Raw genomic sequence first — 72,089 nt, 5'->3', positions numbered from 1 at the left:
TCTGAAGAAATTAAACTTGAGCTCTGTTTGGTTGCTATGGGCAACAAAGATTCATTCCTATGCAGTTTGGATACATTGTGCCTGGTTTAACACTGAATATTTTGGTGACAGGTTCCCAAAGGAAACGGTAACATCTGATTGTTGAACCAGACATACATTATCAGGAGGAATAACAGAGGCACAGCACCAGAGTTGAGACGCTCTAGAATAGTTATGGCACACGTCAGGCGTGGAGTCGGGTCATCTTAAGGGACCACATTTGATGGGAGGCTCTTAGTTACCATAAGTAGAACAATGTGCAATTCCTGTAGATTTTTTGGACAAGGATACGACTTTTCTACAGGAGTTTGAAAACAATGGTGGCGTACAGACGGCCAGGATCTATGCCTTGCAGAACCGCAATCTGCAGACCAGAAGACGGATACAGTCGTGTGCACGAGGCCTTAGACCCCCACTATGGGGGGCAGCTAAGTCCAGAAAAGTCTAGGGCTGTGAAGAACTCTGGACGGGCTGGAGGTGCCCATCTGACCCCACAGCTGGACGGAGGGTGGTCGCCCACTCATATACGATGTAAACAGAGAGAACGCCGCGTGCAATCGGTAAGACGTCTTGTAAAGCGTCTACATACGGAGAGATCCAGGGCTCTCAAGACATTTCAGTTCTCATAGCAACCATGCAAAGCGCAGTGTTCCCACAGACAAGACACGGACAGGAGACATCTTGAGCTCATACTCACCTGCTCGGCATCGCGCTCATTCACGGTCGGCAGGGGGGTCCGCGTGGACATGGTACTTAGTTATAGATCCACTTTAGGGACAGCATTGGACAAGAGGATGAAAGCTGCGGCAGATGGGGGGCAAAGTGTGCGATAAGGAGGGGGTCTTATTATTATACACAGATTATGGGTTAGATTAGAGGGGCCCCTGTGCTGCACTTATAACCCATGTGAGGAGACTGAAGGGGTATTAAGAAGGGGCTTTATTCGGGCTCTGCCGCCTACAACTACCTCAACACATAAGTCCTGCGGCCCCACAGGCTGACTAGGCCCAGCTCAGGCACACTACTTCTCACAGCCTGAGGGTGGCGCCCTCCTGGGTAGCGGTGTCCACACACTCAGGTGAGCCGCACACATGAGCGCCACACACCCTTCCTGAAGGCAGAGCCGGCTGCCCGCCCCCTCTGCCGGGAGCTAATGAGTAATGGAAGCCGCCGGACCTAGTCTCCAAAGGTGTCAGACAGGTTGTGTGCGAGGCGGGGGCGGGGTGACGACTATGGAGTGAGAGGAGGGGGGTGACACAGGTAAACTCTCCCGCCCAGGTCTGGCGCCTCCCCCTTCCCCCCCAGTGCGCGCTGTTGATCTCCCGCTCGCGGCTCCAGGTGTGTCCCCGCTCTCGCAGCTCTCTGTGGAGGGGGGAGGGGCGCGCACGCACGACCCCGAAGTCACCTGACTAGAGAGCGGCGGCCCGCGATAGCTTCCTGCGTTTACAGGCTGCGCGCGCATACCCGGACCTGGCCGACCCGAAGCTGCGCATGCGTCACCAGTCTGTCCGTAGGTGTTGTGCTGGGAAGAAGCGTGTGAGCTACGATAGATGGCGCTGTTGTGTGGGACCGAAACGGAGGAGGGGGGCTGCTGCTGCTGCTGCTGCTGCTGCTGCTGCTGCTGCTGCTGCTGCTGCTGGAGTCTGGACTGCAGAAAGTAGTAGAACTTGCTCACGGTCCTTTCTTAGTCTGGGTTCACATTTTACATTTTGACGCGTTTCTTTACAGTGGGGGAAACTGAGCAATCAGATCATGTAAGATGTACTGATGGGGATTTGTATGGCCTTGTTCAAACCTAGCATAACAAAGGTGATGGGTGAAAGTTATAGATACTGATGCAAGCCCTGTCTTGTGTGAATCGGGGCTAAAAACAGGGACCCAGAAAAGTATAAGGCTACTTTCACTCCTGCGGCAGAGGGATCTGGCAGGCAGTTCAGTCTCCGGCGAAAAGGAATGCCAACTGATGGCATTTGTAAGACTGATCAGGATCCTGATCCGGAAAAACGGATCTGGCATTTATTTTTTTCCGGCAAGTGTTCCGGATTTTTGGCCGGAGATAAGCCATAGCATGCTGAAAAGGCAAAATGACTGAACTGAAGACATCCTGATGCATCCTGAACGGATTGCTCTCCATTCAGAATGCACGGGGATATACCTGATCAGTTCTTTTCCGGTATTGAGCCACTAGGGCGGAACTCTACGCCAGAAAAGAAAAACGCAAGTGTGAAAGTAGCCCTAAGAAGCGTAGCTTCCAACTATTGAAAAGCAGAAGGAGGGAGAATAGCCTCTGACCCTGTACAATGCTTATTCCCATATAGTGTCCCCAGGCACAGTAAAATGCCGCCATAGTGCCTCCACACACAGTAAAATGGCCGTATGGTAACTCCAGACACAGTAAGATGCCCACATAGTGGCCCCCCCCCCCCACAGTAAAATACCCATATAGTGCCTCCACACACAATAAGATGTCCACATAGTGCCCCCACACACAGTAAAAAGTGCCTAAACAGTAGTTTGACCTCTTGGTGCCCTCACCTAGCCCCATTCCCCTAATGATCAGAGCACATCCTGCTCTCCCCAGCGGCAGGGGCAATGCGATGCGATGCCGTCATCACGCCTTCTGAGCCTTACAGGAGAGCACACAGGCAGATTCCCGAGGCCGGGCAGGATCCCCTGGCCTATATGCTATCCTAATGATGGCACTGCATTGCACCTGCTGCTGGGGAGAGCACAGGCTGGTGAATGGTGGAGCAGGAAGTGGGCAGCCCCATGCTTCACCATTTTATTCAACTGTATCTGCATCCTTAGGATGCATATACCGTACATTTGAAATCGGGACATACCTCAGCCATCATTGGACAGCCGCTAAAATCCAGGACTGCCAAGCTAGAATGAGTACAATTGGAACGTATGGATAAGGGGTGCACAAACTAAGCCCTATGGAACTTAAAGGGGTTATCCTATCTTGGACAATGGGGGTATATTGCTAGGATATGCCCCCATTGTCTGATAGGTGTGGATCCCACCTCTGGGACCCGCACCTACAAGGAAAACGGAGCGGAGAAAGTTGAGGGCACACGCGCAGCCGCCCTCCATTCATTTCTATGGAGCCACCGAAAATAGCTGAGCGCCGGCTCGACTATTTTCGCTGGCCCCAAAGAAATTAATGAGAGTGGTGGCCGCGCATGCGCAGTGCGCTCCCATTCACTTCAATGGGAGAGATGGGGAGCTGCGCCTGGTGGTGAATGGACCCCAGGAAACCCGGGGTCCTGCAGCCACAACTCCCCCGTCTCCGTTCTCTTTGTAGGTGCGGGTCCTAGAGGTGGGACCCGCACCTATCAGACAATGGGGGCATATCCTAGCTATATGCCCCCATTGTCTAAAATTGGATAACCCCTTTAATTACTGCAATTTTCATTCCTTTGCCAAAAATGTTGACAGGAGTCGATTTTATTAACAGACCTTCTTGGCACAAAGCAAAGGAAACCCCCTGGTTGTGCTTACCTGCAACGGTCGCCCAGGGGGGAGGGGCTACCATACTTTCTGAATGACTGTTGTGCACCCAAACCACACTCCAGGTGGCAGGGATGTACTGGGAACTTAAAGTGGCCTTGGAAGAAAACCTAAAAGTGGCCTCATGTTGTAGGCGGTTCAAAATTGACAGAAGGTGGGCAACACAAGTAGGCAATGCCAACAGAAGTAGGCGGGGCAATACCATAGTACAGCAAAATAAAAATACCCCAGCAGAATAAAATACTGCAGTCCCCACCACAGTATTCAACTGTATCACTGTCCTGAGGATAGCGATATACAGTTGCAAGAAAAAGTATGTGAACCCTTTGGAATGATATGGATTTTTGCAACAATTGGTCATAAAATGTGATCTGATCTTCATCTAAGTCACAACAATAGACAATCAGTCTGCTTAAACTAATAACACACACAGAATTAAATGTTACCAGTTTTTTATTGAACACACCATGTAAACATTCACAATGCAGGTGGAAAAAGTATGTGAACCCCTAGACTAATGACATCTCCAAGAGCTAATTGGAGTGCGGTGTCAGCCAACTGAAGTCCAATCAATGAGATGAGATTGGAGGTGTTGGTTACAGCTGCCCTGCCCTATAAAAAACACACACCAGTTCTGGGTTTGCTTTTCACAAGAAGCATTGCCTGATGCGAATAATGCCTCGCACAAAAGAGCTCTCAGAAGACCTACAATTAAGAATTGTTGACTTGCATAAAGCTGGAAAGGGTTAGAAAAGTATCTCCAAAAACCTTGCTGTTCATCAGTCAACGGTAAGACAAATTGTCTATAAATGGAGAAAGTTCAGCACTGCTGCTACTCTCCCTAGGAGTGGCCGTCCTGTAAAGATGACTGCAAGAGCACAGCGCAGACTGCTCAATGAGGTGAAGAAGAATCCTAGAGTGTCAGCTAAAGACTTACAAAAGTCTCTGGCATATGCGAACATCCCTGTAAGCGAATCTACGATACGTAAAACACTAAACAAGAATGGATTTCATGGGAGGATACCACAGAGGAAGCCACTGCTGTCCAAAAAAACATTGCTGCACGTTTACAGTTTGCACAAGAGCATTTGGATGTTCCACAGCAGTACTGGCAAAATACTCTGTGGACAGATGAAACCAAAGCCGAGTTGTTTGTAAGAAACACACAACACTATGTGTGGAGAAAAAGAGGCACAGCACACCAACATTAAAACCTCATCCCAACTGTGAAGTATGGTGGTGGGGGCATCATGGTTTGGGGCAGCTTTGCTGCCTCAGGGCCTGGACGGATTGCTATCATCGAAGGAAAAATTAATCTCCCAAGTTTATCAAGACATTTTGCAGGAGAACTTAAGGCCATCTGTCCACCAGCTGAAGCTCAACAGAAGATGGGTGTTGCAACAGGACAACGACCCAAAGCATAGAAGTAAATCAACAACAGAATGGCTTAAACAGAAGAAAATACGCCTTCTGGAGTGGCCCAGTCAGAGTCCTGACCTCAACCCGATTGAGATGCTGTGGCATGACCTCACAAGAAAGCGATTCACACCAGACATCCCAAGAATATTGCTGAACTGAAACAGTTCTGTAAAGAGGAATGGTCAAGAATTACTCCTGACCGTTGTGCCCGTCTGAGCTGCAACTACAGGGAACGTTTGGTTCAAGTTATTGCTGCCAAAGGAGGTTCAACCAGTTATTAAATCCAAGGGTTCACATACTTTTTCCACCTGCACTGTGAATGTTTACATGGTATGTTCAATAAAAACATGGTAACATTTAATTCTGTGTGTGTTATTAGTTTAAGCAGACTGTGATTGGCTATTGTTGTGACTTAGATGAAGATCAGATCACATTTTATGAACAATTTGTGCAGAAATCCATATCATTCCAAAGGGTTCACATACTTTTTCTTGCAACTGTATATACTGAACAAAAATATGAATGCAACACTTTCGGTTTTGCTCCCATTTTGCATGAGCTGAACTCAAAGATCTGAAACATTTTCTTCATACACAAAAAAACATTACTCTCAAATATTGTTCACAAATCTGTCTAAATCTGTGTTAGTGAGCACTTCTCCTGTGCCGAGATAATCCATCCCACCTCACAGGTGTGGCATATCAAGGTGCTGATTAGACAGCATGAATATTACACAGGTGTGCCTTAGACTGCCCACAATAAAAGTTTACTCGGAAATGTGCAGTTTGATCACACAGCACAATGCCACAGATGTCGCAACATTTGAGGGAGCGCGCAATTGGCATGCTGACTGAAGGAATGTCTACCAGAGCTGTTGTCCGTGCAATGAATGTTCATTTCTCTACCATAAGCCATCTCCAAAGACGTTTCAGAGAATTTGGCAGTACATCCAACCGGCCTCACAACCGCAGACCACATGTAGCCACACCAGCCCAGGACCTCCACATCCAGCATGTTCACCTCCATGATCGTCTGAGACCAGCCACCCGGACAGCTGCAACAACAATCGGTTTGCATAACCAAATAATTTTTGCACAAACTGTCAGAAACCGTCTCAGGGAAGCTCATCTGCATGCTCCTCGTCCTCATGGGGGTCTTCACCTGACTGCAGTTTGTCGTCATAACCGACTTAAGTGGGAAAATGCTAACATTCTATGGCATCTGGCACGGTGGAGAGGTGTTCTGTTCACGCGTTCATGAGTCCCGGTTTTCACTGTTCAGGGCAGATGGCAGACAGCGTAAGTGGCATTGTGTAGGTGAGCGGTTTGCTGATGTCATCGTTGTGGATCAAGTGGTCCATGGTGGCGGTGGGGTTATGGTATGGGCAGGCGTATGTTATGGACAATGAACACAAGTGCATTTTATTGATGGCATTTTGAATGCACAGAGATACCGTGACGAGCTCCTGAGGCCCATTGTTGTGCCGTTCATCCACGACCATCACCTCATGTTGCAGCATAATAATGCACGGCCCCATATTGCAAGGATCTGTACACAATTCCTGGAAGCTGAAAACATCCCAGTTCTTGCATGGCGAGCATACTCACCGGACATGTCACCCATTGAGCATGTTTGGGATGCTCTGGATCGGCGTATACGACAGCGTGTTCCAGTTCCTGCCAATATTCTGCAACTTCGCACATCTATTGAAGAGGAGTGGACCAACATTCCACAGGCCACAATCAACAACCTGATCAACTCTATGCGACGGAGATGTGTTGTACTGCGTGAGGCAAATGGTGGCCACACCAGATACTGACTGGTTAAAAAGTAAACACTGGATAAAAAGAAACATATATATATATATATATATATATATATATATAGATATATACACAAAACTATATATTTATATAAAGCCCTAACTAGAATTTCTTCTTTTTGAACAAAAAAGAAAGTAAAAATTGGCAAAAGAAATCAATAAAGATGTGAAAAAAAAAAGCGCAAAGAATAGTGCCCAGGTGCTGATCAGGCAGGTATGCACTGAACAGCACTTGGCGGTCACAGCTCTCACTCAGAAAAAGTGGTGCAGAGCTGGAAAATTGTAAAAAAAATAAAAAATAAATGACCCACAAAAGCACACGGACCAAATGGCGTCTGTAAAAAAAGGATGGGGTGGACGGGAAGGGACGGAGGGGGGTTTAGGGATCTGGAACCGCTGCAAGTGAAAAAAAAAATCCAGTGCAGCAATTCCAGATATTCTTTTTTTTCGTAGGAAAAGTTGAAATCGCAGTGGTGGTGCACCACAAGTCCCAGCAAGCCAACAAGCTGCACAGAACCATGCATGCAGTCACCAGCTAGAATGGCTGCATGTAGGGAGGTTCCTGTGCAGCTATAGCGCTGCCATTGGCTGGAGCAGCGCTATAAACAGTGGTGTCCCCTGGCTCACCTCGGAGGAGACAGGTGCTGACCGATTCATTGGGAATTGTTATTACATGGGGAATACATGTAGCTATTAAAACAGTCATGTCAGGAGTGGTGAAAGGTCCTTTAAGTCACGTCCAGTTGTGACGCAAATGTACGGCAAGGGTCCTTAAAGGGGTTAAATGAGGCTAAATGCATGTGCAGATTGATGCAAATGCTGTAAGGTTGGTTTATTGAGCGATACAACCTATTCGTCCCTTGAGCACTTTGTCCTCTATTCCTTCCGTAGGAGGGGACTCGTCTTTTATGTCTATAATTGGCTTAATACTCCTCTTGTTGAGAGTAAATTACCATTTATGCTACGATGGGAGGAGGATATCCACCAGTCTAGGCGGCACTCCTGTTGTGAAACTATTAGGCCCCTTTCACACGGGCGAGCTTTCCGCGCGGGTGCAATGTGTGACGTGAACGCATTGCACCCGCACGGAATCCGGACCTATTCATTTCAATGGGTCTGTGTACATGAGCGTTGGTTTTCACACATCAATTGTGCGTTGCGTTAAAATCGCAGCATGTTCTATATTCTGCGATTTTCACACAACGCTGGCCCCATAGAAGTGAATAGGACTGTGTGAAAATAAGTGCGGATGTGATGCGTTTTTCACTGATGGTTGCTAAGAGATGTTGTTTGTAAACATTCAGTTTTTTATCACGCGCATGCAAAATGCATTAAATCGCATTGCACCCGCTCGATAAAAACTGAACGTGATCGTAGACAAAACTGAACGAACTTGCTTGCGAAATCGCACATTTTTCACAGAACGCATCCGGACCTAATCCACTCACGCTCGTCTGCAAGGGGCTTTAGTTGGCGTAGTTGGCAGGTGAGCCTTGTTGAAACCGCTGTTAAAATGCTTCATAGGGCCTATTACGTCCCTGAATGCCTTTATCGTATGTACCCACCAGTCTCCCGCTGTGTTTTAGGGGTTTGCCCGGTGGTGAGGGACTTTTGGTCCTCCATTGGGTATCACTTTTTACAAACTTCCCACTGTTTGCCTCCTGGGTGCTAGATCCATGGGGATGATGTTAGCTTCCTTTAAACTGGCTCAGTTTCTCCTTGCTGCATGAATTCATGTTGGAGAACTCTGGGTCTCTCTATAGCTGCTGTCAAAGCAAGGATGGATAGAATGGCCATTAGAAAATGCTTCACAATAAACCTTTTTTGAAACATGTACAAATGCAAATCTGTGACAGAAATCCTAAGGTCAGTCTTGGATTTCTATTGCAGAATCTGCACTAGATTTTACTAACAGAATAAAGCACCTTGTGAACATGCCCTAAGTCCTCTTTTCAAAGAGAAATGTAAAAAATCTGGATACAAAAATAGGAAAGCTTATTCCCTCTCCTTCCCATGAAAACAGTCCAGCTTTTTTATTTGGATATGGGGTACCAGCGCTGCCCTTTGAAAGTCAGGACGGTTGGCAGATTTTAGTGCCTTAAAGGGGTTGTCCGGGATTCATTATTTTTTAGATAACACCAGCAGCCTGCCACCTGAAACAGAAAATTCATGCGTGCTGCCCGCCGCTTTGCCTCCTCTATGTCCGGTCCTACATGTGGCGCTGCATGGGCATGGTCACATGCTCTTGCTGAAGCCAACGACTGGCTTCATTGTCACAAGCGGCACATCACCACTAAAGCCAGTTATTGGCTGCAGCCAGCATGTGACCATGCTTATGCAGCCCCAGGTGTGGGACCGAAACATGGACACAGCAGAAGACTGCAGCAACGGGCAGCAGGTAAGTATGAATCTTCTTTTTCAGGAGGCATGCCCGATGAAAATACATTTTTCCCAGAAAATCTCTTTAAAGCCTCAAACTAATTTCATTAACTAATGTATAATATAACAACTGTAAAGTCCTAGGGGGGCTGCATCTAGCACTTAATTTTCACATTAGATACCAGGCAGAAACCATACAGGTTTGCCATAGTTAGATGCAACCGCATAGCAAATATAACATGACTTATACAACACACATTTTTTAAAGCTTTTATTTTTGCACTTTTAGCAAATACAGAGTTAAACATGAGAGAACAATTGAAAACCATTTCATTCATACAGTACCATAATAACAGATCCGTGATACAAGAAGTAACAAAACAAAGGTCAATGAAAAAACAGTACCTTCCACAATGATGACCCGCATCCATTCAAACAAGGATTCCAGTTGGTATAACCCACTCAAATAACATTCACACTGCAAAATTATTAGAAAAAGTACACAGAAAAATGGAGCACACCTAAATCTATAATGTACACCAACTTTATTAAATGCATAGGACTATAAAAACCAACTATAAAGAGTTAAAAACACTAACATTTGCATACTATTAGAGGTGCCAAAAATGTTGATGGTCAAAAATCCCTCCATTGCCACAGCACACCCCCCTAATAAGGGTTATGCAATAACAAAATGAAGATATCCTCAAATAATATAATCATTGTGAATAGCAATGCAAAAATTAGATATAACAATAATGTGGCATTCAAGTAAAGAAATTGTGTTATAATACATACAACCCTAAATACAAAAAGTTAAGAGAGGTCTCACAATCAAAATGCTGTAGGACAACCCCCATGTGTATCGCACCCAACTCCTCAGGGGTGATTAATATACTACTCACAAAAAGTAAGGGCTTGTGTCATTAACTTTAGGGCATCCGAGGGTTACCGGGGTTTTCCAGGTTCCTGTGTATAGGCATCTCTACCATCAAGAGGTGCCCGTACAGATAGAAGCAGGGTTTTATAGGTGGTGACCCTTTTCCTTCCCTAGCGGTGAAGCCTAGTGTCTTTCCTCTTCCTTCTTGTTGTCTTTTGGTGTTCTCCCCTAGTACATCCGTGACATTATTCAAAGCCTATACTGCAATTTTTTGTTCTGATCTGTGCAGCTATGGATACCTCCGCGGGACGGTCTTGCAGATTCAGAGTCCATAGGCTGCTGGTTCCGGTGGTGGGTCCCTTTCCAGGGGTAGTGACAATTTTATCAGTTTCAAAGAGTCATGTAAATTATACTTTAGGCTGCGTCAATACTCTTCTGGGGATGAGTGTCAACGTTTGGGTATAATTATTTAGTTGCTTAAAGAGGATGCCCAATCTTGGGCTTTTTCTCTGCTGACCAGATCACCGTCCCTTCGGTCGGTAGATGAATTCTTTAGAGTCTTGGGTCTTATCTACGATGACCCAGATCGGATCTCTCAGGCCGAGACCAAGTTACGGGGTTTGCAGCAGGGAGAACATTCCGCGGAGACGTATTGCTCTGAATTTAGGAGATGGAAGCAGCTATGTCATTGGAAGCAGCTATGTCCCTTGCTGTACATCTTGATAGACGCCTGAGGGAGAGATCTAGAAGTGCTCACCTTCAGGACGTACTGTCCAACAAGGGTACTACTTCCTTTGACACTTATGGTGGAGAGACACTGGTGGTTGCGCCTTGTGATGATCCTCTGCAGTTAGGAGGAGCTTGGGTCATGTTAAAGGAGTCTGCTTTTGTTGTGGCAAGAATGGACATTTTGTGAATATTTGTCCGTACTTGCAGCATCAAGGTGTAAACAAAAAGAAAAAGACGTTTAATCCCCAAATTACTATTGGTGGTGTGGGTGGGGAGCAAGAAAACCTACTGGCAGTACCCGTTTTATTCTGTCTGCTGAGGTGGCGCTAGAGTCCAAAACGGTGAAAATCAAAGCATTTATCGACAGCACGGCAGGAGTTAACTTGATTGTTGGACAGTTTGTTTGCATTCATGGGTTGACTACTAATGCATTAGAGAAAAGTATTTCTGTCTTTACAATTGACTCAGCACCTCTCACCCAAAAATGTCTGTCGCAGGTAGTGAATGACATTCATTTAAGAGTGGGTGATTTTCATCAGGAATCTATCTCCTGTTATGTGTTGGATGGTCTGCCTGCTCCGTTGGTGTTAGGTCTACCATAGTTAAGCAAACATAACTCTAACATCGACTGGCAAGCGAGACAGATTCTCGATAGGAGTGATTTTTGCATGGACAACCGTCTTAATGCATTGTTCTTTATGGTTGCCACTAAAACTGTTCTCTCGTTCATTTCTGAATTTTATGATGTGTTCTCTGAGAGTGGTAATCAGGAGTTGTCTCCGCCCCAGGAGTATGACTGTCCCGTCAATATTATTCCCGGAACTAAATTGCCCAAAACTCGGTTGTATAGTCTTTCGGAACCCAAAAGAAAGGCCATACAAGAGTATATCACTGAGAGTTTGGCAAAGGGACATATTAGACCATCCAGGTACCCAGTGGCTGCAGGATTTTTTCTTTGGAAAGAAAAAGGATGGTACCCTGAGGCCATGTCTGGACTTCTGCGAGTTCAATCGTATTACCGTCCGTGATCCGTGAGTTCAATCGTATTACCGTCCGTGATCCTTACCCCCTTCCTTTGATTCTGGATTTGTTTAGTCAGATTATCGGTGCCAAGGTGTTCTCTAAATTGTATCTGAAGGGGGCATATAATCTGGTAAGGATCAAGGAGGCGGATGAGTGGAAGACCGTATTTAATACCCGTGGGTCATTTTGAAAACCTGGCCATGCCCTTTGGGTTAGGGCTCATGCACGTGACCGTATGCCCTCCCAGGCATACGGTCCGTGAGTGGGCCATATGTTCCGGAGCGGCATACATCGTGCGCACGGGAGCGCACAGCATCATAGGTTACTATGATACTGTGCGCATCAGGCCGCCCGCGGTGCTATTGTCCCGCACTCATATGAGTGCAGGACAATAGCCCCACGGGCGGTCCGATGCGCACAGTATCATAGTAACCTATGATGCTGTGCGCTCCCGTGCGCACGATGTATGCCGCTCTGGGACATTTGGCCGATCACGGACCGTATGCCTCGGAGGGCATACGGTCGTGTGCATGAGCCTTTATCCAATGCTCCTCCGGTTTTTCAACACTTTGTCAATGACATCTTTCATCGTTTGGTGGGGAGGTTTGTAGTTGTATATATTGATGGCATATTAATTTATTCGTCTAATATGGAGACTGATCAGGATCATATGAGACAGGCGTTACAGATCCTAAGAGAGAATAAGTTTTATGCTAAGATGAAAAAGTGTGTATTTGCTGTACAGGAAGTGCAATTTCTGGGTTACCTGCTCTCATCCTCAGGTTTTCGTATGGATCCCGAGAAGCTCTGTGCCGTGTTGGACTGGGATCGACCCAAAACTCTGAAAGTGCTTATGCTGTTTTGGGGTTTACCAGCTACTACAGTAAATTTATCTTGAAGTATTCATCGGTGGTTAAACCTTTAACAGACATGACTAGGAAGGGTGCTGATATTTCTATCTGGTCTGATGCGGCATTACAGGCCTTTTCTGCTGTGAAAGAATGTTTCACTTCGACCCCTATTCTGGTGCAACCGGACGTGTCTCAGCCATTTATTGTTGAGCTTGACGCGTCAGCGGTAGGGGTAGGAGCAATCTTGTCGCAGGGTCCTTCACCCAATAAGTGGGCCCATGTGCATTTTTCTCAAAAATAAATCTCAAATGCTGAAAGGAATTATGATGTGGGGAATAGGGAATTGTTTGTGCGTTCGAGGAATGGAGTCATTGGTTGGAAGGAGCAATTCGTCCTGTTACAGTAATTATGGATCACAAGAATCTGGCCTACCTGGAGTCGGCTAAGCGACTGAACCCAAAGCAGGCCAGATGGTCATTGTTTTTAACCAGATTTAACTTCGTCACTTACCGCCTGGGGTTAAGAACGTCAAGGCGGATTCTTTGTCGCGTAGCTTTTCTGGGGGGGTGAGTCTAATGACCCTAGTGCCATTTTATTTGAAGGGGTAGTCATATCCACTCTTTATCCTGATCTCGAGGCCAAGGTGTTGGAGGCACAGGAGGATGCTCCGGTCTCTTGTCTTCTGTGGAAATTGTTCCCTCCGAATTAAGTCACAAGGTATTCGAGGAACATCACTGTACGGTGCTTGCTGGGCACCCTGGGAGCAGATAGACTGTTGATCTCATCTCTCGCAGATTCTGGTGGACGGGGTTGCGTAAGTGTGTTGAGGACTGTGTCAGCCTGTGCACGTGCTAAGGTGACACATACTCAGCCTTCTGGATCTCTGCTTCCATTGCCCATCCCGTCCAGACCTTGGACCCATTTGTCCATGGATTTTATCACAGATTTACCGATTTCTTCAGGAAAAAACGTGATTTTGGTGGTTGTCGATCATTTTAGTAAAATGGCACACTTTATTGCATTACCTAGTCTACCCAATGCTAACACTCTTGCACAGGTGTTTGTCAACAGCATCGTGAAACTACAAGGCATTCCCTCATGTGGTGTCTGATCTGGGGACTCAGTTTGTTTCCAGATTTTGGAAAGCGTTCTGTACTCGTCTGAGTGTACAATTGTCTTTCTCTTCAGCTTTTCATCCTCAGTTGAACAGACAGACGGAGCGCACTAATCAGAATCTGGAGACTTACTTGAGATGTTTTGTTTCAGAGAATCGGAAAGAGTGGTCTTCCTTTTTGTCGTTAGCTGAATTTGCTATAAATAACCGTAGACAGGAATCCACTGATAAATAGCCATTGTTTTGGGCATATGGGTTCCAACCACAGTTTGGTACATTTTCTGGTGCTCAAAATTCTGGCATTCCTGAGGAGGAACGATTTTCCTCTTCTTTGTCTTCTATTTGGCGGAAAATCCCAAATAACCTGAAAAAGATGGGCAACAGGTATAAGTGTGTGGCTGACATATGGCGTATGAGTGGTCTGGACCTGAGAGTGGGTGATTCTGTGTGGTTGTCTACAAGAAACATTAAACTTAAGGTACTTTATTGGAAGTTGGCCCCAAGATTTATTGGTCCATATAAGATCACTGCCATTGTTAACCCTGTAGCCTTCTGTCTTGAACTTCCTCAGGCTTTGAAAATCCATAACGTATTTCATAAATCGTTGTTAAAGAAATGTGTCAAACCTTACCTCCCGCTCCTGTCATGGTGGACGGCAATTTAGAATTTCAGATCAGCAGGATTGTGGACTCCCGAGTTCTCCGGAGATCCCTCCAGTATCTTGTTCATTGGAGAGGGTACGGACCAGAGGATGTGGGTTCCAGCGACCGATGTTAATGCTAGTCGTCTGGTGAGAGCATTCCACAGACCTCATCCTGATAAGGTCGGTCCTGGGTGGTCAGAGGTCACCCGTAGAATGGGTGGGGGGGGGGGGTACTGTCACTTTGTCTGTGTGTTGCTGGTATGTACACACCTCCTGTTCAGGTGTGAATCATGTGACCTTTACCTCTGAGCTGGAGTGTGGTTCTTATTCAAGTCCGGTTCATCCATCATCCTTAGAAGGTAAGTGTTCCGCTGGTTGTGTTTTGTATCCCCCCGCTTGGTTGTTTACTAGGCCTAAGCGAGACTCTGGTTCCTTCACCAGGGAAGGAACGGGTTGTCTCTGCCCTGTCATTAACTTTAGGGCATCTGAGGGTTACCAGGGTATTCCATGTTCCTGTGTATGGGCATCTCTTCCATCGAGAGGTGCCCATACGGATAGGAGTTAGGACCAGGAGCAGGGTTTTATAGGTGGTGACCCTTTTCCTTCCCTAGCGGTGAGGCCTAGTGTCTTTCCTCTTCCTTCTTGTTGTCTTTTGGTGTTCTCTCCTACTACATCAGTGACAACGTCCTTTCGCCACATCCCACACTGATGACAGCTTCATTGTGAACAATGCCCTTTGGAACCAGATGATGAATGCCAAAAAACTCCAAGTACATTTAAGAGAGGTGAGATACACCCGTGTGTCACATCAGACCATTCAGAACCATTTACATCAGTGTGGTCTGCGCACTAGATTACCTGCAAGGGTACCTGTGTATCGTCTTGCATGGCCAGAAAGCATGGATGAGGGAACAGTGGGCCTCAGTGCTGTTCACTGTTGAAAGTTCATTCACGCTGAGCAGGAATGATGGCTGCCAATGATGTTGGAAACGTCAAGGAGAGCACTATGCATCAGCCACTGTTTGCCTTTGGTGGTGTTAGAGTGTGGGCAGGTGTGTATAGTCAATACAGAACTGCCCTACACTTTGTGAATGGTACAGTGACAAGCCCATACTATTTGAATAACATCATTAATCCAGTCATTGTGCCTCTGCATGAACAACAGAGGCCTAATTTTATCTTCATGGACGACAATGCGCCAGCTCATCGAGGTCGCATCATTAGGGAACGGCTGCTGGAGACTTGAGTACCTCAAATGGAGTGGCCTGAACTTTCTCCAGTCCTGAATCCCATAACCTATGGGATCATATGAGTTGCCGTGTAGAGGCTCGTAACTCTGTACTCCAGAATCTCAATGACTTGAGAGCCGCCTTTCAAGAAGAGTGAGATGCCATGCCTCAGCAGACAATAAGTCGAGTTGTGAACAGCATGAGACGTCGTTGTCAAAATGTAATTGATGCTCAAGGCCAAATGACAAGTTTTTGAGACATTGACATTTTTTATGGCAGTATACCCACCACTGGTGTTGGCTTTGTTTCAATAAATTGTTTGAGATGAGGAAATCACCATTGCATGCTTTTACTTAAAGAGGACCTTTCACTAGTATACAAACTAAAAACTAACTCTATCTGTGGGCAGAGCGGCACCCAGGGGTCCCCCTGCACTTACAAGTATGCCCGGGCGCCGCTCCGTTCGCCCGGTATAGGCTCCGGTGTCTCAGCTCCGTCTGTTGTACTGGACTGATTTTTTGTAGGAGGCGTGTCCCTTGCTGCAGTGCTGGCCAATCGCAGCACACAGCTCATAGCCTGGCTATGAGCTGTGCGCTGCGATTGGCCAGTGCTACAGCAAGGGACACGCCTCCTACAAAAAATCAGTCCAGTACAACAGACGGAGCTGAGACACCGGAGCCTATACCGGGCGAACGGAACGGCGCCCAGGCATACTAGTAAGTGCAGGGGGACCCCTGGGCGCCGCTCTGCCCACAGATAGAGTTAGTTTTTAGTTTGTATACTAGTGAAAGGTCCTCTTTAAATGCCCTACTTTCATGATATAATATCATTGTAGCACAAACTTTTTACGATTTCCAAAAATTTGACCCGAAAGCCAAATATCCCTAACTTTTGGTGAGTAGCGTATTTTGGTCATATCCATTCACACTGCAGTACCACACAAACATTAGTCACACAGTGGTCTAGGCTATTTGGGCCCCAGCCAAGGTCCGAGTATTTTATCAAAATGATCAGGTGTCCCTCTAGCCAAGTATTGTACCTTGATTTATACAATGATAAAGTTGCATTCAATGAGAACAGAAGGTTTCCTAGGGGTTTTCCAGTTTAGGCTACTTTCACACTAGCGTTTGGGTGTCCGCTTGTGAGCTCCGTTTGAAGGGGCTCACAAGCGGCCCCGAACGCATCCGTCCAGCCCTAATGCATTCTGAGTGGACGCAGATCTGCTTAGAATGCATCAGTCTGGCAGCGTTCAGCCTCCGCTCAGCAGGCGGACACCTGAACGTTGCTTGCAGTGTTCAGGTGTCCGCCTGGCCGTGCGGAGGCAAACGGATCAGTCCAGACTTACAATGTAAGTCAATGGGGACGGATCCGTTTGAAGATGACACACTGTGGCTCAATTTTCAAACGGATCCGTCCCCCATTGACTTTCAATGTAAAGTCTGGACGGATCCGTCTGAGGCTACATTCACACTTAGAAATTTTTTAACAATATAATGCAGACGGATCCGTTCTGAACGGAGCCACCGTCTGCATTATATGAGCGGATCCGTCTCAGACGGATCCGCTCTGAACGCAAGTGTGAAAGTAGCCTCAGAAGAATGGATTTCATTGCATAAAACTTATGGAGCCTATAAAGTATTCTACAGTTTTTAGTAGGAAGGAGGTCATTGACCGAACCCTGCAAGCTATTCTCAGAGGACACACATCCACTAAACTTCGATGTTAAGAAACATAAGCACCTCAGTCCAAAACGCAGAAATATCTGAGCATTCCCACATTATATGTATTAGAGTACCCCTTCCCCCACCATACCTGATACTAATAAGCTTACTCATCCAGACCATGCAGACTGGAGTCAGGTATAGTCTGTGCAAACTGTTTGGATCAGTTGATCAAGGTTGGAATGTCACTATTGCAACACTTGAATTATCCACTTCAGGGAAAGCTATGTACACCTTTGGGGGTAATTGTTTGCTATTATTATTGCACTGTACTAATTTTTAGCTAAAATTCAGTTTTTTCAATTGGTCTTTATTAAGAATTTTGAGCCAATTTCTCTGTACAGCCTTGAGATTCTCTTGTAGCAGGCCCTATATTTCTACTGAGCTCCATCAAGCGGCTCAGCTGACGGCTCCTTATCTCCGATCGCTGCCCTTGTAAACACTCATGATAACTCACTTATCCTAATGATAAAACTGTGGCTTAAATATCGGTTTATGACCTTTTAGTAATTCAGAGATAAAGTTTATTAGATGACCGACACAAAGTGAAAATACGATTCTCACAGCTAGACAGTTAACCCTTTGTAACAGAACAGCTTATTTTACTGGAATTTTATTTATTTTTTTAGCTCAAAATTAGTAAAATGCAATCATAAAAAATTGTCCCTGAAGGTGTAAATAGCCTTTAAGACATAAGAACCTTATAAAAGGATGAAACTGGCTTACCGTATATAGGTGTTCCTGTCAGGCAACCACTTTAACAACCCAGCATTCAGCACTAATAGGACACTTGCCAAATTGTGCCACACAAGCATGCCTTAACTGAAAGTATTGAAAAAGGTAGGATTGCTGGAAATGAAACTCTTGTTTCAAGCCATCAAATGTTCTAAAATGCCCTTTGAGATATGACTGGGTAAGATTTTTAATACCCCTGTAAGGATAAAATTCATACTAAGGTGTAGTAGCCCTGGGAATTTACAATTTCTCTACAAGGGGTAATCACATTAAGACAGTAAAATTGGTTAATATACCTATTTATTATAATATATGACACACATATAGTCTAACAAGTCCCCACAACCTGGGTATATCTCTTTCCCATATGCCCCATCAATCTGGAATATTTGTATATGCTGTCATAGCATTAGATAGTCAATATCTCCACATAACCAAACTGGCCATTGAACATATACAACTAAAGCACAACTACGACCGGTAAACCCTTCTAATATATATGTTACTATATTAAAGGCATTATGTCAGAAAAGTCCTTTTTGTTGCCTTCCTTGGCAGTTGACCTACCTCATGCGGGATTGGCAGTGCCCCATGACAGATACATGTTAGGCACCCACTTCTGTGGGCACGAAACCATCCACTGTGGTGCATGATAAGCTCCTGTGTCGTTGTGTCTCCCACTTCAGAAAAGACTGGTGTCTTAGGGAGGATGATCACATGGACAAGCCAGAACTGGCACATGGGCAAATTTACACATATGCATAACAATGAACCAAAGTTGATCATACTATTATCTCAAGCGATTTTACACATCTGTAAGCTATGTCACATTTCTGGTCCACACGGTATAGCATACGGGTAGTGTGCCTGGCAGCAATGCTAGCTTTTATTATTCATTATATCACTATGCATCATGGCATAGCAACATTGTGATGCAACCGTCGGTATCTGAATCAATGTAGCAGTCAACACATTAATGACATTCCCTATCTTGTGATTAATCACATTTGGCCGCATGTCAAATTATATTAAACAATTGTCTGGTTATAAAAAAAAATTATGATTATTAAAAGGGTTTCCCACCACAAGAATAGATGGCACATTGGAAGGATGTGCCAACATTTCTGGATTAGTGAGCATCCTACTGCCAGGACCACCACCAGTCCTCAGAAAGAAGGGTCAGCAGCACTACCTAAAGGGGTTGTCCCATTAACATAAATCTCAGTCTGGAGATATCACTAATTAGGTGTGACAGCAGAATACACTCAATCAATAAAATTGCATGTATAGAAATATATTTGCCTACCATTGGTTCATGTGCCCAATTTGATTAGAAATCCTGCCCCTCCTGATTACATCCACCAGTGGCTCCTGGTTATGGTGGTCATACATGCACACAATCCAATCCTTCTTACCGGCCTCTATCCACCTAACCTGCTATGTGCGGTGTCTTTTCTGCACTTCTGTAGCCCGGACACTGACTCCATTCACTTCTCCTGTACTGTAGTATCCTGCTGGCTGCCTCAGGGAGTCTTCACACACAGCAGATTTCGTGGCTGAAAATATTCTGCGACTGAAAATCAGTTCCATTCACCTAAATGGGCTCGCAGAAATCCATGTGCTTGCTGCCCCATTCAAATGAACTGATTTTCAGTCGTAAAATCTGCAGCATGTGAAGGCGCCCTAATTCGTGACACCAGAAGCCATCAGACATCCAGATAAACAGCTGAACAGTGCAAGGGTGAGATCTGTGGAAAATATGCATCAAATCTGCATCAAAAACTGCACGTAAGGCTACTTTCACACTGGCGTTTCTGGGTCCGCTTGTGAGATCCGTTTCAGGGCTCTCACAAGCGGCCCAAAACGGATCAGTTCAGCCCCAATGCATTCTGAATGGATAAGGATCCGTTCAGAATGCATCAGTTTGGCTGCGTTTGGTCTCCGTTGCATTTTTTAGACGGTCACTAAAACGCTGCTTGCAGGCGATGCAGAGCCAAACGGATCAGTCCTGACTTACAATGTAAGTCAATGGGGACGGATCCGTTTTTCACTGACACAATATGGTGCTATTAAAAAAGGGGACCGGCCCCCATTGACTTTCAATGTAAGTCAAGACGGATCCGTTTTGACTTAGACTTTTTTTGATTGAATAATGCAAACTGATCCGTTATGAACGGATACAAGCGTTTGCATTATTGGTGCGGATACGCCTGTGCAGATACAAGACGGATCCGCACCAAACGCGAGTGTGAAAGTAGCCTAACACATGCTGTTTTTGTTGTGGATCTGGTGTAGAAACACACAAACAACCACAAACATAATTTACAAGCTGTGGATTTGGAAATCCGCACGGCAGGTAAATTTCGTGCAGATTTGTACCTATGAAACTGGCTGACCAGTAGCATGTGCCTTATGCAGTCGAAGACATCTGTGTTAGTCCCATGTTCATATGTGCCCACATTGCTGAAAAAAATGTTTTCATATATGCAAATAAGCCTCTAGGAGCAAAGGGGGTGTTGCCATTACACTTAGAGGCTCTGCTCTTTCTGCACTTTGATTGACAGGTTAAAACATGATCACATCTGGCTCTACCAATCAAAGTGCATAGGGCGTGGCAGTTGCAGAGAGAGCAGATCCTCTAGGAGTAACGGCAACGCCCCCTTTGCTCCTAGAGGCTCATTTGCATATATAAAAGCATTATTTTTTTCAGCAATGCAGGCACATATGAACATGGGATCAACAGAGATGCTTTCAACTGCCAAGTGCACATGTAACAGGTCATAGGTACAAATCTCCTCACAGATGCCCTTTACGGGACGCTTATTAAAGCAAGGATTGTCCAAGTCGAAGAACCCATTGAAGAATAATCATTCCTGGATGTTATTTTTATCTTGTTGCTTTATACTTGTACTCAAGAATGCTTAAAAAGGACCTTTCACCCCTCATTACATGCCTGGTTTAATAGCTTCATGCATTCCCCATGTAACAATTCCGGAACATCTATTCTTATGGCTCTATGTTGTGCCATTCCTTTATTATTTGTACTAGAAGTTATATATGAATTGCTAGTAGCCTTCTTCAGTAAGGGTACAGAGGGGTGGTAACTAGTTGGGGGGTGTACCTGCACAGTCTCACTCTATCCAATCAGTGCGGTCATTTTAAGACTGTGCAGGTACACACCCCCCCCCCCCCCCCACACACACACACACTGGTTACCTCCCCTCTGTACCCTTACTGCAATTCATTCATAACTTCTAGTACAAATAATAAAGGAACGACACAACATAGAGCCATAAGAATAGATGTTCCAGAATTGTTATTACATGGGGAATACATATAGCTATTAAAACAGGCATGTCAGGAGTGGTGACAGGTCCTCTGTAAGGTGCCCATACGAGCAATTTTACGCCCAACAGCTATCTCTTATGAATCCCTTCCCGCTTGCCCATACACATACACGTTCAGCTCCACTAAACAATTATTCTAGGGGAGAAAGCTTCTGCCAGACACTTCTGATGGTGGCTTATCTCTCAAGAGAACAAAAGGATCAGGCAAAAATATTCATTTTACCCAATCCTTGTCTCCAGCTACATCAACTGTCGGGGGAGCTCCAGACACATTAGACTGTCGAGGACGGCGTGTTCGCTGACAAAAGACTAATGTTCATGGGCAGCCTTAGTGATATACTTGTCATTCATTTTTCATAATGAATTTTCACTTATTTGAATAAGTGAGATTAACACCTGAGTCTTTTGTGCTTGTAATAACTAGTTTGTATTGAAAATGTTTAAAACTTATAAATGCCATGTAAAGTTAATTTCTCTTTTGTCCTATCTTTTACATTGGCACTGTACTGTAATTGGTCCAGACAGTCACATACAATTAGTGCTATGACTAACAACAGCAGACAAGAAAAAACACTGAGCGGAGGAGGGAGAGCAAAAGTATTAGCGCTGGTGCACAAAAAGAGCAAACAGTCACTGTGTGAAGATGAGTAAAGAAGAACATGCAGTGCAGGGAGAAATCAGAACAGATATCTCAGCTCCACATAGAATACGGTAGATTTGTTCTTGTAGCCATCAGGTTTTTTCCTACTGCATCGTCTTCTTCTGTTTAGGCCTCATGCACTCAGTCGTTGCTTGGCCGGTCCGTGCATTCCAGACCCATTTAATTTGAACGAGTCCATGATCTGTTCGCACAGCAAAATAAAATAGAACATGTTCTATTTTTTTGCGGTGTGGAGGCACGGAGAGAAACCCTACGGAAGCAGTCCATACTGCTTTTGTGGGATTCCGTGCTTCCAGACCCATTCAAGTGAATGGGTCAACAACCGTGATGCGGTGAGCATATAGGTTTGCGGGCCGCAATACAGACAAGGCCAGGCAACAAAACCGCCTGCATGAGGCCTTATTCTTTAGTTTGGGGTAGTTGCTTTACAACTGTCTCACAGCTGATCACTGATGAAGACCAGTCTTGTTTGGGAAGGACTTCCTGATTGGTTAGCCTTACTTTAAATATTTTTGGGCTCTGTTTTGAATATTGTCAGTGATAGTATAAGCTCTGTGTTTGTATCTAGCAGTTTGTATAGTGTATCTAGACCCGCATGTTAGGGTTAGTATTTCAGATGAGGGTTTTCCATAGTGATATCGTCAGGGATATTGAGGTCAGTTATTTGGTTTGACGGTCAGTATTCAGGGAAAGCTAGAGTCATAGTCAGTTATTGTCTATTGGTTATCTTCATCCGTCTGTTTCAAAACTTGACTATCTATCATCAGTCTACTTCATTAGCTGACCGACAGTTCCTTCCACTGTTTGTGCCATCAGCCATTTACATAATCAATCAGTGCTGCATAACATTGTTCTTGCAACCATTTGGTTGTTATACAATTTGGCCCTACTTTAAAGATGGTCATCAATATCAAATCGGCGGGGGTCTGACTCCCGGCACCCTCGCCGATCTGCTCTTTGAAAAGGAGGCTTCAAACAGGCCCAGTGTAATTACAAGTGCTTGCTTAATCTACTTGAAATTGTAATTACTTACTTACAACTGCAAGCGAGATGGCGCGCAGTATAATCTTTAGGAGGAAGCAGTACTAGCATGAGCACTGCTCAGCAGGGGTTGTACAATATTTACTGGCTGCACAATCCCTTTAAGTTTACTGTCATTTCCTAAGTCAGTGTTACCCAGTGTTTTACCATTTAGTATGTACGGGTGACTTGCATTTTTTCCTTCCCATGTGCATAACCTTGCATTTGTCAGTGTTAAACCTCATCTGCCACTTCTCTGCCACCAATCTATCCAGATCCATCTGTAGCAGAAAACAACCACTAGATAAACAGAAAAAGACAAACCATATTTATGAAAGGATAATAAACGAGGCGCAAATTGAAGACAGACTTTGCCAATACGTCTTTTTATTTTTACTCCACAAAAAAGGCAAGCTTAGTAAATGTGCCCCATGGTTCAACAATCCTAGGGGCACATTTACTAAGCTCGCCTTTTTTTGGATTAAAAAAATTAATAATAAAAAAAAAAACACAACAAAGTTTGCCATCAATTTGTGCCTCATTTATTATCCGTTCATAAATATGGTTTGTCAACTGTAATAAATTGTGCATATCTGTGACAGTCCTTGTTTGCAGGTGTAAATGTTAGTAAAGTTGCCAGGGATAGAGTCTCAGCCCCGAAACACTCCTGTCACACCCAACTGTCAGACATGGCGTAAAACTGTTTAAAAAATGAGACTTGCAATGATTTTCCACCTTAAATAGTTGCAAGTCCCTTAAATAAATGTGCCCCATTGTGTTGCAGATTTTCTGCATGAGAATCTCTCCATATAATTCAATGGCAAACTCATTCTGCAGAGGAAAACGCTGTGGAAAAATTAGCGTGGAAAAATCCGCAACAAGATTTTTTTTTTCTGATCGTTCCGCAGTGTTTACCACCGTAGAATCTGCACAATAATTTACACCCAAAAATCTGCAGATTTTCTGTCGGAAGGCACACTAAAGAAGATGCCCAATCCTATTGGGTGGTCTGTCATTTTTTTATTTGGTGGCCTTCAGGTGTTCAGCAAGGTTGATGTGCCACAGAAGAAGCAGACTAATCTTATAAAATCCCAAGCAGCTGGTCAGAGGCATACTGTGGAGCACAGAAGGATTCCTGGAAAAAAAATAAAAAAATTGAGGGTAGTTCTATGGTCTAATGTTTTGAACTATCTGTATAGAAAGGAGAACATTTGTATTTTCCACTACATCAGGAAACAAAAGACTAACCGACACTCTTTTGGCATACATCAGGCTCACAGAAATCTATGGACATGTTTGGCATATGTGCTGGGCATACGCTGCAAACATAGTGTAATTCCCCATACATATCTAATGTTAATAGGGAAGGGGGGTCTTCCCGACTGTCCACAGTGGAAGATAAACTGGTGTCAGGGTGGTTTGACAGCGGTCTGTTCTCCAGTCACTATTCATGTATGGCCATGAAGAATGTTTATGCTTGTAGTGGAGTTAGGAGTAATAGATGTGTAAAGCCAGCTTTAGTCACTAGAAATAAAAATGAATCCAAAACAATAAGGGCTCATGGACACGGGCGTAGCTGTTGCTGTGCGATCCACAAAACGCAGATACCGGCAGTGTATATTTTGCGGTACAGAAAAACCTGCCCTCTATAGAACCGTCCTATCCTTGTCCGTAAAACGGACAAGAATAGGACACGTTCTGTTTTTTTGTGTGTGGGTGCAACGGAACGGACATACGGATGCAGACACCCCACAGTATGCTGTCGCTGCTTTTGCGGCCCCATTGAGGTGACAGTGTCCCCATCCAACTCGCAAAAAATGCGGATCGGATGAAGACCAAAAATACATTTGTGTGCATGAGCCGTAAGGGGGACATTTACCAATCTGCAAAATTTTCTTACTTAATAGGGGTTTATAGCCCTCACTAGAAAGGTGGGTGTAGTTGGGAGTGGGTGGCATTGGGGCAACCATAGCCTGACTGGCACATTTATTACAATCTACGCTAGGAAACTGGTGTAGCTTATACTGGAAATCTGCACTAGCTCCATTTCTGGTGTAGATTTCCATTTGGGTGTACGAACCTGCACAGATGTGCCTCACTTATTAAGAGGCATGCAGAGCAGGGGATAGATTGACCAGTGTGTGCAATGTGCAGGGCTTAATAAATATTCACTAATCTCAAAGCCAGTGACTAGATTTAAAATATTCAAGTTCTCTAATATTTAACAAATAGCGCCACCTTCTGGTAGCTTTACATACTGCACTTGCTGCGTGCAGTATTGTCTCAGCCCCTCCAGCCAGATCTCTAGAGCAGAGGTCCCCAACCTTTAGTATGTTGCGAGCCACATTCAACCTTCAGTGATCGTTTGGTGCAACAACAAAAATTCAGAAATAGAATAGATAGAAATTTTTTATGCGGAGAAACAAAAAATATGAAATTGAAAACATTTCCTGATATTTTAGTGTGAACTGTTCATATGGTATTATCATTATGTCATCATGTTTTATGGCCCTCAAATAAACACTTTCACTTCTTTTGAGCACCTCCTGGCAACCACCTCTGGAAATGAATGGCATTTGTGTGCTGTCCATTTCCTGCCTGACTACAGGTCTATTGTACCGTACTCCTATAATGCCATGAGTACAGAAGACCCACCACCGTCAGGCAGGAACACACAGCATCATGAATCATGATGATGCGGGGAGTTCAAGGCTGAGAAGCAGAGTTCAGTTCGGGAAAAACATCCGTCACACGGAGCGTGTTTCCCGACCTGAATGCTCTCATGTGAAATTGGCCAAAGACTAAGATTGCATCAGTGTGAAATTGGCCAAAGACTAAGATTGCATCAGTGGAACTTCACTTTAGGGCATATGGTGGGGATATCCTATATACACAATCAGGTTCTATCCTTCAATCAAAAGGAGCTATGAAAATTGAAAGCTGATTGGTTGCTATAGGCAACTAAGCAGGTTTTACTTTACACCAGTTTTGATAAATGTCCCTTTTTGTTTGTTTTTTTGCAGTAGCATTTTCTGTAAATTCTTTGTGGAAGATTTTTCAAGACTGGTGCTTTCTGCGCCTGTCTCGATATCCCCTGCGCTGCCAGAGGATGCGTCTCGTCATAAATTAGGCGCATCCTCCTGCGGTCAGTGGGCCTAACCAGAAATCTACGACAGCTCAGAGAGGCCATAGATTTCTGGCTTGATTTACACCAGAAAACTTGATGAAGGTCTTGGAGAGGTTGGCTCTCGCACATCTCCAGCCTCTAGTGGGCTCATCCATTGACTCCCTTCAGTTTGTTTATCTGCCTGGCATTGGGCCTTCTTCTACATGGCCACCTTCTACACCAAGCTTTTTCTCACCTGGAGAAACCAGGGAACACTGTGAGAACAGTGTTCTTTGATTTCTGCAGTGCTTTCAACACTATACAGCCAGGGCTACTAAAAGAAGCTGGATCTTGTGGGAGTGGACCACCACCTCTCCAATTGGATCCTAGAGTACCTGATAAACTGACCTCAGTATGTGAGAGCCCGGACATGAGAGTCAGATCTGTCTGTCTGAAGTACAGAGACACCTCAGGGTACGGTTCTTGCTCCTTTCCTCTTCACGCTGTATACTGCAGACTTTAAAAAAAATATCTGATAACCCAAGAAATTAGTAATTGGTGTCTTGTTCAGACCAAGCCGGCAAAACAGCCATTTAAGTTCATACTTGGAGCAATAAATGCCATGCTGTGTACGTGTTTATTTAACCCCTTGGATACTGGAGATTTTTAATTTTTGCGTTTTCATTGTTCTTCCCCATCTTCCTTTAGCCATAACTTTTTTATTTTTCCATGGCATACAATGTAGTGGGAAGCAGGAAAAAAATTCCAAATGGGGTTTTGTCCCTACAGTGTTCCCTTTATTGCAAAACTGACCTGTGCCCTTCATTTTCTGGGTCAGTAAGATTACAACGGAAGATGGCAGGATGCTCTCGTCTGAAAGTTCTGCCTTTTGGACATATCTGTCAGTTGCGATCCGCAAACTATGTAGTATGTGTACGCATGCACCAGGTGGATTGCGGTGGATTTCCCTTAATCAATATGGCCGTGGCTAGGTTAGGATGGCTGATCGCATGCCCGAAGTGCCGTCCTTACGTGATGAGGTAACACTGGATAGGAACGTTATCCGGGCATGCGCATTTCTTTTGTTGACATGCTGAAGCAGGCGCTGGCCATGCTGATGCCACCATTCATCTGGTCAGTGGACTTTGCTATTTTACCATGCCGCCTCTCTCATAAATCAAATGATCTACACACATCCTTTTTATTATTATTTATTATTAAAGCGCCATTCATTCCATAGCACTGTACATATGATAAGCGGTGCACATACATAATACAGACAATTGCACTAATCATAAACAAAATGAGTTACAAACTGGTACAGAAGGAGAGAGGGCCCTGCCCGTGAGGGCTTACAATCTACATGGTATGGGAGAAGGACACAGTAGGAGCGGGTTAAGTTGGTCATGGCGGTATAGAGGCAGCAGGCTCACTGGTTGTAGGCTTGTCTGAAGAGGTGGGTTTTCAGGTTTCTTTTGAAGGATTCCACTGTAGGTGAGAGTCTGATATGTTGGGGTAGCGAGTTCCAGAGTATGGGGGATGCACGGGAGAAATCCTGGAGTCGATTGTGGGAAGAGGCAATAAGAGGAGAGAAGGAGGTCTTGTGAGGATCGGAGAGTGCGTGTGGGGGTGTATCGGGAAATTAGCTCAGAGATGTAGGGAGGGGACAGGTTATGGACGGCCTTGTATGTATTTGTAAGTACTTTGAAGTGAATTTGTTGGGCAATGGGGAGCCAGTGAAGGGATTGGCAAAGGGGAGAGGCAGAGGAGTAATAGGGTGAGAGGTGGATTAGTCGGGCAGCAGAGTTGAGGATAGATTGGAGGGGTGCGAGAGTGCTAGATGGAAGGCCACAGAGGAGAATGTTGCAGTAGTCTAGGCGGGAGATAATGAGGGCATGTACAAGTATTTTCGCAGATTCAAAGTTAAGGCAAGCGCGGATGCGGGAGATGTTTTTGAGTTGGAGACGGCAGGTGGTGGAAAGGGCTTGGATGTGCGGTCGGAAGGAAAGGGCAGAATCCAAGATCACTCCAAGGCAGCGGGCTTTGTTGACTGGGGAAAGTGTGCAACCATTGATCATGATAGATAGGTCTGTTGGGGGGGTTGAACAAGATGGGGGAAAGATTATGAATTCTGTCTTATCCATGTTAAGTTTAAGAAAGCGAGAGGCGAAGAAGGATGATATAGAAGATAGACATTGTGGGATTCTAGATAGTAAGGTGGTGATGTCTGGACCAGAGAGGTAGATTTGTGTGTCGTCAGCATAGGAGTGATACTGAAAGCCATAGGACTCTATGAGCTGTCCCAGGCCAATGTAAGCTGTATCATATGCACCTTGATTAGCGATTATATTTGATTTATAAATGCAATATTGATGGTTTTTATATATAATTTTTTTATTGGATTATATATTGTAATATTCTTTGCACTTATTTTTTTTTAAGTGTTTTATATCATGGTTTGTCACTTTGCACCATTACTTGGCTTTATTGATCATGGCTTTGTTGTAATTTTCACTTGAGTATGCTATATGTACTGAGCACTTTGTCATGATTATTTGCTTGAGAAAGGCTCTATTGCAGAGCCGAAACGTTGCTTGTTCCACATGCGTGAATAAAAGTTCTATTTTTATTTCTTTTGGAGGGTGGCATGTTTTTCTTGACTGTGCATACTGGGCTCGTGCTTACCCCTACAAGGCTGTTCAAAGTAGCCACCTTTTGCTTTGATTACTGCTTTGCACACTCTTGGCATTCTCTTGATAAGCTTCAAGAGGTAGTCACCTGAAATGGTCTTCCAACAGTCTTGAAGGAGTTCTTAGCACTTGTTGGCCCTTTTGCCTTCACTCTGCGGTCCAGCTCACCCCAAACCATCTCGATTGGGTTCAGGCCCGGTGACTGTGCAGGCCAGGTCATCTGGTGCAGCACCCCATCACTCTCCTTCATGGTCAAATAGCCCTTACACAGCCTGGAGGTGTGTTTGGGGTCATTGTCCTGTTGAAAAATAAATGATGGTCCAACTAAACGCAAACCGGATGGAATAGCATGCCGCTGCAAAATGCTGTGGTAGCCATGCTGGTTCAGTATGCCTTCAATTTTTAATAAATCCCCAACAGTGTCACCAGCAAAGCACCCCCACACCTCCTCCTCCATGCTTCACGGTGGGAACCAGGCATGTAGAGTCCATCCGTTCACCTTTTCTGCGTCGCACAAAGACACGGTGTTTGGAACCAAAAGATCGCAAATTTGGACTCATCAGACCAAAGCACAGATTTCCACTGGCCACTCGTTTTTCTTTACTTAGAATTTGTATTATGGCAAGAAAAAAGCAGCTAACAGTCTATTCAGTAGGACTATCAGCTGTGTATCCACCTGACTTCTCCACAACGCAACTGATGGTCCCAACCCCATTTATAAGGCAAGAAATCCCACTTATTAAACCTGACAGGGCACACCTGTGAAGTGAAAACCATTTCAGGTGACTACCTCTTGAAGCTCATCAAGAGAATGCCAAGTGTGTGCAAAGCAGTAATCAAAGCAAAAGGTAGCTACTTTGAAGAACCTAGAATATGACATATTTTCAGTTGTTTCACACTTTTTTGTTATGTATATAATTCCACATGTGTTAATTCATAGTTTTAATGCCTTCAGTGTGAATCTACAATTTTCAAAGTCATGAAAATAAAGAAAACTCTTTGAATGAGAAGGTGTGTCCAAACTTTTGGTCTGTACGGTGTATATATACAGTACAGACCAAAAGTTTGGACACACCTTCTCATTCAAAGAGTTTTCTTTATTTTCATGACTATGAAAATAGTAGATTCACATTGAAGGCATCAAAACTATGAATTAACACATGTGGGATTATATACATAACAAAAAAGTGTGAAACAGCTGAAAATATGTCATATTCTAGGTTCTTCAAAGTAGCCACCTTTTTGCTTTGATTACTGCTTTGCACACTCTTGATGAGCTTCAAGAGGTAGTCAACTGAAATGGTTTTCACTTCACAGGTGTGCCCTGTCAGGTTTAATAAGTGGGATTTCTTGCCTTATAAATGGGGTTGGGACCATCAGTTGCGTTGTGGAGAAGTCAGGTGGATACACAGCTGATAGTCCTACTGAATAGACTGTTAGAATTTGTATTATGGCAAGAAAAAAGCAGCTAAGTAAAGAAAAACGAGTGGCCATCATTACTTTAAGAAATGAAGGTCGATCAGTCAGTCCGAAAAATTGGAAAAACTTTGAAAGTGTCCCCAAGTGCAGTCTTCATCAAGCGCTACAAAGAAACTGGCTCACATGCGGACCGCCCCAGGAAAGGAAGACCAAGAGTCACCTCTGCTGCGGAGGATAAGTTCATCCGAGTCACCAGCCTCAGAAATCGCAGGTTAACAGCAGCTCAGATTAGAGACCAGGTCAATGCCACACAGAGTTCTAGCAGCAGACACATCTCTAGAACAACTGTTAAGAGGAGACTGTGTGAATCAGGCCTTCATAGTAGAATATCTGCTAGGAAACCACTGCTAAGGACAGGCAACAAGCAGAAGAGACTTGTTTGGGCTGAAGAACACAAGGAATGGACATTAGACCAGTGGAAATCTGTGCTTTAGTCTGAGGAGTCCAAATTTGAGATCTTTGGTTCCAACCACTGTGTCTTTGTGCGACGCAGAAAAGGTAAACGGATGGACTCTACATGCCTGGTTCCCACCGTGAAGCATAGAGGAGGTGTGATGGTGTGGGGGTGCTTTGCTGGTGACACTGTTGGGGATTTATTAAAAATTGAAGGCATACTGAACCAGCATGGCTACCACAGCATCTTGCAGCGGCATGCTATTCCATCCGGTTTGCGTTTAGTTGGACCATCATTTATTTTTCAACAGGACAATGACCCCAAACACACCTCCAGGCTGTGTAAGGGCTATTTGACCATGAAAGAGAGTGATGGGGTGCTGCGCCAGATGACCTGGCCTCCACAGTCACCGGACCTGAACCCAATCGAGATGGTTTGGGGTGAGCTGGACCGCAGAGTGAAGGCAAAAGGGCCAACAATTGCTAAGCATCTCTGGGAACTCCTTTAAGACTGTTGGAGGACCATTTCAGTTGACTACCTCTTGAAGCTCATCAAGAGAATGCCAAGAGTGTGCAAAGCAGTAATCAAAGCAAAAAGGTGGCTACTTTGAAGAACCCAGAATGACATATTTTCAGTTGTTTCACACTTTTTTGTTATGTATATAATTCCTCATGTGTTAATTCATAGTTTTGATGCCTTCAGTGTGAATCTACAATTTTCATAGTCATGAAAATAAAGAAAACTCTTTGAATGAGAAGGGGTGTCCAAACTTTTGGTCTGTACTCTGTGTGTGTATGTAATATATATATATATATATATATATATATATATATATATATATAAATAATATTTCACACCCTGTGTAACTTAAGTCTTGAAACCAGAAACATCAGGGAGGGAATAAGGAAGGGTGCTGTCGTGAGGTCTGGAAAATCCGGTGTAATCATCACAGAAATTACAAAGAATACCCCTTCCTTACCGACTGCACCACTTGCAGAACTTCTTACCGACAGAAGAAAAGAGGCAGAATGTAGCTGGAGCCAATAGTGACAGTAAGGTAGAAGACCACGTGGCAGCCTAAAAGGTTTGCACAATAGAAACATTAGCCCTCCCAAGAGGTAGACTGCGCAATTAGAAAACGTTTCCCTACCTTCTCACTATTGCCTTTGCTGAATGAATATCAACATCTATCTTTTACCTATGATCAACTGGCGTAACAAAAAATTGTTGGACACCAGGTTGAGTTATTTGTGAAATAATACCTCTGATGCCTATCTAAATACTGCATCTATGTCTCCTAATCAGCCCACTTTATTCCAATGCGTTTCTCCCAGTGTGTAAAGGGACCTATAAATTAATTGCGATGACCTCTGCAAACTGAAGGTTTTTTGTGCCAATCAGGATACAATTCAATATTGCAGGAATTGTACTAAGCATCTATTAATCGTTATGGATTGAGCAATGACTCATCTTGATGTATTCAGAACTTTTTTACTCTGATGTACTGAGCATCTATTTTTATGTACTTTTTTTGTGTGTACTCAGCGTTTATTATTTTTCATATTCATAGTAGGGTATCTAATGGACCCACCCTAAGGCACCTTATTTAGGTGCCTTGCATATCTTTTTAGGGCCATCTGAGGGCTTGTAGGAGGTTCCTGAATACGGGATCGCCCCCATCGGGGTGGCCATTCCATTCTATAGGCAGGGATCAATAGCATAGGGTGAGAATCAAGGAAAGGTCCCCCATTAGACCATCACCATCCTGCCTAGAAATCTGCCCTATCTGTCCCTTATTGTGGAATACAAATAACTGCTGCGTTTACATCGACATTCTTTTGATTTAATATATATTAGGGCTGAAACGATTATTCGAATAACTCGATTAAATAGAGTCAAAAAATTCATCGATGCAGTTTCCCTGCATCGAGGAATCATTTAGATCACGTGATCACGGAGCGGGAGTGAAATTAAGCGTCTCACTCACCGCTTCAGTGTCCTACAGAGGCCAGAGAGGCAGGACTGAGCCGGCCGGCACAGCTGAGGAGGAGGAGGGAGTCCCTCCCTCCCCACTGTGCGCAGCTGCCGCTGAAGACCAATGAGGACAGAGTAGGAGGAGGAGGGGAGGGACTGTGGCCACTGCGCTACCAATGACTGTGCCGGCCATATCCCACAGGGTCCCCCTCCTCCCCCCCATCATTGGTGGCAGTGTCAGTTCCGATCGGAGTATTAATCATTGGTGGCAGTGGCCACAGGGTCCCCCTCCTCCCCGATCGGTTACCATAGCAGCCAGGACGTTACTGAAGCCCTCGCTGCCATGGTATGTTAGTGAGCAGCGCATTATACTCACGTGCGCTGTGGCCGGCGGTCGCTCCTTCTCATAGGTCTGTGCGGCGCATTGCTAATGCTGTAAGCATTAGCAATCCGCCTCACAGACAGAAGAAGGAGCGACCGGCGGCCACAGCGCACGTGAGTATAATGCGCTGCTCTCTGCTCACTAACATACCATGGCAGCCAGGGCTTCAGTAGCGTGACTCCTGGCTGCCATGGTAACCGATCGGGGAGGAGGGGGACCCTGTGGCCACTGCCACCAATGATTAATACTGGGGAGGGAGGGGGGGTTGCGTTACCAGAGGGGGCAGGCAGATCAGAGGCTGGGGGGAGGGGGGCAGGCAGATCAGAGGCTGGGGGGAGGGGGGCAGGCAGATCAGAGGCTGGGGGGGAGGCAGATCAGAGGCTGGGGGGAGAGGCAGATCAGAGGCTGGGGGGGGAGAGGCAGATCAGAGGCTGGGGGGGGAGAGGCAGATCAGAGGCTGGGGGGGGAGAGGCAGATCAGAGGCTGGGGGGGGGAGAGGCAGATCAGAGGCTGGGGGGGGGAGAGGCAGATCAGAGGCTGGGGGGGGGAGAGGCAGATCAGAGGCTGGGGGGGGGAGAGGCAGATCAGAGGCTGGGGGGGGGAGAGGCAGATCAGAGGCTGGGGGGGGGAGAGGCAGATCAGAGGCTGGGGGGGGAGAGGCAGATCAGAGGCTGGGGGGGGGAGAGGCAGATCAGAGGCTGGGGGGGGGAGAGGCAGATCAGAGGCTGGGGGGGGGAGAGGCAGATCAGAGGCTGGGGGGGGGAGAGGCAGATCAGAGGCTGGGGGGGGGAGAGGCAGATCAGAGGCTGGGGGGGGGAGAGGCAGATCAGAGGCTGGGGGGGGGAGAGGCAGATCAGAGGCTGGGGGGGGAGAGGCAGATCAGAGGCTGGGGGGGGGAGAGGCAGATCAGAGGCTGGGGGGGGGGGGAGGCAGATCAGAGGCTGGGGGGGGAGAGGCAGATCAGAGGCTGGGGGGGGAGAGGCAGATCAGAGGCTGGGGGGGGAGAGGCAGATCAGAGGCTGGGGGGGGAGAGGCAGATCAGAGGCTGGGGGCAAGCAGATCAGAGGCTGGGGGGAGGCAGATGGAGAGAGAGTGGTTAATGGAGGCTGCAAGCACCACCTTGGCATGTATAAAGTTATTGGTTTAGAGAGGGGTTAATGAAGGAACCTCCAAGGTGCTTTCATTAACCTCTTCAAACCAATAACTTTATACATGCCTAATGCCAAGGTGCTTCCATTAACCCCTCCAAACCCAATGGGCATGTATAAAGTTATTGGTTTGGAGGGGTTAATGGAAGCACCTTGGCATTAGGCATGTATAAAGTTATTAACCCCTTCAAACCAATAACTTTATACATACCCAATTACGTACGTTATTTTAAGTAGCTTTTTCTTATTAGATTACTCGATGAATCGAGAAATATAATCGATAGAATACTCGATTACAAAAATATTCGTTTACTGCAGCCCTAATATATATATTTTTTTTTCATATTTTGTGGGTAATTTTAGCGCTTTGAATAAAGGCTACGTTTTAATTAGGGTGGTACTCTGTGAATATTCTATACTTGACATACTGCCTTGGCATACTGACCCTCTGACGGGCTACTGTCTTAGCTAATTGCAGAAGAGATGCAAGCCAGAGAAAAAAATGTCCTAATCTATCTGGCTAGTGAACTCTTCAAACCCACCTTACCCTTATTTATGCCAAAAAAGGAAACAAAAGCGCAGAGGACTTCTCCAATCCTTAGTTACCCCTAGGTAACGTGTAAGGCATCTCCGAAAAGTCCGGACAGTGGTGACTTATACCTTTAGATTCCTGGGCTTATCAGAAGTGCTTAAAAAGTAAGGACCAGTAAGGATACCCAGATGGAAGCATAGGGAATCTAAAAGCTAACAAGAGGTCTGAACCTAAATAACCTTATAAAATAAATCTCAAATGGGTTTCTCATCAAGTGTTTATCAAAATAATCGTACTTATCTTGACAAGGAATGACCAACTGAAGATGACTGCTGAATACCGATTTCTTTGGTGCAGAATATATTGCAAGACAGATGTTTTGATCCAAGATCCACTGGAGGTCTTGTGTTATATCTACCAGAAGAACTTTAGACGTCAAATCTCCTTCCTCGCACTCTGGTATCCGTGATGGAAAACTACCGTGGCCTCCATTTCCCAGGGGGAGCTCATGGGTCTGCTGGCAGAGGTCCAAAGAGCACACTGAACCCTTCAGTTTTGGGATTCTAGATCCGCTGCAAATATTTATAGTTTGCTGGTGCGCCATACATCCTGTAGACCATCCAGACTAAATGTTCCAGTCGATATGGCTCCACACCAGGAGCCATATAGGGCTCTGTTGATACACCATACATACTGTAGGCCATTCAAGCAATATGGTCCAGCCCATTTTCTCACTCCTCATCAGGAAAATTATAGGGCTTTGTTGGAGTGCTATGCCTATTGTAGACTATTAAACTAAATATTGACAACCAAACATAGGCACAGAACTAGTTCACCCTGCATGCATAGCCACCAAGATAGACCGCCACAAAGACATGAGGCCACCAGATAGTCAGACAGACACAGGCTCACACATTCAGTCGACCATGCATAGACTCTACAGGCGTTCAGGTGACCTAAAAGCTACAGGTATTCAGCAGACCAGTCAGATGTGGTAGGGGCAAGCCAAAGAAGTATAGACGCAACATACGTCAATCCGCCCAGCCCAAAAAAATGCAAGACATTCCACCAAGCAGGTATGTGTGAATATATATATTACTATATCTATATATAAATAACTTTAGCCATATAGGCATCAGTAATCAGAAAAACCAACATAACAGAGATGTTCAGGCAAGAAAGCCTGAAGACAGTCATCCAGTCCTTCCAAAGCCAAGAGGCAGGCCCCAAATCCATGAGACAGGCCCCAAAGCCATGAGGAAGACAACCAAATATTTGCTGTGTAACTTAAGTAGAGTCAATATAAGGAGTACCTTCTTTCACAGCCATGGGAGCTGCATGATATAGGCTCCTTCTTCCTCGTCTGAGCCGCATTCCGGAGAATGCACCGGAATACATGTTCCCATGAGCAGACCCTGCATGGACCCGTGCTGCATGCGGTGGAATGCAATACCCCTCTGGGCTGCTTCCTCTTAACCATGGATCTGGGGTTCAAATGTCGTCACCCCACCCGGTTCCTAGGGTCCTGTCAGCCCAAAACTATGGGTGATAGACCCTGGCAGGTATTTCCACATAGCCCTCCAGAACATTTCTGGGATCTCCTAGGCTAGCAGTACATGAAAGGAACACTGCAAGTTTCCCGCTCCAGGGACAGGAAACCACTGAGGTTGAAGAGAGGCTCCACCTTTTTATTCTGCAGGTTTCCTGTCCCTGGGGCGGATCCTCTCTGTGGTGCTGTCGTGGGAGAAATGAAAATACTATGTTAATTTTTATTGACACATTTTGGTACATAGTACATCTGGAAAATTTCTGCTTTTTATTTCAGAAAGCAAACTTCTGAAAGAAACATATATATATTAAAACTATTTACAATCACCATTATAAATATACACTTAAAAAGGAAAATTCTGAAAGGTTAGTAATGTAAAAGGGAAATCCACACATAAGAAGCTAGTAATCAAGGATATCCGATATCTGCAGCCTGACTGTATCACTGTAGAACTGGCCCTCATTGTCTCCTCCTCCAAAGATGAGAATCTCATTAGGGGTAGGTTCCTCATCATCACCCTTCACTCCAGGGAGGGACAACATGGAATAACCAGCCCGAGGAGAACATGGCAGTGAATTATGGACCAATGTAGTCCAAGTTTTTGTTACTGTAAAAGGGAAGAAAAAAAACATTCCAAATTAATGTAACGTATACCCAATGCATTCTGTAAGATATACAGTTTGGTAGTATTATATTGACATCTTTAAATATAAAAGCAGTTGCAACTATAAAGACACAAATACGACCATCTTAACATTAAAAAAGTGTTTGTTAGTACGGTGGTAAAAATACATTTCCACAAATACATATCTATAAATTACCTGTATTGAATATGTAAGTGTCATTAAGAGCCTGGTTTCCATCATAACCACCATGGATTAGGAAACGGGAACTGGACACTGAGGCTGAGGAATGCCAGCTAGAAGGAAAGGGTGTATGAGAATGATCAGAATATCCATGCATAAGTCACACAATGTCACTATGGGGGCGAAGAGGGGAAAAAAACAAAAAACAAACAAAAAAAGGCTATATGCCACCATATCCCCAGGTATAAAGGCCATATTATCTAGTAGTATTAGTTCAAACTGTAAATGGTTCAAATGCTGAAAGAATACTGTAATAATGCCATATACAGAGTACAGTACAAAATAGATTACTGCTTGGCCAGAATGGCTGGACAATTAAAATGTTTACTGAACAAACAAGGTACAAAATGGCTTATAATTAAAGAGCCTCTGTCAGCATGATAAGCCCTATTAAGCCCATCGATGAACCTGGTAGTGTTGATCATGCTGATTAAAATGATCACTTATTTACCTCTGTAGGTTGCAGCGTTGTGGAGATGAGGATTTTTATCTTTATGCAAATCAGGCAGCTGGAGCACCAAGGGGCAGGCTGTAACACTGAGCACTGCTACTGATCAGAATAATAAGATACAAAATTAAAAAGCAGAGTGATAACCACTATATGGCACCAAACCCTCAGTGAATTTCAAAGAGAGAAGTATTAAACCCATAAATAAGTAAATAAATAGAAGGGTAATTATTGCCTGTGTCCAGAAGGAAAAATACACCCTCCAATGGTTAGGCAAAGGGGATAAAGGAATAAGGTAAAAAGGATTATAGTATAAAAGTAATGTATTATGTACAAGTAATAACTCACTTTACTGGGGAGGTGGTCTGTAGGATAAAGCTCAAGACACCTGCAGACTCCCCCTCCCCCACCGGGATCGTTTGCAGTATTTTAGGAATAACGGCAGCCCTCAGATGGTGCTTCTGATAGATTCCTTTACTGGTATCACAAGCAGCTCAACACGTTTCGGGGGTGTTACCACAAACCCCTTTTTATTCAGTATCATTAAAAATACACATATACATAACAACCATAAAACAACAAAACTGCATCTCACCTGTAGGGCTCAGAACAGGAAGGGATCTAAAATCCCATCTAAACCTCGTTCCTGGTAAGTGGGACCGGAAACAAGGTGGAGAATACATCACTTCTGGTTTCTTAGGTTCCGATCGTGTGTTCAACAGTGGAACGCATATAAAATGAATATATAAATCTAAAGTTGCTGTCATCCATGATAGGGAGTGGAATCATAATATATCTACCTAGTGGTCGGTTGTAAGGGAAAGTGTTCCCTACTCTGTCCGAGTTAACTGCAAGGGCAGAAGATGAATAACTTCCGGTTCCACTAGTGTGGAACGCAAGTGTAGAACGCACTTGAGGGATGTGGCGTGAGACGCACGCCAAAGGCATTGGTGCGTTCCATCTACTGGGAGGTGTGTAAGGCTAAAAAGAACTTGGAGCACTAGGTGGGGGACATTATTATTTTCTTCCCTTTTATTAGTAAGTAGTCCCCAACCTAGTGCTCCAAGATCTTTTTAGCCTTACACACTTCCCAGCAGATGGAACGCACCAATGCCTTTGGCGTGCGTCTCACGCCACATCCCTCAAGTGCGTTCCACACTAGTGGAACAGAAAGTTCTTCATCTTCTGCCCTCGCAGTTAACTCGGACAGAGTAGGGAACACTTTCCCTTACAACCGACCACTAGGTAGATATATTATTATGATTCCATTCCCCATCATTGATGACAACAACTTTAGATTTATATATTCATTTATATGCGTTCCACTGTGGAACACACGATCGGTATAACTCTAAGAAACCAGAAGTGATGTATTCTCCACCTTGCTTCCGGTCCCACTTACGGAACAGGGAAGTTTAGGCAGGATTTTAGGTCCCTTCCTGTTCTGAGCCCTACAGGTGAGATGCAATTTTGTTGTTTTATGGTTATGTTATTGTGTAATTTTTAATGCTCCTGAAGAAGGAGGTTTGTGGTAACACCCCCGAAACACGTTGAGCTGCTTGTGATACCAGTAAAGGAATCTATCAGATGCACCATCTGAGGGCTGCCGTTATTCCTGATAGTACAAGAGATCCCGGTGGGGGAGGGTGAGTCTGCAGGTGTCTTGAGCTTTATCCTACAGACCACCTCCCCAGTAAAGTGAATTATTACTTGTAAATAATGCATTACTTTTAAACTATAATCCTTTTTACCTTATTCCTTTATCCCCTTTGCCTAACCATTGGAGGCTGTATGTTTCCTTCTGGACACAGGCAATAATTACCCTTCTATTTATTTACTTATTTATGGGTTTAATACTTCTCTCTTTGAGTGCCATATAGTGGTTATCACTCCGCTTTGTAATTTTGTACCTTATTAATCCGTTCTGCTGTGTAGTTGCTCTACATTTATAGCCACACAGGCAGCCTCCCTCTTCTAACCCCACTAGTGATCTGTCTCTCTCTGGCGCTGTGTAGTTATTCCCAAATTTTGGATATATATCCAAAATTATTTGATTAACACTCTTTTTTACACATTTTTTCTTTATTACTGCTACCACCTTCATTGCTCTATTCACTTCCCCCTAGCCTTCAATTGACCGGGCTAAAAGCCCTGTCTTTCTGGTGCCTGCACTGTGCCTCACTAATAATCATTGGTAATTCAGGATTAACGTTATATGGAATCAGTGTCATTACATTATCAAAGTCATGCATTCCCCTAGGAACGTGCTGTGTCCAGTATGTATTCAATCATTTGTGGCAGGGTAGCCTCTGCAGAGAGGAGCGAGCGCTGTGCGGGAAGGAGAGAATGCTTACCTTTCCATCCTGCCAGTAGCTGCGCTCCTCCGCTATGTGTGGTGGTCTGTCACTGGCGGCTTAACAATATAACATTTGAGACCGCTGCATAGACAGCATCTCTCTCTAATCTTTTAAGACAACATACCATAATTTTCACCCTATAAGATGCTCTCCTCCCCCTCGCCCCTTCCCCTAAAGTGGGGAGGAGACATGTCAGCACGTCTTATGGGGCAAATACTCATTAGTACAACAGAACGGGAAGCAGTGAATGCAGCGCTCCCCTGGCTCTGCAGTTACCACTTTCTGGTTCTCGGCCACTCGCTGTGCTGTGACTGCGCACAGCGTGAAGAAGTGCGCAGTGTCCTCACGCTCTGTGTGTCAGGTCACAGCAAAGTGCACGGCAGGAAGAATAGCTCTGGATGTAAGGAGCGGCGTCTGGAGTAGGAGAGGCAAGTTATTTTTTTTTATTTTTTTATCTGAGCATAGGGTAATTCATATGAAGGTCTGATCTGAGGTCTGAATAGGGTCATTCACATGGAGATCTGAGTTGATGAAAAATTGTATTTTTTATTTTTTCCCCCCTTGAAAACCTGGGTGCATCTCATGAGCAGGTGCATCTTAAAGGGCGAAAAATTCAGTAGCTATTTTTCGTTCTTTACAGTACAAGCCATTTTTATAACCATCATTTTCAGATAAATATATAGCAACATTTAACTTATCTGATTGTTTTAGTAGGGGGAATGTATAAAAACACATTTCCAATAATGGTTTCTCAATTTTCTATGGTTTTCACAATTTGACTTTTTATTTCCTTAGGTAACTAACTTTTAAACTACTTAAGGCAAAAAAAAAAAAAAAACACCCTCAATGTACTGTAACGAGTCTAAATACTTAGGTATCTGTTGGGACATATTATAAAGCTTCGGGACCTTTATTAAGCTATGGGCTTTGTCAAATTTCCAGGCTGACAGGAACAGAACCAAAGAAGTCCCTTCCCAACCAAGAGCTTCGTTAGTTGTGGTACAGAAATGGTTAAACTGTCTGGATAAGCACTTTCTCCGATTCCAGCCATTAGTGTTTGAGGATAGCTATCATTTCCAGATGTCATTCAGCGTGGGCAGAGATTTGCGTGCCACAAGATCACCATCACATACATGCAGGAGAGGACTCCAGCATAACATAAACCGGACGGATCCCCTATGCAGCCCATAGACTTCTATTATAACGGAATGAATAATGTATCTAAAGGCATTCCCTTATGGAATTTCATTATGGTCCATGGTAACGGAATCCATAACGCAATTCAGTAAATACCACAACACGAACCTCAAAATATGCAATTCGCTCATCCCTAGTGATAATGCGTGGAGGAGGTTAAAGATATCTTCCGTTACATAGATACTGAGGGCCTAGCCTAGGGTAGGTCATCAATATCAAATCGATGGTGGTCTGACACCAGCTGTTTTTGCCATGTTGGCAAATGACCACTGCAGCCAGTGGCCTCAGCTCTCACGTCCTGCACTTAACTGGCATCAACAATGGGACAACTCCTAAGAAGCCAAAGACATTTTGAGGCATCCTATAAGTTGGTGGTGGTAACTCTAAATTCAAAGTCACTTACCAGCGGGGTGAGGGGGAGCTTCCATTCACTTCAACTGGGGAGAACTCCATAAGTCCTGGCAGCAAAATAACATATGGTACAGAAATTTACATTCAAGGATTTTAATAATGAGATCATCTAAAGTAGACAACACCCTTAAAGCAAAGGGTCCATCAAAGATAAGCATCATGCTGCTGGGACCTCCAGCGATAGTCTGTCTGTTTGCAGATCAGCTCCTTATTATACGACTGCCACCAACTGTCTAAGGGTCCATTCACACGTCCGTAGAATGGGTCCGGATCCGTTCCGCAACGTTGCAGAATGAATCCGGACCCATTCATTCTCTATGGGTCCGGAAGAGATGCGGACAGCACACAGTGTGCTGTCCGCATCTGCATTTCCGGAGTGCGGCCCCGATCTACCGGTCTGCAGCTCCTGAAAAAAAAAATAGAACATGTTCTATTCTTGTCCAAAATTTACTGAAAAGTTGGCAAAATTTGCAATTTTCTAAATTAGAATTTCTCTGCTTTCAAGACAGATAGTCATACCTCATAAAATAGTTAACATTCCCCATAGGTCTACTTCACGTTGGCATCATTTTGCAAATTTCAATTTTTAATTTAATTTTTTTTAGAACATTAGAAGGCTTAGAATTTTAAAATCAGTTTTTCAAAAGTGACCAAAGATCAAGTTAGTTCTGAGGTGACTTTGAGGGGCTTCCATAAGAGACCACCCCCAATTTTTGCACAGTTAACCCTTTAGGTATTCCGTAAAAAATTAAAGCAAAATGGAGATAACATTTAAAAAGTCACTTTTTTTTGCAGAATTTCTATTTTAATCCATTTTTCTCTGTAGCACAGCAAAGATAACCAGCAAAACAAATCAATATTTGCTAGCCTGATTCTGCAGTTTACAGAAACACCCCATATGTACTCATAATCTGCTGTATGGGAACACTGCAGGATTCAGTAGGGAAGGTGCACCTGATTGTTTTAGGACGGCAGATTTTTCTAGAATGGTTTTAGGGAGCTATGTCACAGTTGAAAAGACCCAAAGGCACCCCTTCTGTGAAAGTCTCTGGAAAGTGACCCCAGTTTGGAAACTACACCACTCAAATTTATCTAGGTGTGTAGTTAGCACTTTGACCCAACAGGCGTTTCACAGAATTTGAAAACACTTGGCTGTGAAACAGAAAAATTAAAGTGTTTTTAATTTCCACAAGGAGTAACAGTAGAAAAAGCACCCCAGCTTGTTAACCATTTTCTCCTGAATATGGTAACACCTAATGTGTAATCGTAAAATGCTGTATGGGCACAAGTTTAGAAGGGAAGGAGCGCTATCTGGCTTTGGAGGGCAGATTTTGCTGGAATGGTTTTTGGGCGCCATATCACACTTGAAACTATCCTGAGGTACCTCCACAATGGAAACTGGAAACTAGGGATCGACAGATTATCGGACTTACCGATATTATCGGACGATATTCATGATTTTCAAAGTTATCGGTATCTGCATCTAACCTTGCGTATATGCCGATACTGCGTCCAGCGCTGCTCACTTATGAAAAAAAAAAAAGATAGCACTTGGCGCGCCGCCATGTTCAGTGGAGAATGAGGGAGGGAGGGAATCCCTCCCTCTTATGACGCGGCCGCCGCAGAGCCCAATAAAATAAGCGGGCTCTGAAGCTGCCTGCACCACTGCCACCAATGAATGTCTGGCTAATATTAAAGCAGGAGGAGGGACAGGGGAGGGTTTACCGTTGCACCGTCTCAGCTAGTGTGCTCAGCGAACAGCAGCATCCTCCTGAGAGTCCTCCCCAGAGTCAAAAAGCCAGCATAGCAGGTGCCTGGCTACTGTGCCACCAATGATAATTTTAATACAAATACAGGAGGCGGGTGCCGGCTGTACCCATCTCCTGTATTAAAAGATAATTATAATTGGTGGCGCAGTGCGTGCCGCCCCCCCCCCCCCCCCCGTATTAAAGTCATTGGTGGCAGTGGGTCGTCTCCCCCCGCCGTATTAAAGTCATTGGTGGCAGTGGCCGCAGTGGGTCGTCTCCCCCCGCCGTATTAAAGTCATTGGTGGCAGTGGCCGCAGCAGCTCCGATCTGTTACCATGGCAGCCAGGACACTACTGAAGCCTTGGCTGCCATGGTAAGCTCCCTGCTGCTGTGTGTACTATGCACAGGGGAGCAGGGACAGTGTAAGAAATGACCTTGTGGAAACTACACCCATCAACATATTTATTATGGGGTGGGGTGAGCATTTTTTGACCCCACAGGGGTTTTGCAATAATCAAAATTAAAATTGCAGATTTTATTGCCCAGCTTGCTCCACACACACACACACAGCCCTTTAAATTGCTAGGCAGGATCTACTTGGTACACAAATGCCACAAATTTGACTGCTTTTTGGGTACTCTCCAAGGTTCAGAAGGCAAAGACCAAGTTTTAGCTTTTGCAGCAAAGATTTTGATGGATTGATTGCTTTTGATCTGTTTCTGAGGTACCAGTACAGCTATTCTCAGAGAACCATACATTTCTATTTTTCTCTTGATAGAGCGGCGTCATGGCTTTTTTTTTTATTCAGTTAGCATTATCACTGGTTCTAATTTGGGGTACATACAACTTTTTGATCACTTTTTATTTCACTTTTAGGAAAGCAACAAAGAAAAAGGCAGCACTTCCACCATTGCTTTTTTGGGGGTTTTGTTATTGCAGTGTACGCCACAGGAAAAAAATGACATGTTATCTTTATTCTGCTGGTCAGTACAATTACAGGATGACAGTTTCATCTTTTTTCTCAGTCTTGCTGCTTTTACACATAAAAGGTATTTAAAAAAAATGCTTTTGACCCACCATTTTCTGAGATCCTTATTTTTTTATTTATTTTTTCTGGTAGTGGTCTTGTGTATATTAAATGCACACACTTCTTTTGTCAAACACTGGCCACAATTACTCACCAAGATCAAGAAGATAAAGATCATTGTAACACACTGGTGTGTCCCAGCCCCCGAAGACATACAGCTCTTTGTCCAGAAGGCAGGCTGAATGCCTGAAAAGAAGAAGACAGGACAACATACATACACAATCAGTAGAAAAAGAACAGGCAAACAGTAAAATGCTGCTGAACAGCAGGATTTCATCCAACATTCTGGGATCAAAGGTGCAAGTGAAATAAGATTAGCTGAGCAGCCTATCATTTTCTGCACTTCTTTATATGTTTTCCCCTTCTCCAATCAACTTTTTAATCAAGGAACACTGTTCTTCTGAACAATGTCTGGAACAACCCATTTTCCTCAGAATTTGAGAGAAATGCACTGTAAACAGCATGTACAACATTTGCTGCCTTCCTTCCTTAAATAAGGGCAATAATTGCCACCTGTTTTTCAAAAAATTAATGACCTCACTCATTGAACTCCACACTGCTATTATTTTGAACTATTTGAACATACCCCTTTCAATAAGTGATTGAATTAGAGAATCAGCAGCATGTATGTCTGTTGGGTTTCTATTACTCTACTACACCTGCTAGTAAATGATTTGCCATGTAGAAATATAATTTCTACCAAAAACAGTGATTGATCAAATTAGTGATGTCTGACTGCTATTATCTTGAACACAACTGTAAACCTGAGGTCATTTAACATCTTAACTATATCCAACCCCAATGATAACTTGGATCATAGTAGTAGTCATGTCTGTCACATTATGCGATTCTGTCAGTATATTTTTTATACCGTCTCAGGACAGCACTGCTCTGTAGTTATGGCAGCTCAGGCTTCAGCTGTGGCCTAGTAGGGGACATCTGGGACTCTTTGTAATGGAACCATTTATGAAGATAGAACTTTGGGAGCATGTACAGCTCCTTGACTTTGGCCAAAGGATAAATTTTTCGTTTTTGAATGAATGAATGTGGAAATGACCAGGAGGTTTTCCAAGCAGGCAATGAATTCAGTGCATAAAACATGTAGTCTATAACCTAATATTTCTTACCCAGAGCGTGCAGCAGGTTTATTCCCCAAAACAATGGGCTGGTACCAGATCTCATGCTGTGGATCAAAGATATAAACGGAGTCGCTGCATCCATCCGGTTCAGGATTGGGACATGGAAAAACGCCTCCAAACACAAATAACTCTCCCCGAATAAGAGTGCAAGTGTGATAGGAAAGAGGAGGTACTTTGCCTTGAGCCTGAGGGGGGAGGGGACAGAAAAACTAGATTTTTGTAATCACCGTAAAATCTGTTGCTCCTCCGTTCATTTTGGGGGGGGGGGGGGGGGGGGGGGGAGATATAGGCCTTGACCATGGGTATAGCTGTTGCCGCTAGGAGGCGGACACTAAGCACACAAAGTGTAAGCTTCTCCCTTTCCAGCTATATCCTTCCTGCAGGGACCAAGCTAATCAGTTTAGTGCAAAAGCAGTAGGAGAAGCCAGACATAAGAAAATCACATTATGTGCAAACCCAGAACCACACAGGCCCGAAAAGGCCCATAAACAAAAAACTGGGTGGGAACTGTGTCTCCCAATGAACGGAAGAGAAACAGATTTTACGATGAGTACAAAAATCTAGTTTTCTCATCCGTCTCATTGGGGGACACAGGCCTTGACCACGGGACATTCCAGAGCAGTCCCTGAGGGTTGGCTTAACTTCAACCCCCCTGTCAATCTGAGAACCGTTGTCTGAAAAACTCTACGCTCCAAAGAAGAGATGCAAAGGAGTGCACTCTGTAAAAGTTGGAAAAAGTATGCAAAGACTACCAGGTCGCCGCCTTGCACACCTGAAGGGCCAAAGCCCCATGATGCACCTCCTAAGAGGCTCTACTGCCCGAGCCGAATGAGCAGTCACCAGTCCTTAACGCGGTAAGCTTCCAGAATAGCCAAATTAATCCATCTGGAAATGGAAGTCTTAGACACTGCCAGTCCTAGTCTCGGCCCCTCTGGAATTACAAACAGGGAATCCGTCTGCCTGAAAGATGCCGTCTGGAACAGATAGATACGCACTGCACGCACCAGATCCAGAGTATGGAGCGACTGTTCTCAAGGATGATACGGGTCTGGACAAAATGAAGGAAGAATAAATCTCATTTAGATTGAATGTCGACACCATCTTCGGCAAGAAGGACTGCACAGGGCGAAGGACCAACTTATCCTAAAGGAGGATCAGGAAGGGCGACCGACATGACAGAGCCGCGAGTTCCAACACTCTACGGACAGAAATAATTGCAACCAAAAAAACCACCTTATAAAGACAGGAAGCACAGCGACACCTGCTGCAAAGGCTCAAACGGAGAAGATTGGAGAGCGTTGAGCACTAGATTAAGATCCCAAGGATCCAACGGAAGACGGAAAGGGGGCGCAGCATGCGCCAACCCCTACAGAAAAGGCCGAACTGCCGAAAGTGAAGCTAAATCTTGCTGAAAAAGAATGGAGAGAGCCGACAGCCAGCCCCAAGTCCATGCCCGACTGCAGGAAAGTTGTAGCAAAGAAAAATGAACAGGAGACAGCTGTCGCTGCTCGCACCAACTAAAGTAGCACTTCCCGGTCCGGTGGTAGATTCTGAAAGACGCCAGCTTCCTGGCCCGAATCATGGTCTGGACCACCGCATCCGAAAACCCACGAGCTTTCAATATGGCGGCTTCAACAGCCATGCCGTTAAATGTAGCGACCCTAAATTCGGGTGGAAGATTGGCCCCTGCGAGAGCAGGTCCTCCCGGAGCCAAGATAAGTCGACGAGAAGGGAGACTAGGAACGTGTGCCACACCCTGCGCGGCCAATCTGGGGCCACGAGAATAAAGGGCAGTCCCTCTGCCTGATCTTCCGGAGAAGACGCGGAATGAGAGGAAGAAGATGTAACACGTAAGGAAACGTGGACCGTCTCCACAGGATCACCAGCACGTCACATGCCAGGGCCGTGGGTTCCCTGGACTGCACGACTTAGTCCTCAACCCTGTTGTTGAAGCGTGAGGTCATGATATCCACATTCGGCCGCTCCTGGGTGAGGAAGTCCGCGATCCAGTTGTCGACGCCAGGTATGTGAACTGCAGACAGTGCTGGAACATGTTTCTCCGCCCAGCTGAGAATCAGCACCGTCTCCGCCATGACTGCCGGGCTCCATGTGCCGCCCTGGTGATTGATGTACGCCACCGCCGTGGAAATGACGGACTGCACCGGACAACCCCTGAGATGGTTGACCCAATGTCGCCGAGAGTCCATCCACCATCTGAAGGCCCGATGCACTGGGGCAAGGAGACGCATTGGCTGATCCAATGAGGCTGGGGAGCAATCCCAGCTGGACAGAAAGGCTCGCTGAAGGTTTCTGGTATGGAATTGAGCATATGGAAGAACCTGCAGACAAAGAGCGGATAGTTTTTCTGAAGACAAAAAACACCTTGACCTGACAAGTGTCCAGTACCATGCCCAGATAAGTCAACCGCTGCGATGGATAAAGACAAGACTTCTGCCTGTTCAGTATCCATACAAAGTGCCCCAGGGTGTCTAGAACAATGTTCAAGTTGTCCGCCGTCCCCTGGAACGACTGACCCTTTACCAGGATATTGTTTAAGTACAGGATCGCCACGGCATGGAGCAGGGCCATGACTGCCGCCAGAACCTTCGTAAAGACCCTGGGAGTCGTAGCCAGGCCGAACAGGAGGGCCACAAACTGGTAGTAAAATGGACCCTCTGCGAACCGGAGAAACCTCTGATGACTGATGCATATGGGCACGTGAAGATAAAAGTCCTAGATGTCTATCAAGGACAGGTACTCCCCCGGTTCCATGGACGCAATGACCGACCTCAGTGACTCCATCCGGAATCTACAGACACGAAGGCAACGGTTGCGCGCCTTGAGGTCCAGAACGGGGACGGACTGTCCCCTCTTTTTTGGGAACCACAAATTTTCTTAATTCCCGGAGAACCCCTTTAATGGTGGCCATACACTTTACAACGGTCTTGCGCAGGAACCGGAACAATCGCAACTTGCTGCACCAGCGTGTGAATTGTCCGGAAAAAAAAAGAATCTGCGGATGCGGGGGAGGTCAGAGGAGAGGACTTGAAGTCCAGCTTGTAGCCCTTTGCAATGACCTCCCTCACGCACGCATCCGAGACATGAGCCAGCCAAACATGCCGAAATACATGAAGCCGGCCGCCCACCCAAACGGAGGGTGCCGGGAGCCACCAATTGTGCAGCGGAGCTCTTAGGGTTAAAAGACTTTGAGCCCCGTTGATGGGAATGCCAGGAAGGCCGCGGCTAACTTATCAGCGAATAGCCACCAACAGGGCTGACGAGTGAGCCATAAACCTGGCCGCGTCCAAAGATGCTTTACAAATATATGCACTGAGCTGCAGGGCCACATCTGCAAGTTCCCCCGAGGAGACTCCAGAGTCGAGACCCTGACGTAAATTACTTGCCCACTCTCCCATAGCCTTGCTCACCCATGTAGAGGCAAACACCGGCTGCAGCGCTGTGCCCACTGCTTCAAAGGCAGATTTTGCAAACGCTTCCAGCTTCTTATCTTTGATATCAGAAAAAGAAGCCCCATCCGCCATTGGCAAGGTAGTATGTTTAACCAAGCGGGAAACTGGAGGGTCCACTATAGGTGGAGCAAACCATTTCTTAGTCAAATCTTCCAGAAAAGGATGTTCAAGCGTTTTGGCAACATAAAATGTTTATCAGGGAAATTCCACTCCTTGGAGAGAGAGAGGAATGAAACTCCTGGTGGCTGGGTAAACACTTGTGCGAATGACGGGACTTTCAAAAAAAAGGAAACACCCGCGCTGGCAGATGACGGAACTGGATCCTCAACCTGCAACGTCTCAATAACTGCCATAATTAAATTGTCCACCATGGAGGCTAATTTGGGCGACTGATCCTCCGTTGAGACAACTTCCTCATCTGACTCTCTCCTCGGAACATGCCTCTTCAACAGAGGACATGTCGGAGTGAGACTCTCTAGCAGGAGGATGAGAGGCCGAGGACACAGGAGACACAGAACCCGTTTTTGGGGGAGAAAGTTCTGGCCCGTTTTGTGGGGCGGCTGCGATGGGAACGAGCCCCATGATCCCTAGAGTCTGACAGGTCAGAGGACTGCCTTGCCGACAAACGCCCCAATATATCCACAATAGCTTTGTTGGTGTTGGAGACATCCTGTACCACCCTAGACAGGGAACGCGCCCATTCCGGTTCTTCAGTAGGTTTGGCATCGGGAAGCAACGGGTCCGGAGCCAAGCCACTTGATGGCGGCGCAGCACAAGCAAAGCAGACTGAGGGAATGGAAATTTTGGGCGACATGATGCGCAGGCAAAATGACGCACCAAAGGGACCGCCTGCTTCAGGACCTGGGTTCAGACATAATGACACCCCTATGAGGCAAACACCCTAATTTTCTGCCAGGAGCTTTAAAAATCCAGAAGTGGGCAAAGCCCATTCTCCCTCTCCCACTGTTCTGCCGCTGACGTGGGGGTGGGGCGAACAAAACCCCACGCTCGCTGGAACCATGCTGCCATCCCCGGCCGTCTCAGATACTGGCCAGGGTCAATAAGCCACGGGGGGGACCCTGCATGAATAGACCGCACAGACGTCGGGGCCTCCATTAACAACGGCCCCAAAACCGATGCGCCGACCCGGAGGTGGCACCCGGGAAGCCACAGCAGACGCACGGCATGTACACAGAAGGCAGCCACCCCCTTGCTGCAGCAGCGTCCCAGGTAAATTAACCCTTTAAAGGGAGATTGCTGCCCAAGTAGGGGATACTGGAGGGGGTCCCTAGAGGCGGTACTGAAGGAGTTACTGGACGGATGGTGGAGGGGAGCACTGCTCCTACTCACCTGTCCGAAATCTTCTGCCCCCCTGGCTCCAGCTGGATAACCACCTTCGATGTGTGGCCCCTTAGTGAGGGATGCTACACCGGAAACAGAGGGGACTTTTGCTGGGGCAGCTGTGGTGATGCGATTGCTGGCGGAGACTGAGGTTTTTACGGGAACCTCTGATCCTCCTTTTTCTTCCGTAGAGCAGGAACGAGCAGGGGATTTGGGTGACCCCCATGGTCTTCCGTCTCCTGGTTGGAAGTGCAGGCTGTTCAAAAGACTGCCTGAAAAAAAAAAAAATAAGAAAAAGGAAAAGAAAAAGACTAAATTTGTAACTAGCAGACCTGCAACACAGTAAGGTCTGCCTCCGACAGACACTAAGCTAAAACTGAATAGCTGAAGAGGGAGGAGCTTACACTGTGTGCTTAGTGTTCGCCTCCTAGTGGCAAAAACAACTATACCCATAATCAAGCCTGTGTCCCCCAATGAGACGGATGAGAAAAATAAATACATCAATAAAATAAACTAAAATAGTAAGTACAGTATTGCTCATGCAACTTTAACTGCTATAGATAAAAAATAACCTAAATTAGCAAACATCACTGACCTCCACACTCCTCCATCTCCATGCCACAGTATCCAATATATGAACATCATTGAACCACTTTCGATTTTTTGAACCTCCAAACACATATATTCGGTGGCTTTCAGGGTCAAACACTGCAGTGTGGCCTGTACGTGCTTCTGGAGTGGAGCCATCTGCCAACGCTTCCACAGGAGACCAGGTCTTGCTCTCTATATTCAAGACCGTTGTACAAAAGTCAAGTTACATCAAGAGCTTCATCTTTTGGTTATCTTGCAAATAAATGCATTTTACTGTTTCTCATAAGGCAGGCCATATAATTTAGATAGCTGCCTAATCACACAGCAGGACAAGTTACTTTACAACACTGAGGTAAAGGGTTGCCTCGTCCTCCTCTCTACTCTGCTTGTCAGAGACTAAGATACTGAATACAGCTGATAAGATGGAGTCCATGAGGAGACATGAAGTACAGAGAGGACGGACAGGACAGGTAATGTGAGGCCCGTGGTAATGTAGACTGCATACAAGTGCTGCTGCTCATTATCTACATCCCCACTATCCTCCCTGTACTTCATGTCTCCTCATGATCTGAAGATCATATTAAACTGTATTCAGGATCATACTCTCTGACAAGTGAGAGGAAGATGGCGCAGCTCTTTAACTTGTCCTCCTGTGTAATTAGGACAGGTTTTGTGTGGACTAGTAGGATGGCGGCCATTTTATTTTTACTAATGATTGCTCCCAGGACAAAACGAGCCATTACAACTAATGAAAGGTACCGTATTTTTCGCTTTCTAAGACGCACTCCCCCAAAGTGAGGGGAAAATGGCCGCGCGTCTTATAAAGCGAATACTAGTGAGCGCTCACTAGTATGCTTTAGGTGCCGGGAGTAGGGAGTGAAGCGCTGCAAGCTCTTGTACTCACCCTCCAGGTCTTCATTCCTGGGGCCGGCGCTGCACTGTCCTGACCGCGTACAGCGGTCTGATGGGGGTCTCGCTATGTGGGCTGATATAAGAGGTTCTGACATGAAGGCCTGATCTGATGTCCTGATATTTATGGGGGGCCTGATCTGATGTCCTGATATTTATGGGGGGCCTGATCTGATGTCCTGATATTTATGGGGGGCCTGATCTGATGAAAAATATTTTTTCTTATTTTCCTCCTCTTAAACCTGGGGTGCGTCTTATAAAGCGAAAAATACGGAATTTGGTAATATATTTATAATGAAGTAATATTTAAGTATTTTCATTTTCTTAATTCCCAGATAACCCCTTTAAGATTAGATTTTTTTTTACCTGTATTAAGTTTCCACATGGAGTCCTTACAGAACTGCATTCGTGCTCCTTGTCCACCAATGAGAATCACTGTTTGATAGTCAGCATGACATAAGGCATGCCCCCAGCGTCCTGTTGGAACACCTAAATGAAGAGATACACATGCAGGTGAGGTGAAAAGTTTGTGAGGCGACTATAATTGGAGGTTTCAATATGATTGACAGACTATCGACTGCGATCACCTGCTCGCCACTCTACTTGTATTTTGAATGGTGTCGCCTCTGATGAGAAAACCTCTTTAAAAGTTTTTTGTTTGTTTTTTCTGAAAAGGCAATATTGATGGCCAATTCTTAGGCTAGGCTATCAATGTTACATTGGTGAGGATCTTAATCTTCGCACCTCTGTCAATCAGCTGCTTGAAAAGAGCATGGTGCACCGGCAGAAATACGCCTAAATTAGGCGTATTTCTGGCGCAAATTGTGGCGCAAAGATTCTTTACATCACACTCTGCAACTTAAACTCACTCACGCCAGGCCTAAAAAAGTGGGTGTGGTGTGGATGAGGAAGGGGGACAGGCCAGTCTCATTTACAATTTTCTACATCTGGTTTAGGAGTAGATAATAGTCTAAATGTAAGATAGCGAGGAAGCTGTCTTACATTTAGAAGTGGCAGTGGATCCACCGAAGTTATGGAGAGGCTGGCACTTCTACATAACTGCAGCGGATCCACCGCCAGTGCAGTGCTTTATAGACACCGGTCCGAATAAACGTGCCCCGTGGTTTTTAACATCAGTCAATACCCAGGAATGCTGTATGCTATTCTGGATAGTGCAACTCTGACACCCACTGATATGATATATAGTTTTCTCTAGCAACTATTTGTTAGTCTGTAGGATTTTATGGCCCCTTTACACTGCTCAATTCAGCAAGCGATTGTTGGTAAGGAAGCGTTCCTTCCCAACAATCACCTGCTTGTCAGTGGAAGTGACTGCTGCATCTACAGGCAGCGATCCCCTCCACAGTACGTAGAGGAGCAATCTCTAATGCCATCCCTTGTCCACATATAGAATCATTGTTTTCCGGCAGCAGAGGCTGTTTAGACGGCACAATCTGCTGCTGGCAAACAATTATTTAGATGACCACATGAAAGAGCGTTTTGCTCGTTCATCGGGTAATCGGAGGCACCTATACACCAGCAGATTAACGCTAGCAAGCACGATGTTCGGCAGTGTAAAGGGGTCTTTGTTACTGAAATAGTTTTGTAGAAATCCGGCAGAGAACTTAAGGGGGAGATTTATCAAACTGGTGTAACATAGAACTGGCTTAGTTGCTCATAACAACCTATGAGACTCCACTTTTCATTTTTCACAGCTATATTGGAAAATGAAAGGTGGAATCCAATTGGTTTTTACGGGCAACTAAGCCAGTTCTACTTTACACCATTTTGATAAATCTCTCCCCAAGTGTTTATATCTTCAGTCTATTCCATTTTCTTCTGATTGACTTGAGTAGTTGGTTCTTATACAAGTGGAGTGGCCTGGTGCCCTTCATCTACTATTGGAGAGCGGGCAGGTGTAGGAGTCCGGCTCTGCAGGGGTTTGATAACTCCTTCAGTAACCAGTTGTCTTACAGCTTTGTGAGAATGGAGGGTTTATGGCTAATCTCCTGAGACACATACAAGAATGTCTTCCAATAATGACTGCAATAGGAAACAGGAAAGAATGGTATTAAATTGCAAGGATTATTATTATTATGATGTTGTACATTTACTGTTGCTTTAAATTGGTAGGCATCATTTATAATATAGTGCACAGACTAAATTTAAAAAATGTCAGCTCTCCTCTTGCACGGAATACTGGATTTCTTAAGAAAGAACAGGTTGGAAAAGGACAGAGAAAACCTCTAATAAGTAATATTTTATTGTTTTTATTTGAGGAAATAAAATAGCCATCTTTCCAAACCATGCAACCTTATCCCTGTTAATCCTTTGTATTCAGTACATTCGCAAATACTTTGGTTGCCTGTAGGACTTCCCATCCAGTTTCCTAGGCCCTAAATGTGAGAGAAAATGTATCTTCACTGAGCAATAATTTTACTTACCCGAAATAATCCCATTTCCTTTACCAGGAGTCATCTTTGGGAGGGCTCCATCTTTACCACTCTTGGCCCTTTGCTGTGTAACTGGGCCTTTCACGGGTCCCTTATTAGGACAAATGTTCTCTTCTTCTTTCAGCCTCTTTCTCTTCTTGCGTTCTTGGTTTTGGTGACTGGCTTTAACAGAGACCTGCAGTAAATATTACTTAGAAGTTACCTGCCTCCAGTTTTATAACAAGGATGCCACCTTTCATATCCTGCTCGCTAATGCGGGGGGGGACAGGTTTGGTCAAATCCCCCCTAGCGGCAGTGTGTGCGACAGCGGCGGGGCAGGCACGGAGATGAGCGCTTCCATGACGTCATTGCGCCACCTGACCCGTACAGCGCTGCAGTCGGGACACAGGCCGGAAGAGGTCTGCATCGCATCGCTCCAAAGAGGTAAGTATAAGTATTAATTTTTTTTAAACTATATACAATACTTTGTTTTTTTACTGGCACATAATGGGGGAGCCCTATTACTGGCACATGATTTTTGAGTCTGAAATATATGCCAAACATTTGGTTAATTTCTGTGACCTGATAAACAAAGAACTGGTCCTTTTGCATTTTTTTTTTTGTTGTGAGATTTTTCACACACACACACACACAAAATTTATCGATATAAACAACTCGCAGTTTACTGAATAAGAATATACCCGGCGAGCAAAAATGCTGTGTGTCCCCCCCCCCCCCCCCCCCCCCAGATTTTTGGGGGTTCCTACACCCATGGGAGTACCAGTGTAAAATGTGCAATAGGGATCGACCGATATTGATTTTTTAGGGCCGATACAGATAATTTGTGAACTTTCAGGCCGATAGCCGATAATTTATACCGATATTCTGGGAATTTTCATTTTTGAAAAAAAATAAAAAATTCCCACAAATCTGCTGAAAATTAATGTTTATTGTTAATGTGTATTTTTTTTTTTGTAAATCTTTCTTTTTCATTTATATTTAATATTTTGGTGTTTTTATTATTTTTTTTGTAATTTTTTTTTTTTTAACTAACTTTTAGCCCCCTTAGGGACTAGAACCCTTGTCCTATTCACCCTGATAGAGATCTATCAGGGTGAATAGGAGCTCACACTGTCCCTGCTGCTGTGTGCTTTGTGCACACAGCAGCATGGAGGTTATCATGGCAGCCAGGGCTTCAATAGCGTCCTGGCTGCCATGGTAACCGATCGGAGCCCCAGCATTACACTGCTGGGGCTCCGATCGGAGGAGCAAGGGAGAGGGGATCCTGTGGAGGGGCGCACTGCGACTGGGGTGGGGGGGCCCTATGCGCCACCACTGCCTAATACTGGGGGGGAGGGGGGGCGCACTGCGCCACCAATGCTTAATACTGGGGGGGGGAGGCGCACTGCGCCACCAATGCTTAATACTGGGGGGGAGCGCACTGCGCCACCAATGTCTGATACTGGGGGGCTTGGGGGGGGCGCACTGCGCCACCAATGAAGCTTAATCTCGCATTTATTCATATACAGGAGGCGGGAGCTGGCTGCAGGATCACATAGCCGGCTCCCGACCTCTATCAGCTGTAGCTGCGATCCGCGGCACCTGAGGAGTTAACTACCGCAGATCGCAGCTACAGCTCATAGAGGCCGGGAGCCGGCTATGTGATCCTGCAGCTCCCGCCTCCTGTATATGAATGAATGATAGATTAAACTTCATTGGTGGAGCAGTGGCCATAGCTCCTCCCCTCCTCCTGTCCCCTGTCCTTACATTGGTGGCAGCGGCAGGAGCAGCACAGGGGGAGGAGACACTGCTCCTTCTCCCCTGTGCTGCTAAGGGGAACACGGAGAGCGCTGACAGCAGCGCGATCTGTGTTCCCCATACACTATCGGAATATCGGCAAAATAGATGCCGATACCGATAGTGTTCAAAATCCTGAATATCGGCCGATAATATCGGTAAATCCGATAATCGGTCGATCCCTAATGTGCAATATCTAATTTTTTTGGAACATGGAAAAATAAATAAAAATTATACACCACCAAAGCCGGCTTTTCAGGGGGTGGAAATAGTATTCAAATTTCAGTGCATGAATTGAAAGTCTCCCCAGTAAAGGGATTGTCCCATGAAAAATGTGCAAATAGTTAAATCCAGCCCATAATTATGAACTTTTTTGTATTAACACTTAGAAATATGCTTACATCTGCAGATATTCCGGGAATATTGTTAGTGTAGTGCCCGCTGCTGTTATGAACAGTCTTTCTGTGTTCAGTAAATGTATGGAGGTGGACACACATACTCAGTCTTTCCCCTCTCTCTGCTCTTTGAAGTATGCAGAGAGATCACTGGTATGGAGAGTCCGTCGCTTCTGAAGCTGCAGTATTATTTCAGCGGTTACATGCTGGAGGTAACAGGTGAGCTGTTTGTGAGTCGGCCTCATGCTCCTGTAATTTGCCCACTGGCTCCTGGTATCGCCCATACGGCTCAGGTAGGAGAGCGTTAGGTCTCGGGCTACTTGAGAAACCTTGACGTGGTGCCCGGGCTTAGACATGTTCTACACCGTAGGACATGTTGACTAATCTCTCAATTTTAAAATCAGTTTGAGGGTTTAGTGAGACTGCAGAGTGCACCTGTATTTGTTATATTATTATTTCAGCGGACATCTTACCACACTAGGGCTCTATCCACGTACAACAAAGGATTAGGAAGAGTAGCAATACAGTATTTGTGTCCACTAGAGGTTGCACTAATTTTTTTATTCCAAAACAGTAAAAATACTCTTCTCACCGTTTTTGACGAATGTTTTTAGCTGGGGAGGAGTACAAAAGTTGCAGCAATTAAAATGCATAAAACGTAGGCCTACACTTGTTCCCATCTGTGTTGGAGGCTTGTATGCAAGACTTTTTTGTCTGGTAAAAAGACAGACTTCATTATAGTAAGTGGAGTCTGTTCAGCTCCGTCCCGGTCAGTTATGTGCCCGATTCGGAACATCCGTTATTTTCATTTTTCTGCTTCTCTAATAGAGCAGAAGAACAGAAATAAATAGCAGTGGTGTGAACAAGCCCTCCTGTCAGCTTCTCCAATATATAATCCCGTACAGTACAGGGGGGAGGGACTGCCTCCTTCTCCCCTGTGTTGTTGAGAAGAGCATGGCAGCGCGTGCCATGTCACTAATGTGAAAGCAGCAGAGGTCTAGGAGCAAATGGCAGAGGTCTAAAAGCAAATGGCGACAAGACTACAAAAACTTGTAGCCATTTAGCAATTCTAGGTCGCATTTGCGACCCTTTTGGTCGCCATCTGGAGCCCTGAGTGGGCTTGATCAAAGGTATAATACACTGTAATGCATATGTATTGCAGTGTATTATGCCTGTTCATAAATACAGATCATCATATTAGGCCATGTCATTCACAGCAAGCGGTTAAATATATTACAGTCACTGCATAAATAAAATAATTAGATTAGGATTTAAGTTAAATTGGGCCTTTATTGCAGACTGCTGGCAATAAACATACACAAGTCGACTTGTTTAATACAGACTGGAACATATATGTAAAAAAAATACATGATACCTGTCTCTGTATAACCATGCTGATAGAAAACTCTCCGTTCCCTGATTTGCAGCTTTTGTAGTCATCCTTGGACGTATGCTCCCACAGGAAACATCTGTAAATCCACATTACAATTGAATGGATGCAATACAAGTTACTCTCATATTGGGAAAGAAAAAAAATGTCACAAAAAGTCTTATAAATAGTTTGCGTGTAATGCAACATCCACATACAGAAAAAAATACCCTGAAAAATGTAGAGGCACGATATGGGGGCTCAGTGAGTAACCATATGCCCCTGTACAAACTCTGGCCCAGAGGAATGTATCTGCGCCAAAACTCTGTGTAAAAAGTGTCCCAAATTAGCACAATTTGGCGCATCTAGGGTTGCTACACTTTTATTTGAGATGCTTGGCAAAGGAACGGAGCTTAGTAGAAATGAGAGGGCCTAAGAGGCAGCATTGTGCATAAAAAAAATGCACAACAATTCTTGGGTAAAAACCTGTCTCATTATGACAACCAATAGTTGGTATAGAGTCCGAGAACAGTCTCTTCACCAGATCCACCACGCAGTCTGAGCTCCTGTAATAAATATGGTGCCGGTCTAAAAGTTTATGCCATTATAGGATTAGTAAATCTGGGCCGCTAAATTTTTGTTTAAAGGGGCTTTCTGAGATTTTTATACCAAGCACAGCCACTATACAATGTACGGCACTGTGCTTGGTGAGCTGTGAGAAGGCCGCGGAGCTGGCAGGAGTGCCACTTCCTTCTCAAAACGGCTGATCGGCCAGTGTCCCGGGTGTCAGACCCCCACTGATCACACCTTTTGGTGTACGTCAGGATCTGAAAACCTTGGTTAAAATTGATTTTGATTCAGCAAGTCTAACAAATGCTCAATTTTATCTGTTTTCATAAATTTCATGTCTGGAGATTTACTAGATTTAGCCTTTCATAAATGTAGCTATCAGCCCGGAGAGGTTCGCTCTCACTACAGGGGAAATATTTCGGGAAGTACACGTCCACTGTGATTTTGCAGAACATTCACTGCTGTGCTCACACATACACTCACAGACAAAACCCAGATTTAGTACTTGGGCACTGGGGAGAAAACGTCTGGGTAAAGTCCGGGACAGATATTGCGGAGGTTTCCATTTACACATACAACTCCTCCAGGTAAAGTCAAGAAAAGATCTGGTTTAGGGCTCATTCACACAACCGGGCTTTGGTTCCGCATCCAGGCCGCATTTTTTGAGTCTCGGGTGCGGACCCATTCACTTCAACGGGGCCGCAAAAGATGCGGAGCGCACTGCGTGCTGTCCGCATCCATTGCTCCATTCCGTGGACCCGCAAAAATCATAAGCCATGTCCTATTCTTGTCGGCTTTGTGGACAAGAATGGGCATTTCTACAATAGGCGATTCGTTCCGTTAACTGCGGAAGGCACACGGGCGTCATCTGTGCTTTGCGGATCCACAGTTTGCAGACCGCAAAACACGGCACGGTCGTGTGAACAAGCCCTTACCCTGCATGTGTGAATGCGGTTTTGGTTTCATTGACCCTCAAATTCACTGACACACTGAAACATATGGTAAAACTTGAAGTCCGCAAAATCTCTCAGGTTTTTCACTATATACCATTGAAATCTACATGTAATTTTTTTACTTCTGTATTACCAAAATATTGTCATTAAATAGTTTTTTTCTATTGTTTACATTTTCACTGTACTGAAATTTTTTGTTTCCAATAAAAATTATTGTCTCCAGAATCTCAGGTTTTGTGTCTGAGATGGGAGCAGAAGACATCCTTACCTTGCTTCATGGGTCAGGGTTCCCATTCTGACCACAGCTCCTCCACCAACTTCCAGCTGAACCTCCACTTTACCGTCACTAGACAATCCCGACCAGTCACCCATACTGAAGACCAGCATCTGGGAAGGGACTGGCAAGGTGGCAGTGAACTTCAGAGTATCATGAGAACGAGACGATCTGGGAAATAGGAAAAATACTAATTTATAACATGGTATATTTAGACCATCCATTTTCTCCCATTCACGACCACAAACATTTCTGTTTTTTTTACTTGCGGGTTTGAAAATGGTTTTGTCAGTTATTCAAACTTTTTTGCATCTTTTTCGGTGATACATTTCATATTCCAAATAGCACACAGTAAACTAAAGGAGTGTTTGAACTGTTTCCCCTTTCTGTTACAGACTTTTCTACTAGGGAAAAAACTAAAGACAAAATGGCGGCTATATACCTCAGCTAGGTATACATTATTGTAAATGCTAGTCCGCAGGAGAGGACATCATTATCACATAGGCAGAGGTCCAAGTCCCCGCCGATGAGCTGTTTCAGGGGGCTTCTGCACCCAGCGGAGCTCAGGTGATAGATGCAGGCTCCCGGCAGCTTTCCAAGCACAGCGCCAAATATTGTATAGTGGCAGTGCTTGGTATTGCAGCTCAGACCCATCGACTTGAATGGGGCTGAGCTCAATTAGGCCATGTGACTGATGTACAGTGATGTCACTGGCTGATTGCCAGGGTCACTGGTGTCTCATCCCCATAGATCTCATACGCATTACCTATCCTGAGGATAAATTCCTGGATAACCCCTTTAATTCTTCAGGATGGAGGATGAGTGTTGGTGATGTGAGAGACTCCTAACTTATCAAACAGATCATTTCAACATTGTACTAGTGGTGGCCGCACCTGGTCCCCAAGACCCACTAACCGTGCAATGGGGTCATTTATCAAACTGGTGTAAAGTAGAACTGTCTCAGTTGCCCATAGCAACCAATCAGATTCCACCATTCAATTTTAAAAGCTCCTTTGTTTGGCGACAGATTTTGCTGTGGATTTCACCTGTGCATTGCAGAGGTGCAGTCTGCAGTAGATCTCCATTCACTGACATGCTGCAGATATCCACACTCATGGATTTTACCAGCAGTCTGTGGGTTTGCTAAAATCTCATGCACTTTGCTGGTTCGTCACAGATCTAGGTTATGTTCACACAATTAATTATGACAAAGGCTGCCGCGTTCAGCAAACACCGCCACGTTTTCCATTCGCAAAGCTACGTCCCTCTCCCAACTTATTGCATTCTCCCTTCTGCGGTTTCTCCTGGGGTCCATGCCAAAAATAGGGATTTCCATTCTTGGGGCGCTCCATAAAACAGCAGGTAAAAATCCTGCGCAGACAGAGGCGGCTTCATAGCAGATCTCCTCTCCCTACATGTCTCCCTCCGCCTATTCCATCATCACCATTATCCCACTCGACATTCAAGTATCCGCCCAATGTCAAGGCGAACCAACTCAGTGTTCTAATGTGGGATATATTGTGTGAATAAAATAGATTATAATATTTTCCCCAAGAAGAAAAATACCCCCCCCCCCCAAATAAATTGTTACTTATGTTGCCACAATACATGAATCCTTTTATAATGAATTGCCACTAACGGCCTGGGTATGAATATTATGTATATTTTAGGAATATAATTTCAATTTTAACTATTTATGAATTATTTTAGCATGTTATGATAATTTGTATAGTATTTTAAAAGTGAAGAGAGAGAGAGGAAAGATTATCAATAAGGATTCCAGTCCGGACTTTGGATATAAACCACTAGCACGGTTGATTGACAGGCATCCGCCTATAAAGAATGAGTATCAAAGCTCACTCCTGATACCCACTGAAGAAGGGGTTGTCCCCGAAACGCGTATGGTCCCAGCAAGTGAGCTTAATTGACTGATGTGCACGTAAAGACTACAGAACTAAGAACGACAGGCCTGTCTATGAATTGCTTTAGTCCGACCAGGACCTCCGTCAAACGCGATCAGCTGACCGGCAAGTAACACCCCTTCCGGGCCACGTGAGACACTGCGCCGACGCTTGCATCACCACGTGGGACGCCGCGTACAGGGTGAGGAGCAGGGCAGCGGAGGACGCCGCGAATCGGGGGGCCGGTAAGAGACGCTGATTATTGGGAGGCGGGTGAGCGGCACATTGAGAGTCCGGTAACAGACATTTACTTTTAGGTCCGGACACAACAGCGCATCATACAGCCGCCAGGCTGATATATTCAGTGCAGTGTAATAGAGCGGCATACCCTGTTTTATTTAAAGCTGCATGGACTGCACATTAAGGTTGGACCATGTTATGTAAAGCTGCATGGACTGCACATTAAGGTTGGACCATGTTATATAAAGCTGCATGGACTGCACATTAAGGTTGGACCATGTTATGTAAAGCTGCATGGACTGCACATTAAGGTTGGACCATGTTATGTAAAGCTGCATGGACTGCACATTAAGGTTGGACCATGTTATGTAAAGCTGCATGGACTGCACATTAAGGTTGGACCATGTTATGTAAAGCTGCATGGACTGCACATTAAAGGGGTTGTCCGGGATCAAACTTATTTTTTTTAAAACATCTTACTCACCTTTAGTAGCCAAGTCTATGTTCCCAAGGTGGTTTGAGGTGTCTTTTACACTGGCGCATGGCTCCTACAGCCCTGAACACATTGTTTACATATCTGTTTATCTGTTTCTTCACTTCCTGCCGCACTGCATTGTGGGTCTCAGTGCAGGGCAGCATCTGCTGATTTCTCCTGTCTAACATCGTGTCCCTGTGCCCGCCCCCTCATACATATTCATGCATCCTGCACAGCATCCACTCCTCCTTCGATCCGCCCCCTCATACATATTCATCCTCTTGCCTCATATTCCTCCCCCATATGTACACCCATAAACTCCTCCTTGCTCTATCTCTGGCATCTGTCATGTGCTCAGTGTTTGCAGCGCTTAGAGACAATCGGACACCATCACACTGTAAGGGGCACGCTCCCACATGCATCCATAAACATACCGGACACTGTCACACTGTAAGGGGCACGCTCCCACATGCATCCATAAACATACCGGACACTGTCACACTGTAAGGGGCACGCTCCCACGCGCATCCATAAACATACCGGACACCGTCACTGTAAGGGGCACACTCCCACGCGCATCCATAAACATACCGAACACCGTCACTGTAAGGGGCACACTTCCACATGCATCCATAAACATACCGAACACCGTCACTGTAAGGGGCACGCTCCCACATGCATCCATAGACATACCGAACACCGTCACTGTAAGGGGCACACTTCCACATGCATCCACTTCCACATGCATCCATAAACATACCGAACACCGTCACTGTAAGGGGCACGCTCCCACATGCATCCATAAACATACCGGACACTGTCACACTGTAAGGGGCACACTTCCACATGCATCCATAAACATACCGGACACTGTCACACTGTAAGGGGCACACTCCCACATGCATCCATAAACATACCGGACACTGTCACACTGTAAGGGGCACACTCCCACATGCATCCATAAACATACCGAACACCGTCACACTGTCATGGGCACACTTCCACATGCATCCATAAACATACCGGACACTGTCACACTGTAAGGGGCACGCTCCCACATGCATCCATAAACATACCGAACACCGTCACACTGTCATGAGCACACTTCCACATGCATCCATAAACATACCGAACACCGTCACTGTAAGGGGCACGCTCCCACATGCATCCATAAACATACCGGACACCGTCACACTGTAAGGGGCACGCTCCCACATGCATCCATAGACATACCGAACACCGTCACTGTAAGGGGCACACTTCCACATGCATCCACTTCCACATGCATCCATAAACATACCGAACACCGTCACTGTAAGGGGCACGCTCCCACATGCATCCATAAACATACCGGACACTGTCACACTGTAAGGGGCACGCTCCCACATGCATCCATAAACATACCGGACACTGTCACACTGTAAGGGGCACACTTCCACATGCATCCATAAACATACCGGACACTGTCACACTGTAAGGGGCACGCTCCCACATGCATCCATAAACATACCGGACACTGTCACACTGTAAGGGGCACACTTCCACATGCATCCATAAACATACCGGACACTGTCACACTGTAAGGGGCACACTTCCACATGCATCCATAAACATACCGGACACTGTCACACTGTAAGGGGCACGCTCCCACATGCATCCATAAACATACCGGACACTGTCACACTGTAAGGGGCACGCTCCCACATGCATCCATAAACATACCGGACACTGTCACACTGTAAGGGGCACACTTCCACATGCATCCATAAACATACCGGACACTGTCACACTGTAAGGGGCACGCTCCCACATACATCCATAAACATACCGAACACCGTCACACTGTCATGAGCACACTTCCACATGCATCCATAAACATACCGGACACTGTCACACTGTAAGGGGCACGCTCCCACATGCATCCATAAACATACCGGACACTGTCACACTGTAAGGGGCACGCTCCCACATGCATCCATAAACATACCAGACACTGTCACACTGTAAGGGGCACACTTTATATATATATATATATATATATATATATATATATATATATATATATATATATATAATCTCTATATTTATATCAAGGTAAACCTTATATACTGACCAGTTGAGACCGATGTATGACCACAGGAAAGGGAAATGCTCGCACTGCAGCTCCAAAAGGAGAATGTGCAAAAAAGATTCATTCCAAAACACAAGTACGGGGCTAAAAAAATTATTTTAAACTAGACAAAAGCAGCCCCATTACATAAATAGGATTATCCGTTTATTTCAAATCAACAAAAAAAAAAAAAAAAGCTGACTGATTACACTAATATTACCTTTTCTTTCAACTGAGCCATTGTTTTATCTCTTTTTTTTTTTTTACACAAATCAACATGCCATTGTCTAAATGCAATATATGCAATTAGCACGGCCATCCTGTGGTGAAAGGAATTCCTCCTTTCTAAAGCCTTCTGCCCCATTAGCTAATTCTGATGGGAGGAGTTTTCTATGCTAACAAGCATAGTAATCCTCCTCCATTCATTGTAATGCTGAAGGCCCGGTGACGTCACCGACTGGGGGCGGGGCTTAGCGCGATGTCGGCCGGATAAGTAACCGCCCCTCCAACCTCTGCATTATCACCTAGACTGCCAGTGATGTCACCGACTGGGGCGGGGCTTAGCGCGATGGGGGCGGGGCTTACCGCGATGCCGGCCGGACAAGTAACTGCCCCTCCAACCTCTCTGCATTATCATCTAGACTGCCAGTGACGTCACCGGGCTCCGTGAGCAGAGGAAGAGGAAGCTTTGCTCGCCTGCCAGGGACCCGGTACGTCACTGAAGATAAGAAAATACTCACTTCCGGCCATGAATTGAAACCAGGAAAACAGGGCTTCAGCAATATGCTCTAAAGGTACCACATGCATGTTTGTGATGTTTATGTTATTAGATTACTAATAGACAAATGTCCCCAAACCCGGACAACCCCTTTAAGGTTGGACCATGTTATGTAAAGCTGCATGGACTGCACATTAAGGTTGGACCATGTTATGTAAAGCTGCATGGACTGCACATTAAGGTTGGACCATGTTATGTAAAGCTGCATGGACTGCACATTAAGGTTGGACCATGTTATATAAAGCTGCATGGACTGCACATTAAGGTTGGACCATGTTATATAAAGCTGCATGGACTGCACATTAAGGTTGGACCATGTTATATAAAGCTGCATGGACTGCACATTAAGGTTGGACCATGTTATATAAAGCTGCATGGACTGCACATTAAGGTTGGACCATGTTATATAAAGCTGCATGGACTGCATATTAAGGTTGGACCATGTTATATAAAGCTGCATGGACTGCACATTAAGGTTGGACCATGTTATATAAAGCTGCATGGACTGCATATTAAGGTTGGACCATGTTATATAAAGCTGCATGGACTGCATATTAAGGTTGGACCATGTTATATAAAGCTGCATGGACTGCATATTAAGGTTGGACCATGTTATATAAAGCTGCATGGACTGCACATTAAGGTTGGACCATGTTATATAAAGCTGCATGGACTGCATATTAAGGTTGGACCATGTTATATAAAGCTGCATGGACTGCATATTAAGGTTGGACCATGTTATATAAAGCTGCATGGACTGCATATTTCATTTCAAACTGCACTTTAAAAAACAACAAAGATCAGTTGGTACCAACTATAACACTGAACAGTCTATCTGGGAATTCTACTGCTACATTGCTATATCCAAATCCTATCTAACCACGAGGAGGAGATATATACAGCGGACAATTTACCTTTCTTTCTCCCCTATACAGTGGCAGATTTTAACATTATTATTGTATAAATAATTGATGCATTTTATTAGTAGTTGATATTCTGCAACAGGCTGATTCATTTTATGTCATTTTGGGATTGTATTTTTAGTGAAGATTAACTGTTATTAAATGTAAATTTGCCATATTCATCCTGTGTGTGATCCCAAATGTAGAGTACCCTTCATATCTCACAGAATTACTTCTTTCTACACAGCCCTAGGGTGAGCCCCTCAGATCTATAGCCGATTGGTGGGTGTAGCCGCTGTCTTTTACTCTTAGGCTTCATGGCAGATGCTGCCGTTTTCAGCACAGAATCCACAGTGTGAACATAACCTTACTGCACAGACGTCCAGCCTATCGTATACAGAGCGGACAGGAGCCGGGGCCATGGTGGATGGGTTGGATATTGTCAGACACTTTGTAGAAAACTATTCTGTGGTCTATGAGAGCGCCCAGTCATAAGCTGTCAGCGACGTGACAGGGGACTCTGACTCTGGCAGGTGACACGACACAAGCCTCCCCCCGTTACTTTACCGTTGTAGCCGCACCGGGGGCTTCTGTGGATCGCACAGCACATACAGCTCCGGTGACCGCTCCATGCTCCTCTGTCAGGTACCTGGCCACTTCCCGCCAGATTAGACAGGACCGCGCTCGAAAACCCCGCCACAACGAGACCACGCCCACTGCAAATTCAATGTATGCACCCATGTACAGTATTGTCCCGCCCCTTACTACGGTCGCCTGTACTATAGGAAGGGCTGGCCACGCCTCATCTGAGCCCGTCATATCACGTGGTACGGGGCCGTACATGGCTGTTACGGTATAAACATACTAGTAGTCAGTAGAGGCAGTCCTACTTACAGCTGGCCCCTGGAGGGCGGGCCTACTGGGGGGCCCCGCCAATCTCCTCTGTACTGGGGGGGGGGCCTCGCCATGGACCTCTAAAATACTATTACTAATCATGATTATTGTATTTTAACTACTGAAAGTGGAGACTTTTTCAGGAGGGGTGACCTGTCTGTCTAGACCAGCCTTATAAGGGAACATTACCATACAACAATCAAAGGGGGGCAACATGTGCAGCAGCATAGTGGTTCTTTGTGTGACATACTGTCAGAATAAGAATGTGTCACCTCACAATTGTGTTGCCCCTCAGAGACCACCTCACAATTGTGTTGCCCCCTCAGAGACCACCTCACAATTGTGTCGCCCCTCAGAGACCACCTCACAATTGTGTTGGCCCTTAATGATGCCCTCCTCAGAACAGTGTTGCCCCTGTACTTTTTAAATACACATACCCCAAGAGGTACATGGCACAAGGTGAGGGGGTACATCGGACTGCCATAGAAGCCAATTTCATTGCTGGCTGCTAGGGCATCTCAATATTCAACTAAATGACAGTCCTGAGGATGTCAATTCAGTTGAACGCTGATAGTCGCACTCTGATAGTCTTCAGGCCTGGTGCCTGTATCCTATGACAGGCCGGCTCAGTCAGGCGGCATGATTACATCATCATCGCGCCACTTGAGCTAGGCTGCAAGCGGGGTGGGAGATGCATGGTCCTGCACCACATCACAGACAGTGGCAGGCAGGTGAGTATTGGCGTTTGTTATTTTTCCTTTAACTGGGGGAGCACTATGGGGACATTGGGAGCTCTATAATAAGGGGTTGTTGTTCCTACTGGCACACTTTATAATGGGCCATGTGTACTGCTGGGGGCACTATAAGGGACATTTTTTTTCTGCGGGCACAAATGATAAATAGGCATTAGTACTACTTGGGGGGGGGCATTTTTTTTCTACTGGCACACATTTTGGGGCTTTATTACTACTGGGGGCACTATAGGCAGGAATTATTACTTCTGGGTCATACTATTAGGGCTTTAGTACTACTACGGGGCACTATAGTGGACATATTTACTACTGGAGCACAATGTGGGGGCTTTAATACTACTGGGGCATTATGCTTGGTTTTATAATTACTGAAGGGAACTGTGGTGGGCTTTATTACTACTGGGGCACTATAGGCGCCCATTAATACATATGGGGAGATTATTATTACTGGGGGCATATTGATTGACTCTTAAAGGGGTATTACCATCACAGACAATGGGGGCATATCGCTAGGATATTCCCCCATTGTCTGATAGGTGGGGGTCCCAAGGTAGGACCCACACCTACAATGAGAACGGAGCGGGGAGAGCTGTGGCTGGAGGACCCCGGATTTCCCAAGGTTCCGTCCACCACCAAGCACTGCTCCCCGCTGCTTCCATAGAACTGAATGGGAGTGCACCGCACACACACCGTCCCTTCTCCCATTCATGTCTATGGGGCAGACGGAAATAGCCAAGCCAGCGCTCGGCTATTTTCGGCGGCCCCATAAAAATGCATGCGCAGTGTGCCCTCCGTTCGTTTCCCCGCCCCGTTCTCATTGTAGGTGCAGGTCCTAGAGGTGTGACCCGCACCTATCAGACAATGGGGGCATATCCTAGCAATATGCCCCCATTGTCTGTGATGGGAATACCCCTTTAACTCTCTGCATGCAATAAGTACAGTAAATGTACATACCACATAAAAACACAATTTTCACTCTCATGCAGAGTACTGCTATGCAGGGGTGCACCTACCCTTTCTTCTGCCTGAGGCGAAAACTGAAACGGTCCACCCCCCTTCTCAATGCAAATTTCTTAAAGGGATTCTGTCACCAGGTTTCACCCCTGTCAGATAAAAATATGCTGATGTTCAGGGCATCTTCACGATTCCTAATGTGGGCTTATAAATGTCATCTGTAGGCTTATTTAGCTAAAAAACAGCTATTACTAACCTGTCAGTCAAACAAATAAGGTGCCCAAGGGGATGTTAATGGATGCAAGGTGCCGGCTGCACCTGCCGCAGTTCGTGCCCAGCACAGCCTTTCCAGACCTCTGCGCCGCCTCCTAATCCTCTGTGCCGCTTCTCGCTCTCTCTTCCTCCCCCCTCCTCCTGCTGTAAGATCTCACGCATACAGGGGTTGAGCGAAGTGCCGGCGCATGCGCACTTCGCTGTATGAATCCAAATGGAGAAGTCCGCACGGGCGCATCAGGCAGAGCCCCTGACAGGGGTGAAACCTGGTGACAGAATCCCTTTAAGCTAATGCCTTCCCTTCAGCCCATGGCCCTTAAGCTGCCCCCCTCTTGCCCCTACCTGGTGCTGCCTGAGGCAACTGCCTCACCTAGCCTCATTGGCGGTGCACCCCTGCCGCTATGGTAGTAATGGGATGCTGCACACTCTCCTGCTTAGCTCAGCAGGTGCAATGCAATCAGCCTACAGCAGGGCATGGTCGGAGCTGTAGTTTTACAACAGCTGGAGGGCCGCAGGTTGAGCATCCGTGGCCTAGAGACCCATTCCCCTTCCATCTTTACATAAACACCCATTTAATTTTAGCAAAAAATTACAGCACATTGGGTCGCCCAGACAATGAAAATAAAAATACTGATCTCCCACCACTCCCATTCCAACATTCTCCAGATCACCTGCTGGTCAGGGTTGCCAACCGTCCAGAAATTCCTGGAGAGTAAAATAGGTGACTTTTTTCCTGTGCCCATGATTTTTTTTTTTATGTCTGTGATTTTTTTGATGGTACTTTACTGGATTATTATGGTTTGTAGGGATTTGCTCTGGTAGGCAGGGTAAGCGGACACAATACAGAGGCAAGACCACCGTAGAAAAAACTAAAGTCCTGTGTTTATTCACACAGAGAAGGCAGAAAAGAAAAACAATGCTTTACAGGGTCCTGGTGTTAGTTCACACAGCAAGAGTTCCTAAAATAGCATAAATCACCTGGCAGACCACAGCAGGCTTTAGGGCGCCTGACTCCCAGCTGGCAGCTCTCCTCAGCTCCCAAAACCACAGAGCTTCCACTATCACTTGGAGGAACATACCACACCCAGCTGAGCTGCTGGCTGGGTTTTTAAACCCCAGCCCAAAACCTGGCCTGGACGTGGGGAACAGCCACCCACCCTGCTCTTTGGCTGCTCCCAATAAGAACCGGTCCGGATTGGCTTTACATCCACACTAAGTAAACAGTGTCAGCGAGCACTAGCTGCCGCTGACGCACAAAATTACCAGTTCTTATCTCACCAAGGCGAGGAACCTCAGTGACACATACCTTCCGTCAATGACTGACCCTTGCGCATTCCTACAGGTGGTAATTCTCATAATTTTACAGCTCACAGTAAATGCTGATATAGAGTCTTTTCCCAATTTTTTTTAACTTTATTTTTGGAAAAGGAAATCAAGGATTTTACTTGAAACTTTAAATTTTTTTGTAAAACTTTAATTTTATAAACTTTTTTTTTCTTTTGTCCTACCATGGGACAGGGTCTGATCCTTGTTTTAATACAGCACAAAATATATGTATTGTGCTGTATTGAACAATACAGTGCCTAGGGCCTCTTAGGCTTCCTCGCATGACAGGCCCCAAGCCTTGGAATGGCTTGGGGCTGCCATGGCAACCATCGAGTCCCCGCCACAGCAGCGCAGGGACCCGATGTATGAGGTGAGGGAGTGCAAACCTCCCATATGCCGCGGTCAGCGCTGACCGCGGCATATGAGGGGTTAATCCACCGTCATCGGCGTTATCGCCGATGCTGGTGGATGCAGCAGGGATCCGGCTGTCAGTAACCGCAGGATCTCTGCTGCTGATCGGGGGGGACCTCTCTCGTCCTCGATCGCTAAGTGTCGGTGATTGAGGATGAGAATTCTTGTCCTGGGTCGTTAAGGGGTTAAATAAATATTTGCTTGTATTCACACACTAAATTGCTCACACTATCAACACCACTCATTTGGCTTGTGGGTGAAGTTTCAGGATGAACCTAAAATGCACATGTCCAACTATTCAGTGTTTCAGGACTTTTTGCACAACTTGCTGTTCTCTAACAAGGAGCTTAACGGCAAAATTCATAACAGGTGTTTGATCCATGAATCAGGCAATACATTTCCTAGTTCAATAAGAATTGGTGTTTAAACAGTCCTCCTCATCATGCTGTTCACATTTCACCATCATGAGACCATGATGACACCTAACAATTGATCAGCAGTACCTCGCCATTGTGAGGCTTCAAACAGGATGTTCTCAGATAGAAGTGGCCACTGAGCTTAGAGTGTCACAGAGAGTCGCCAGCAGGTTGTATCAGAGAGACTGGAAGAGTCACAGAAAGGCAGAGAAGTGGACGTCCTTTGGCCACATCCCAAACTGATGACCACTTTATTGTGAGCAATGCCCTGGCACAAGGGAGGTGAGAGGCACCCAAGTGTCACGTCAGACCATTGGAAACCGTTTACATCAGCGCTGTCTGCGTGCTAGACGACCTGCAAGGGTACCTGACCACACCACCAAGCACAGGCGTCATCGTCTTGCATGGGCCAGGGAGCATCTACGCTGGACGAGGGACCAGTGGGCCTCAGCGCTGTTCACTGATGAAAGTTGATTCATGCTGAGCAGAAATGATGGATGCCAACTATGTTGGAGACATCAAAGAGAGCGCTATGCATCAGCCACTGTTGTCACCAGATGAGCCTTTGGTGGTGGTGGTGTTACAGTGTGGGCAGTTGTCCAGTCAATAAAGAACTTTGTGAATGGTCCAGACTACTTTAAGAACATCATTAATCCAGTACCCTAGAACCTCAATGACCTGAGGGCCGCCCCTTCAAGAAGAGTGGGATGCCATAGAACAGCAGGAGACGTTGTTAAGCTGTAATTGATGCTTAAGGCCACATGACAAGTTCTGTAGACATTTTGTGGGTTATACTCACCACTGTTGTTGGCTTTTGTTTCAATAAATTGTTTGTGATGAGGAAATCACCATTGCATGCTTCTACTTAACCCCTTCAGAACCCTGCCATTTTTCACCTTAACCCCTTCAAGACACAGCCTTATT

The 72,089-nt window shown here is 45.3% G+C and overlaps 1 protein-coding gene across 2 annotated transcripts; it reads right to left on the bottom strand.

The window, feature by feature from the left end:
- Positions 1-35,967: 35,967 nt before the first annotated feature.
- On the bottom strand, positions 35,968-66,831 carry LOC122920994 (rab9 effector protein with kelch motifs-like). Of its 2 annotated transcripts, none has more exons than XM_044270861.1 (11): positions 66,707-66,831; positions 59,728-59,904; positions 57,943-58,036; positions 54,388-54,571; positions 52,310-52,432; positions 51,039-51,226; positions 45,621-45,817; positions 44,588-44,679; positions 41,651-41,705; positions 37,201-37,298; positions 35,968-36,986 (listed from the first exon to the last, which is right to left on the bottom strand). In XM_044270861.1, the coding sequence occupies exons 1-11, from the start codon at positions 66,769-66,771 to the stop codon at positions 36,781-36,783; spliced, it is 1,479 nt and encodes a 492-aa protein (XP_044126796.1). In that variant the 5' UTR covers positions 66,772-66,831; the 3' UTR covers positions 35,968-36,780. The 2 variants fall into 2 exon arrangements, with proteins under 2 accessions (XP_044126796.1, XP_044126797.1); XM_044270862.1 differs by lacking the exon at positions 66,707-66,831 and adding an exon at positions 62,359-62,495.
- Between the last annotated feature and the right edge of the window lie 5,258 nt (positions 66,832-72,089).

Source organism: Bufo gargarizans, chromosome 10, assembly GCF_014858855.1.
Source record: "Bufo gargarizans isolate SCDJY-AF-19 chromosome 10, ASM1485885v1, whole genome shotgun sequence".
NCBI classification, from domain to species: Eukaryota; Metazoa; Chordata; class Amphibia; order Anura; family Bufonidae; genus Bufo; species Bufo gargarizans.
The sequence above is the reverse complement of the archived record's forward strand: the minus strand, read 5'-3'. Positions and strand labels throughout refer to the sequence as shown.

Excerpts from the sequence above, each read along its gene's own strand:
- LOC122920994 (XM_044270861.1), bottom strand. The coding sequence starts at position 66,771 with ATGGAGCGGTCACCGGAGCTGTATGTGCTGTGCGATCCACAGAAGCCC. Across the intron at positions 52,433-54,387 it reads AGGAAATGGGATTATTTCGG|GTGTTCCAACAGGACGCTGG; the intron begins GTAAGTAAAATT and ends CTCTTCATTTAG. Across the intron at positions 44,680-45,620 it reads AAACCTGCTGCACGCTCTGG|GCATTCAGCCTGCCTTCTGG; the intron begins GTAAGAAATATT and ends TCTTCTTTTCAG.